Here is a 72,089-nt window from a genome sequence, read left to right as displayed (position 1 = left end):
ACACATAAAGAAAGAGAATAGATGACAGAACTGATGAAGTAAGGCAGCAGAAGAAAGAAGAGTATTAAAACGTAGGTTAGTAGGAAAGACAAAAGTCATCTTTTTCTCAGGGTTATGGGTGGATTCTCATAGCAGAGACCTGTCTATTTATTTTGATGGGGGGTTTGTTTCTTCTTAAAGAGCTGGTACAAGATAATGGAAATTTTATTACTAAGACTTTCTTTACTTACAAATAACTTGATTCTCACTCAAGGTACAGGATAATTTATTGCTTATAAAACATATCACAGAAAAGGTGTCATTGGCCTCAAGAACACTTAGATCCATGGCCTGTGATACTGTTAGAATTCTCTCTCTCTCTATTCCTATGTCGCATCTCAGTTTCTTTCATATGTTGACCTCATCTTTCCTAATATAGACAAATTTTCTCCATATGGCAAGGAACGTGGCCACTTGCAGCCCTGAACTCACTTCTGCCATGAGAGAAGAAGATATGATTTCTGCTCCTTCAAGCCAGAAATATCCTGGAGCAGGTCTCTGCATGGATTATGTGTCTATCCCAGGCCAATCTTAGTGGCCAAACAGTTGGACAATATTATTGACTCAGCTTGGTTCACATGCCCACTCCTGTGGTCAAGAGCACAGAATCTATTGCCAGAAGAGGTGAAGTAGGTTCTGGACAGAGAAGTAAATGATTGCTGCAGCGATGTTAACATAATCTGTTTAGTGGAGTCCTCTACAGTGGGGGATGCAGCTTAATTGTCAAATGAGTTGAAGTCATCAATTGCACAGAAAGTCTCAAATTCTAAATTCTGAAATATGTCTTTCAAATATCATATAATCAGAGACAGGAAGTTTTGGAAAGATAATTACAGAAACTTATTTGCTAAACAATGGCAAGAAATGATAAGAATGATAGGAGAGAATGGCTAGAGAGGTTCCTAATAGCATAGCTATCTCATTGATTAGCTAGTCAGGTGTTATCAGATGTCAAAAACATTGGCTAGGACTTGTTCCAAAGTCTATCCTCACACAGAACCCTTCTGCAGCCTTCATAGAACCATTCCATTGAGTAAGATACTGTACTCCCCTTAAAATAACACAAATACACTGGAGAGGAGAAATGCAACATAACAGTTGAATCTCAACTAGCTATGACATCGATGTTATTGCTATTACTGCTAAGACATGGGAAGTAAGTTTTCTCATTTAATATGCTGAATCTGAAGATGGGGGAGTTTCATAACTTGCTCAACTTTGAACTAGAGAGAAGCTGAACCAAGAGGAAAAGCCAGGCCTGTGTGAATAAAAAGTTCTGATAAGCCTATGAGTAACATTTTATTATGAACTAGTTCATTTAGATATTTAAAATAGATTGTACAGAATTCTTTTGGAATAGCTCAGTAAGGTAAACAAATGTCAAACTTTCCCAAAGTCATTTGGCTTCCCTTGGACTTTGGAGCAGCTGAGACAAAATGTAAATGTGGAATTTAACATGGTAAATGCTGCCAGGGAAAGGCAATCCTGGGTAAGTGTATGTGGATATAATTGTGCTTTCCTATGCTAATGTGTGTGGTAGTTCTGAGCTAAGTGGTATCCAGGTGGGCTACTGATGCTGGCTGGGTTATTATGAAGGAACAGTAGGGGTTTGAGAGACCCTGGGGCTACCTAAAGAAAAGTGGCCAATTAAGATGGGAGGATCTTGTTAGTTAGTCTCAGGGAGGGGATTTTAATAAAAGCACTAGTCGGAGAGAGATCATCATGGGGAAGTTAGGGGAAGCTCACAGATTGGAGGCTGAGTTTAGTTGTGCTATGTAGGGTGCTGCATCTCAGGAACAAAGATAAATCTTTTTAAGAATTTTCTCTGGGTAGATTCTGAGCAGCACCAGCTGAGTGAAGGAATTTAGATACCTGTAAATAATTTTTATCTTAAGCAGAAAGCATAGATCTGAGGGTACAGAGAGAAAGAATAATTGATTTAAAAGGGAGCTAAAAGAGACAGCTTGACTGAACACAAAGGCCTTAGAAAGTATAGTGTCCTTGAGTAGGAGCCTTCTGCCTAAATGTTATGGAATAGAGAGCCTGGCTTATGTTTAAATGAATGCCAAGATGAATTAGAAACATGAGACATACAACCTCAGTCTCGTTAACAAAACGATTCTAACTCAGTGCAGTAAAACAATTTATGCACCTTGAGTTGATTATACTAGGGAACACTGCTGGAAAAAAAGTTGTGAATCTCATGGGTGTTGTCTTCAGAGGAGTAATCTGCACACCATGACTTCAATATTTCCCTTATTTAAAATGCCAATGGAGCCCTGCTGAGGAATACTTCTGTTGGCTTTGTTACATAACCTATAGATTTGGCTAGGGAAGAAAGTGGAGAGATTTGCCTAGATTCCCTCAGAGGAAATGCAGGTTACCTAAAGCCTTACAGTGAGGCGCCCTGGTCAAGTCAATGCAATAGGAGGTCATGGTGTTGCATGGAGAAGGGGAGATGCAAAGAGAAAGATGGGTAATTAAAAGGAAGTTCAGAGCACATCATTTTCTCTGGAATTGAACTTGATAAGAATTTCCATGGAGTTAACACAAGTCAGGCAGCTGTTAACACTTTTTTGGCCATGGCTATAAGATAACTCTTCAAATATTATGGTTCATGTAAGGCCAATTAGAGTAAAGGCATGACTTAAAATGAGGGAAGAGAAAGGCACTAAGTGAGGGAGGAATTTAAAAGGAAAAACCAGGGACAGAACTGCCCAGGGTCAGACTGTCTTCTCAGAGCAAAGAAACTTATGCAAAATTTATGATGAACTTAGATCTAGGACAGTGCATGCTTTGAAACTCCAATCTATTTAAATGATGATAAATGTCACAGCTGTCCTCCTTTATAGAGTGATTTGCCCAATAGAAGAGAAAGATTTCAAACTGTCTTTTCCAAAGAGAGGATAAAAAAATCACTTAAAATTGGTGATTCAGACTGTTTCATAAGTCTCCTGAGCTATAGAAAGTTATAGCTCTTTAAAGAGAACCTACAAATAAATGATTATATAAGAATAAACTAATGTTCTATCTAATCCTGAGTTTGCTCATGATTAAGGCAGATTATTCCGTCATAATACCAATCACAAAAATTCAGTAGAAAATTATCTATTTTTTTCAATGATCCATTGTCTAATTAGTCCTTTGTTAATTTAATAAAATGTGTAGGAACCCAACAACCATACCTTTTTTTTTTTGTTTGTTTCACAGAGCACTGAAATTTCCAACTCACTTATGTAAAGGAATATGTTGCTTCAAGTGTAAACTTTTGGGAGTCAAAGTTTGCACTTGAAATCTGCTGGATCTTACCTTATCTGCAGATGTCAATAATGTATTTTTGCCCATTTTAGCTTTCCTTTAGATGAATTACCATTGGTGCTGCTAAATTAATTAAACAAGGTGGCAGTTAGACTGAGATGGTTGTAATGCCTCTTGGCAGCTCATGTTAGCAAACCAAACCAGAACATTGGCCTGAAATGCCTCAAGGCTTAAGAAATCAAAACTTAAGGATAGCCAATCACAAACAGCCAACTAAACTTTTCCAAATAAGGCAGCCCCTTACCCTATAGCCAATCAAATGATTTCCTTGCTTTGCTTCCATGTCTTCTCTATTAAAAGGCTTTCTCCTAGCTCCTGTAGGTGGAGTGCTCCTAACCACTTCTGGTTTGGTACTGCTTGATTCAAATTGATGTTTACTAAAAATAAATAAATAAGAAAGAAAGAGAGAAAGAAAAAGGGAAAAATACATTAGAATTTTTTTTAAAAAAATATGCCTCATGTTATAACAGTGCTAAGGAAAAACAAAGGAACATTTCTAATAGAGACCTTAGAGAGTGTTTATCTCTGTTCAGGTGAGACTATATACGTATTGCTCTCAAGCAGATGTGACCAGAGGTTCTATTCTTCAGATAATATGTGAAAGACAACACAAGAGTGTTGCCTTGTGCTTAGTTGCTCTTGTGTTGTCTCATCCTAAGTGGTGAGAATAGATGTATTGTTATGTGAAAAAAAGCAAAGAACAAAATACTATGCATTATAATACTAGCATTTAGCATTTGTATGAAACTATATATGTATATACATATTTATAAATACATACAATACCTCTGGAAATTTATTCAAAAAACCAATGAGAGCTATTGCATTAGGGAGGAGATTTCACGGCTAGGGTATGAGGAAGGAGTAAGGGAGATTCACATTTCACCATAACACTTTGTAACCTTTTATGGTTGTGCCATGTACATGTATTGCCTATTAAAACAAAAATTTACCAATTAAGCAATAAGAACAAAACAAGTGGTGGGATTGACCTTCCTGGGACCTTGGAGTTTCTATGTTTGGCTAACATAGAATTTGATTACTGAAGGTTTTGAGGTTTTAATGCTTCTTCCCTGTCCTTTGGTGAAATGGTTACCTGCCATGTGCTTAGTTGCTCTTGTGTTGTCTTTCATATCTGTTAGCCATTGGGGAATGGGTGCAGATTGAATTCTTTGTGGTTAATACCCAAAGTCTGTAGATCAAGAGTTTTCTGTCAATTTACAAAAGTAGCCTTAACACAGAATTCCTATTAGCATGGGATAGGGCTGATGCATGGTATGTGGTGGTAGAGAATTTAACTTTTCCTTAATCAGCCAGATATGGGGTAATCCTAGGGAAAGGAGGGATAAAGAAGTTTAACAATATGACACAAAATATAGATCTGGGGGGGAAGAACAGGATTGTACTTTTCATATTATCTATATATATAAAAACCTAATACGCAAATTGTTCCCTCAGGAGTTTGACCAGGAGACCAGGAGTTCAATCGCTCGCTATGACATGCGCTGACCACCAGGGGCTGGTGCAAAATGAGGGAAGGCCCTGGTCGGCAGCCAGAAGGCCCCGATTGGCCCTGATCACCAGCCAGGCCTACGGACCCTACCCATGCATGAATTTTTGTGCACCAGGCCTCCAGTTTTTATTATGACTAACAAAAACTCTGAATTAGTCTGGGCATAAAGGAGACTTCATGAGAAGGATACCTAAGGCACCTTCCCACTCTGAGAGGGATAGGGGTGCAGCAGGGCCTAAAGCAACAGGTAGGCATATTGATGAGAACATCTTCCAAACCTTATCTCTCAGCTTCTCACTGCGTATTGGCTCTATTCGCTCAGACCTGCTTTATGCACATGCAGGGCCCATGGTTGGTGACAGAGAGCTCCTCTTATAGTTTCCCTATAAGAGAAAACACCTACTCTTCTTCCCTGAGTTCTGGTTTGAAATATCCCAGGGAAGAACTCTGATGGGCCTGGCTTGAGTCATATCTCCATCTTTCAGCTGATAAGTTATGGTTTACTCTCATTAGTAACTTCTACTGGAACCTATGATTTGGTGTGGGGGTAAGACCTCAAAATAAATAAATGCTGTTTCTGAGTGAAGAGATGTAAACAACAGATGAACAATTTAAGGCAGGGCAAGTAGCAAGCAGCTAATGTGGTATTCTTTCAGAAGCACTCCCCTACCTCCTCATACTTCCTTGGACTACCTCCAATAGTTAAGAATATTTAATAAAAACATTCTGAGAAAGGTAACTCATTGTTAAATTCTCTTCAAGTTTAAATAACTTATTTGCTCTCTCTTTCCTGAGATAAGAACCTTTTGTCTGGAGAGTGGGGAAGAAATAGGATGGAGAATGTAGGCTCAGAGTTCCTGGAGGGATTAGGATATAGGAATTATATTGCATTGTCACTCCTTTTTCAGAACCTTTCTTTCCTTTGCACCCGATTTCTCCCTTTCAGGCTGTTAGTGTTACTGAGGTATTAATACAACCAGCAGGGCCATAGAGGTTATATATCTCTCTCATTCATGCCAGGCTCTATAGAATTGTAGAATGTTTTATAAAGTCACTATGAATATTGGCCCCTAGATTTGTGCAGTATGGCACTCTATATGGTTTATTAAGTGCGCATAATTGTTTCTTCTCAAAAGCTTTAACGGCATTTGTACGATGTGTTAATATATACATATATGAGAATTGATAATAAAAAACAAAATATAAACATTACATTAAATGACATATAATCCATTTTTTATACTTAAATTGGCAAACTAAGGCCTGTAGCACAAACTCAGCTGGCTACCTGTTTCTGTAATAAAGTTTTATTAGAATATGGCCACACTTGTTTGTTTCCGTTTTGTCTATGGCTGCTTTCCTGCTATAGTGGCAGGTTTGAGTAGTTGTGACAGTTATGGTCAACAATGCCTAAAATATTTACTATTTGGCCCTTTAGAGGAAAAGGTGGACAACCTGTAGACCACAGTATACACTAGAAATTATCATTTTTCCACACAACCCTTAACATTATTAAATACAAAACTTGACATTGTTAGTCTCTTTATTATAAACTAGAGGCCCAGTGCATGAATTTGTGCATGGGTGGAGTCTGGCTGCCCAGCCCCAATTAGGGTGGATCGGAGCCAGACCTGTTGGGAGGAGGAGATGGTGGGAGGTTGGCCAGCCAGCCCCACCCCCAGATCAGGGCGGTTCGCTGGCTTCAGTGGACATCATAGTGACCAGTTGTTCTGGTGGTTATGGCCTTCCGGACGCTGGCTTTTTATATCATATACTAGTGGCCTGGTGCGTGAAATTTGTGCACGGGGTGGGGGTGTCCCTCAGCCCGGCCTGCACCCTCTCCACTCTGCCCCAACCACTCTGCCTGCCGGCCTGCTCGCCCCCAAATGTCCCCCTGCCAGCCTGATCACCCCCAACTGCCCCCCATGCCAGTGTCCTTGCCCCCAACTGCCCCTCCTTGCCGGCCTGCTCACCCCCAAATGCCCCCCTGCCAGCCTGATCACCCCAAACTGCCCCCCATGCCAGTGTCCTTGCCCCCAACTGCCCCCCCTGCTGGCCTGCTCACTCCAAATTGCCTCCCCACTGTCCTGATCACCTCCAACTGACCCCCACTGATGGCCTGCTCGCCCCCAACTGGCCCCCCTGCTGGTCTGCTTACCCCCAAAGGCCCCGCCCCCCATCAGCCTGATCACCCACAACTGCCCTCCCCCTTGGCCTCTAACTGCCTCTACCTTGACCCCGGCACCATAGCTTTGTCCAGAAGAACATCTGGAAGGTCTCCTGGAAGTCTAATTAGCATATTACCCTCTTATTAGTATAGATAGAGGCCTGGTGCACAGGTGGGGGCCAGCTGGTTTGCCCTGAAGGGTGTCCCGGATCAGGGTAGAGGTCCTGCTGGGGTGCCTGGCCATCCTGGGTGAGGGACTGATGGCCGTTTTCAGGCTGGCCACACCCCTCAGTGACCCAAGCTCCCAGCCTCTCCTTTTTTTTTTTTTTTTTAGCACCTCCTTGAGCAGAGGCTAAGGCAGGCTGGAAGCAGGTATCTGGGATTTATTTATCTTCTATAATTCTTTGTAGCCTTGAGTGGAGCCCAGGGCCAGCCAGGGCAGGCGGGAAGCTTGGCTTCCTCCATCACTGGGGGCAACCCAAGCCTCCAGCTCCATGGTCTCCCCCATCTTAGTTGGGTTAATTTGCATACTCACTCCTGATTGGCTGGTGGGTGTAGCGGAGTGGAGGAGTGATGGAGTGATGGTTAATTTGCATGTTTCTCTTTTATTAGTGTAGATAATAAAAGGGTAATATGCAAATCAACCTAATGGTTGCTATGGCATGCACTGACCACCAGGGAGCAGATTCTCAATGCAAGAGCTGCCACCTGGTGGTCAGTGTGTTCCCACAGGGGGAGCGCCATTCAGCCAGAAGCCGGGCTCATGGCTGGCGAGCACAGCAGCAGTGGCAGAAGTCTATCCCACCTCCACAGCAGTTGGCCATCCTCTGATGCCTCCCAGACTGTGAGAGGGTGCAGGCCGGGCTGAGAGACCCCCCCCCCCCCGTCGTACGATTTTTGTGCACCGGGCCTCTAGTCCTATATAATAAAAGGGTAATATGCAAATTGACCCTAACAGCAGAACTACCAGAGCGACCGCTGGACCAGTCACTATGAGGTGCCCTGACCACCACTTGGTTCCTTTCACCAGCCGGCAGGCTCCGATCATTCGATGGCAAACGGGGAACCGAGGGTGGGTGGCAGTGGGGAGCAGGGCTGGCTGTGGGCAGCTGGGGAATTTGGCCTGATCGCAGGCCAGGCCTAGTGACCACACCCACACACAAATTTCGTGAGCTGGACCACTAGTCTATAGATAAAATTATCTGCAAGTAAATAAAGCATAGTAATGGTTCAGTTGGGATCATAAAAAATTAGAGCTAGAAAGGGGGCTAGGAAATAATGGAGCCTAATTCTTATGTTTACAAGTAGGGAAATGGAGGCTCAGAGAAACTAATAACTTGCTCAAGGTTACCCATCAAGTTAGATTTAAGGCTTGACCCGTGTCCTGCCATTCCTCAATTTGAAGCAGCTTGTCCATTTGGCCTGTACTTCTTCATTTTTAAAACTGCCCTCCCTCCATTTTCAGGTTTTTGACCTGCATGAGTCCCTCAGTCAGTAGCAGTGGTGTATTCACCTTCATTTTAAGCACTTCATTATTGTTACTGCACCACAGTATCCATAATATGTTCATATTAATTATTCTCAACTTACCCACTCTTTCTGTCCTTATTCTTAATAACTCCATATGCACTTTTCTGATGTGATAAGTTCTTTATGAATGGCAGCTGCAGATCGGCTGCTGGGTATTCCCTGTACTTCTTCATTATTGAGCCATCCCCTGCCAGATGTTCTCACATTCCTCTTTTATCCCAGAAAGTCACCTTGGATGCCTCTGATACCAGGAAACCTGGGGTTTTGAGGTACAGAGTTCAGAATATAGTGATTAAGAAACATCACATAGTGATTATATCCCTTCTGTACCATCAGCCCTGATGAAGTTGTTCAATGTCTCCTCCTTATTTGGCCCTGCAAACACTCAACCCAAAAATAGAGGCTGAGTGTGTCTCAGGCACGAGGCCATGTAGGACATCAGAGACTCTATAAATTGGAGATGGAAGGACTGCTGGTATACATGTTGCTTCAGGGTGGTGTTTCCTATCCCAGGAAAGGATGAAATAGTGGGAGCAGATTGTCCATCCAATTGCAGGCAAAGGCTTTCAGGGAGCTGTGTTATAGCATAAAATAATACAAACATAACAATCGATTGGAAGTCAGGACACTTAGTTTTCAGTCCTGACTTTGTGACTAATTCCTTGTGTGACCTTAGGTGACCTGGTTATCTGTGGATCTCAGTTTCCCCATCTGTAAAATGAGAAGGGTGAGAAGTAAATAAACCTTCTCGTTAGTGACCGTATTTTCTGAGCCCCAAATTAGAACATATGCTCTGACAAGTACAATTATACTTATGGGGACAATGAGACAAGAGATTTGAAATTCGGATTATCCTAGAAGATCTGGAACATATGGTTGCCATACTTCCAGTTACAAAATCTTCGAGGTTTAATGCCCTCTTATTGCTTTTGTATATTTAAGAACTTTTTATAATTTGTGGATTGATAATGATCTTGGTTACAAATTCTATTAATTATTATGCTTCATACTTTCTCAGCCTTTACATTGTCATTATACTCCTCACACTCCAAAGCAATTCCTTTATGCTCTATTAGACTCATTCAAAAGTATTTTGAGTTCCTCTATGTGGTGGTCTAGGGTTGCTGGGTACAGATGTCCAAGTTATTCCCTGTACCAAGTGTCCAGACAGTAGGGGGAGGGGGACCAAAGTATAGTCCACACTCTGCTCATACAGCACAGGCCAAGTCCCTGGAGGAAGGAGCATTAGGGACCATATCAGTGAGTGGCCTTCCTATGTTAGGCATGGGACACACTATAGGGTTACAAGATAAATACCATTCCCTCCTTCTTAAAAATGATAGTTAAATGGAAAGGTAGATATTGAAAAGTAATTATAGACAATGTAAGTACTATCATTACTTTGTACTTACCAGGATGAACAAATCACTAAAGGAACACAGATGAAGGAGGGAGTACTTGGTGTGTATGGGGCAATGGGAAATGGAGAGAGAGTCAGGGAAGAAATCTTAAAGGAAGTCACTGTTGTGCCTTCTTGTCATATTGATTCATTACGAGAAGAGCTGCTATAGATTTCTTATGTTCTACTAATATTTATTGGATCAGGTTTTCTAAAGGATGGAGTCATGGTGTCAGGTATAAAACATGAACCTGTAGTGGGATAATTAGTGCTACATCTATTCTCCCCCACAAGATTGTGAGGAAGTGGTTGGCATTTTCCCCTGACATTCCTGCTTAAGGAAAAATATTTCCACCCTCCCCTTTCTCTCAGACTCTTAAGAAGGCATCTAGAAACTATAGTGAAATCACACCCCAAAAGTCAATTATTGTGCCCAAGCAAAATAATCGAGTTCAAAGCAGTCTTGCTAGGTTAGCCAACTGAGGACTTCCCCTTAGGATCTTAGACCAAAGCAATTAAAACTGATCTTTTGTTTAGCCTTATCTTAAATGGTAGTAGTTCCCTTAGAAACCTCTCAAGGTTATAAGTGGCTAAGTAAGGACAGAACTCTAGGATTCAGGAGCCTATCCTTATAGTTATATTTAAGTGGGTTTTAAAGGATGAATAGGAGTTTGCCTGTAAAATCAGTTGTGGAAAGCTATTTCATGTGAAAGGAACTTGATTAATGAATGACAGTATATATTTGGGAAACTGGAGCAAAAAGAATGGGCTCCATAGCTAACTTGGGAATATAAAGGGTCATGCTCAGCTAAAGTGTATAGATTTTACCCTGTGGGTAATGTACAGAGCTAATGGAAGTTAGCAAGTGACAGAATGATATAATTAGATCTCTTTTGTAGTGTGAAGGGCAGATTGGAATAGAGAACAGATGGTAGCCTTAAAATCACTTTGAGGTAATGAGGGTCCTGAACAGGGCAGCAGAATGGGAGTAGAAGAAAGGACCTGATTCAAGAGATAGGACCCTTTAGGTCTGATCTCAAGGAAAAGGGGGCATTATGAAGGATTGGATGCTGAGAACTGATATTGAGAATATGGGGAGGGGTGTGAAGTGAATTGGGTTGGTGAGGGTAGGATTGAGAATTATAGATAATGGTTAATATAAGGATTTAGAAATACATGTATGCAAGGGTGATTTAATTATATGAGGTGGAGCAGGGTGAGATTGATGGACAGTTGCTATTTGATATAAAGACCAAGAACCATTCTGTTCATCTACTCCCCTTGTGAAAGGTGCATACACATGTATTTGTAGTGCAGAATTATTGTTAAGGATGATAGGGTCAGGAGACAGCACTGTTCAGGCTATATTGTAATCATATCAACTAAGCGCTGTTACTAGAGACTGTTAGGATTCACAAATAGTTTACTCACACAGACACTTGGTGACAGAACTTGACTCAAAGTATGGAAAAAGTGTTAAAATAGCAAATTAAAAAAAATAGCTGCCATTTATTGCCCCAGGCATGTTATACACATTAATTTTATTTGATCCTCACAATAACACAGTGAACTAAGTATTATTTTCCTTGTGTCTGAGAGAAAGAAACTGAGACTCAGAGATATTAAGTAAGTTGCCCAAGGAATATTACTACTAAGTGGCAGAGTAATTACAAAACCAGGTCCCCTAGCTTCCTTGCTCTCTCCAGGATTAGATGCCTCCTCTTTAGCCTACTTGAGAGTGAAGACAATTAGCAGCATCATTTGCATTTAAATAATACATTTGCTGAGCACAACTGATTCTTATCTATTTGTTAATGAATTGCTGAATTCTATAAAACCATTGTGGCTTCTAGGGTCTACTTCTCCCTACTCTCCTCCCTATTTAGTTTTATCACTCAGTCTCTGGGACACACTGAAGTGGTTTCAGTTCTGATGGAACCAGTTTTCCCATAGCAGGTATTCCTCAACTGTTTCTGATCCCTTAAAGCTCTACACTTCTTGCTTTTTCAGCCTTTGCAGTTATATCAACAATATCCTACTATCTAGGGTCATGCTTCATCTCATTGGTATGTAGTATGTGCTTAATAACTATTTGTTGAATGAAGGTACGGATTTTCAGCTCCTGGACAAAATATATAATTTTGTCCCTAAAATGTGTTCAAGTGACTTAACTCCCATCTTCTATGCTTTCTTCTTATTGCTTCTATATTCACCAATATGCCAAACTCAATATGACTAAAACCAAATCTATTAGCTTCTCTCCTTAAAAAAATTCCTCTTCCTGTCCTCCCTCTCCTGGTTACTGGCCCATCCTTGCTTTTGACAATCTGTTACATTTCTAATTCATCCTTTTTTTTTCTGCAAGAGATTCTAACATAGTTATATTGCTTGAATTAAATCCTTCTTTCTACTGCCATCATACTTATTAAGACAACTTATTATCATCACTCGTGTCACCTCCACTGCTTCCCTTCACTAGCTATCCAACATCCACACTGGGCCACTGCCTCTCTCCATTAATGTCCCAATCACTTTCCTACCTCTGAATCTTTCTTGTGCAGTACTGTCTCCTGAGCATACGAAGTCACGAGTGGGCATATATGACTCTTATTTTTCCTGCTTGGGTTTGAAGGAGAAACTGCTATCAATCAAAGCTTGTCACAGCAGGGCCGGGCTCAGACTCAGAATCCTCAACCAGGGTTGTCTCTCACAGTAAACTGAAATTGACATGAAGAGACCCTACTTTCTATGTGGCCCTTGCAAGGTTTTGACCCCTTTCCCAACTCTCAAGGACAAGTAGTCTTTCGAGACCCAGATCTCATGCCCTCTCTGCTGTGGCACCTTCCTCACCTTCCTGCTTAAATTGATCACTTTCCCCTAGGGACTGCTCATTGTCTTTACCTTAAAGATTGTGTTTGTTTTCTGCTTTGTAAAGTAATCATTTTAGTATATATTGATTCTCCACTGGAGTCCTGAGTGTCCTGAGGGTGAAGACCATGTCAGATTCTCTTTTGTGTTTTCCATAGCTCTAGCCACATTGCAGGAGTTAATGTTTGTCAAGTGAATCAGCTTCTCACACATTCTGCCTTCATTAAGAAGCAAGCTGTGCTTTCTGTACTATATTTTAAACTCCTCTAGGGCAGGGATCAAACCTTGTTCATCTCAACACCCACAGCCCAGAGGACTCAGTAAATTGTTATTGGTAGTTCTGTGAATAGCTTTCTTCATTCTTTGTCAACAATCATATTGTGTCCACTTAATATCCTTCAAGTGGAGGTTTTTGTAAAATATTCTGTTTCTCAGGCTTATTATTTCTGAGTGACCTTCTTTCTAAATTAGGGCAAACTATCAAGGATTTACTGAAATTTCCAAACCTTGAAAGTAGCAGCTCAGCAGAAAGTCAGCAGAGGGAGAGAGGCAGCAGCATGGTGGAGTTTTGGAAGGATTGCAAAATTCTCTCTTAGAGGAAAAGGACATTAAAAGGAAAGAGAGATGGGAAAAGGAAGGACTAGGGAGAAGGACATGCTGTGAAAGGAGGGGACAGACAAGGAGACAGAGAAGGGAGAGGCAAGAATGATGAACGGAGAGGGGAAGACAGGCAAGAAGAAAACAGAGCTTGAATTTTGTAACATATGCCACCATTAAAAACAAATTAGGCTGCTGAAAATAAGAGCATGTCTGGGGTTTAAAAAAAACACACACATTTTTTTTTTCTTTCATGTATGAGGAGGATAAAATGAGGGTAAAAGCAATTTTATTATCTTAACCTACAATATAATATGAACTGGAGAAAAAAAGATTTTTAAAGAGAAAGGACAATAAAAGGGTCATTAAAAGAGAGGAGAAAGAAAGTGTATATAGGGGGAGGGGGCCTGGAGAGTGAATGAATATAAATATATGGGGGTGGGCAAAAGTAGGTTTATAGTTGTGAGTATAAAAATGCAGTTTTTTTTTTATTTTTTCTGTTTCAAGCCAAACATAGTATTGTCCATGCACTATGCATCTATGCATATAAGTTTTTTTGGTTAATCCCTGCCTACCCCCCACCCCCTTCCCCTCTGAGATCTGTCAGTATATTATTGTTTATTAATTATCTATCTATCTATCTATCTATCTATCTATCTATCTATCTATTTATCTATATAAAAGGATAATATGCAAAGTGTCCCCTCAGGAGTTCGACCAGGAGACCGGGAGTTCTATCACTCACTATGACGTGTGCTGACCACCAAGGGGCGGTACGGGATGAAGGAAGGCCCCAGTCAGCAGCCGGACGGCCAGATCGGCCCTGATCGCTGGCCAAACCTAGGGATCCTACCCATGAACAATTTCGTGCACCAGGCCTCTACTTGTATTATAACAATAAACCTACTTCTGCCCAACCCATATTGACAAATGGAAGGAGGAAGCAAGGAAAGGCAACTACAGGCAAAAAAGGCAATGAATTAACATGTTTGCTTGAATATAGGGGTTTCTTTGTGAAGATGAGAGCTCACATCTTCCTTTGATCAGCCCCAAGGCAGCCAGGGATCAGATCAGAAAGCAAATGAGATGATAAAGTGGATGCAACCACAGTATGTTTTCTACCCAGGAGGAAAAGAGGGAGGGAGGGAGGGAGGAAGGGAGGGAAGGAGAGAACCAGGGAAGGAGAAAGGCTGTCTGCCTGCGATTTCATGCCAAGGAGGGCAGGGCCTGGCAGTGGTCCCAGTGTCCTCTGTGGCCTTCAGGAATGCTGCAGGGCGGTGGCACCAGAAGGGAGAGAGCCTCAGGGAGATCCTGGGCTCCTGTTTCCTGCAGGCAGACCTGTCTTTGCTGACACAGCCCAGGAGCTGATGGTAGAGAATTTGTTTAGCTCCAGGGACTTTCTGAATTGGCATTTCATTACCCTGACACAAGCCAAAATAAAAGATGTAATTCTTATTTTAAAAAGGGATTTTTTTCTTTTTATATCTCCTCTCCCCCTTTTTAGAACACTTTTATTGCTGCATTGACAGAAAGGCTGCTTAATATGTGAACTTGGCCATGTTCTACTCGTGAGTTTCTTTGTGGGTAGTTTAAAACAAGAGCCCTGTATCATAAAGCAACTATTTGGAAGAGTTCTTAACTATCTTTAAGCACTGGGAAGTGGCAAAAAGACCCATAAACTATGGGATATATAAATTATAAAAATCACTGACATCTTGGAACACCTAATATGGTCCATGTACTGGATAACATTATCTTATTTAACTCTGAAATAGCAAGCATCCTATGGTTCTCATTTTAGTGATGAGAAAACTGTGGCTCTGAGATGCTAAATAACCTGCTAAAAATATAAGGCTGGGAAGGGGCAAAGGCAGGATTGGAGCCTAGATTTCCCTATCTTCTGTGTCTCTTAGTGGGAATAAGTGGATTATTATATATATGTACTTCATTACTAGAAGAGGGATAGTTCTAAGGCAAATGACATTGTAAGTCAGTTAAATTTGAGAGGACCCATAGCTCAAATTATTCATCCTCCAAAAGAGGATGCTGTCCCATTCTGTTCAGTTGTGCCTGTAGTCTGGAAGCTATACCATTTCATCTGATTTTAAAGTGAGCCAGGCAAGGGAAGTCAGGAAAGCTCTGCACACAGAGAACCATTCCCTGAGATAAAGCAGAAAACAGCAGCGACAAGAATCAAAGATGTTGTTCTTGTTAGGGTTTGGCCAGTGACACTGGCTGTGAAAGAATTCACATGTAAAAGAGGAGATGCAGAGAGAAAGTTGGTTTTACTTTCCACGAGTGGAAAGGGCCAAGTATTGCTAGTCAATACAGGGCAGGGAAGAAAGGGTGGCCTGCTCTTTTAAGTGGTGGCTGTTGCTATGCAACAAGGAAAGGAGGAGAATTTTGTTGAAGTATAAAAACTTGCTGCTTGTGTCTGTTGCAACAATATAGCTCAAATGTCTACCTGAATTTCTCTTAACTTTTCATCATGGATGTGAGGGTCCAAATGATCATATGGGCTTTGTAAGGGTCTAGACTTGAAAATTCTTTTGTGGAATGGTTTACATATAAAAATTTCTATTTTTCCCATTGCTTTGTCTATGTATGAGAGAGAAAGGAGACTTTATGCTTAAGGAAGAAACATAATCTCAAGATATTATAAAATCCAACTTCGTACATAAGGCCTTTAAAATTTTATCACCAAAGAAAAATACACCGGGCCTTTTGAAAGTTTTTTTTTTTTTTAAATAAAAATGACAAACATAAGGCAATATATTGTTCTGATGCCAGTGAAGATATGTCTCTCCAGGATGGTCTAGTAAGCTTAAAAGCATGAGTTCTGAAAGTAGCAATCCTGGGTCAAAATTCAGATTCACCTTCTAATTGGCTTATTATTAGCAAGTTTACTACTTTAAACATACATAACTCATCTGTAATATGGGGATAATAACTGCTTAACTCCTGCAGTGTTATTGTGATGATGATAAAAAAGAATTCATTTAAAGAGTCTATGAGCATCACCATAGTAAGAGCTCTAAAAGTAATGATTAATAAGTACTTTTATTATTATTATCAGAACCTGTTACTCTCAATATACAGCTTCATTAATTACTTTCTTGGACTTCATATTTAGAAATTTTGTTAAACTATTTGTGGGAACATTCTATAAACTTTGTCATGTAATAATATATATAAATTTGTGTCCAGACTCACAATTTCTCAAAAAGAACATTTTTCCAAAAAAAGTGGTTTCTAAATAAAAATATATATTTGAACACATACACACATTTTGTATGTCCTAGATCAAACATAGGTAAATGTGTAAGAGTCCTATATTCAAATCTACTAAAAATCAAACATTAATGAAGACTAAATCCTCTACTCCATCTATTTAAGCCATGTTCCATATTTGTCAGACTGCGTGCCTGAAGTAGCCATCCACACTTTTCAGAATAACCTTAAAAACATGGAAGTTTCCACCGAATGTTCTGCTTTTAATAACTGGACTCAAAGTTAGCTTTTGGCATCTTTTCCACTCTGCTTTATAGATCAACATATTAGTGGGATCAATGGATCCTTTCCTTTCTCTTATTTTTGATCCATCTGCTATTATTTAAATCTGGCCAGATTCCTCTCCAGTTCTAAATCTTCACCCTCAACAGAAAATTGCCCTTTTGGTATTTGGTGAGTTGTATTATTTGTGACTGCTTTGGGGCTTTTAGAGATAAATTTTTAATCCTAGTAGCATCACATGTTTGTTTTTTTCAGAGAGATTTATTTTCAGCCTAAGTTTGTGGGTTTTGTGCCCATGTCAGGTTGAGCGTTCTTATGTATTCAGCATTTTGTCTCTATTCAAGTTGATAGAAAGAGTCCTCCTCCCCAGTGTTGTACTTTCCACCGTGATGGCCATTGTGATCAGGATCTCTGACATCAGCACATTGGCCACTGTGTTTCATGGTCACTGGTCATTCATTTAGAACCAAGCTTGTGCTTAATACTGTGCTGGAGACACAGACACATAGGCAATGGTCCCTGCCTTAAAAGATTATAAAATTTAGGTAATGTTTTAAGATAGTTGCCTGGTCGGTGTGGCTCAGTGGTTGAGTGTTGACCCTTGAACCAGGAGGTCAAGGTTCTATTCTTGGTCAGGACACATGCCTGGGCTGTGGGCTAGATCGCCAGTGAGGGGTGGGAGAGGGAGCATGCAGAAGGCAGCCGATCAGTGATTCTCTCTCATCATTGATGTTTCTAGCTGTCTCTCCTCCTTTCTCTGAAATAAATAAATACATAAATAAATAATAAATAAAACATATTCCAAAACTGCATCTTAAAAAAAAAAGTACAGATATTCTGGGGCTGAGTAGGCAAGGCTCACATATGTGGGAAAACTTTTCTCAGGCTGTAGGCTCATGTAGCACGACTGACACAAGAGGACAGTAGTGTCAGCTACTTAGCTCGATTGAGGCAAAATCGAGTGATGATGCTTTCTCTCCTTCTGACTGAGGAACATGAAGCTAGTCCTTTAGTTTCGTGAGTAATATATTCCTGAGAATAGGTTTAAAGGTCTTATGAGCTGAAGTTGAACAACAAACTTGCATGTTTTCATTCTCAGAGTTTAAAAAATATTATAAAATTGATCATTTCACCCTTTCTTCCAGGCATAATTTTCATGAAAATATTTCCAGTGTTTTATACATTAAGAAGAAAAAGGAAACTTACCCTTTCATTGGTCATACTCCAAACTGATCAATTTCATCTAATGACCATCCAATTGCAACTATGAATCACTGCTTTCAGCATATCTCATGGTTTCTATGTTTTTCTCAATATTATTAATTTTATGAGAATAAAGGGTCTTGTCACCCATATGTATTTTTATATTTTCTACCCAGTTTTATAAACTGCATGTTAAAGTTTTCAAAATATCTTCAAATAACATCAGGAAGCACGCTATGTAAGACACAAAGTGGAGCTATGTGATGGGTGGGCACTGGAGGTGACGGAGTCTGGAGCTCTGAAGCTAGGATGCCATCTCTAGTCTTCACCTCATCATTCCCTGTGGTGGCTCCCAAGGAATCTCTCAGCCTTTGTGGAATGAACTGTGCAATAAGAATATATCATTGCAGTTGTTTTCGATCTTTGTTGTGTAGATCTGACAGATATGTTGCCCAAACAGGATCATTTCCATGTTGATACCTTGAAATGCTCATTCTTCAACTAACTAGGGGAAGCCCAAGTTTAATATATAAAAGTGGATCAAAGGTACAAACATAAATACAGAGAAGTATAACTGGAAAACATAATTTCATTTTCCTCATTAAAGAGTGTCATTCAAATAGAAGTATAAATGTCAGGAAGCACTGATCCACCACCATTTGCTTATTATCTTTTGATAAAGTAGGATATGTTATGAAAGTATTAGAAGTGCTACACAGGCACAACTGGTTTTCTTTCCTCCAATTTCAATGGATCTTTATTTCTATTTTCATCCTATTCTTGAGTGTACTTTTAAAACTCACTTTGGAATTTCTATGGTTCTCTTTGTCTTGCTCTTTTTGTACTTTGCTTATACTGAATCATGTTTACATGAAAAGAAGTGTAAAAACTTGCTGCTTGTGTCTGTTGCAACAATATAGTTTCAAATTACTACCTGAATTTATCTAATTCTTCATTATGGAGAAGAAAAGTATTGGCGAATATTTTACCCTTTCATTTCTCTCTTATCAGATTTCTGTGACTCTGCTCCTTTTTAAGCCCAACTAGAAACAGAAATATTAGAAGAAAAACAATACAAGATTTGTGAAGAATTTTTTCACTGATACGTTTTTCGCCTCAATAGGTATTTCCTTTTCATTTTAGTTTTTTAAAATTTAATTTAATTACTTTAACTTTAAGTATAGTTGGACCCTGGCCAGGTAACTCTGTTGGTTAGAGTGTCATCCTGATGTGACAAGGTTGCGGGTTCGATCCCTGGTCAGGGCACATACAAGAATCAATCAATGAATGCATAAATGGGTCGAATGGCAGATCAATGCTTCTTTCTCTCTTTCTTCTTTTTAAATTTCAATTCTTTATTGTTTAAGGTATTACATATGTATCCTTTTCCCCCCATTCACCTCTCCCTGGCCATTCCCACCCCCTAGTACATGCCCTCACCCCCCTACTGCCTGTGTCCATTGGTTATGCTTATATACATGCATACAAGTCCTTTGGTTGATCCCTTACCCCCACCCACCATCCCTTGCCTTCCTTCTGAGGTTTGATGGTCTGTTCAATGCTTCTATGTTTCTGAATCTATTTTTTTTCATCAGTTTATGTTGTTCATTATATTCCACATTTGTTTATTTTGATTTTTAGATTCAATTGTTGATAGGTATGTATTTGTTGCCATTTTATTGTTCATATTTTTTATCTTTTTCTTCTTCTGCCTCTTAAAGAATACCCTTCAACATTTCATATAATGCTGTTTGGTGGTGATGAACTTCTTTAGCTTTTTCTTGTCTGTGAAGCTCTTTATTTGACCTTCAATTCTAAATGATAGCTTTGCTGGGTAATCTTAGTTGTAAGTACTTGCTATTTATCACTTTGAATGTTTCTTGCCACTCCCTCTGCCCTGCATAGTTTCTGTTGAAAATCAGCTGACAGTCATATGGGCATTCCCTTGTAGATAACTAACTGCTTTTCTCTTGCTGCTTTTAAGATTCTCTCCTTGTTTTTAGCCCTTGGCATTTTAATTATGATGTGTCTTGGTGTGGTCCTCTTTGGGTTCCTCTTATTTGGGACTCTCTGTGCTTTCTGGACTTGTAAGTCTATTTCTTTCACCAGGTAGGCAAAGTTTTCTGTCATTATTTCTTCAAATAGGTGTTCAATATCTTGCTCTCTCTCTTCCTATGGCACCCCCATAATTCAAATGTTGTCCCAGAGTCTGCTTACACTATCTTCATATTTTTGCATTCTTTTTGCTCTTCTGGTTGGGTTTTTTTGCTTTCTTACATTTTAAATCATTGATTTGATTCTCAGAATCCTCTATCCTACTGTTGAATCCCTGTATATTGTTCTTTATTTCAGTCAGTGTATAGTTAATTTCTGACTGGTCCTTTTCCATTTTTTTGGAGGTTTCTAGAAGATTCTTGAGTAAACTTATAACCGTGGTTTTGAACTCTATATCCAGTAGTTTGCTTTCTTCCATTTCTTTCATTTGTGACATGTTTCTTTTTCTCCGCATTTTGGCTGCTTCCCTGTGTTTGTGTCTATGTATTGGGTAGAGCTGCTATGTCTCCTTGAGTTGGTCAAGTGGCCTTGTATAGTAGGCGTTCTATAAGGGCCCAGTGGCTCAGCCTCCTCAGTAACCTGCACTGAGAGTTCTATGTGCACCCCTTTGTGGGCTGTGAACACAGTCTTGTTGTTGTTGGGACTTGATTGCTGTTGGTGTTACTGGGAGATGTTGATTTCCAGGCCAACACCATTGGCTGTGAGGATCAGCTGCGACTACAGTGGGAGAGCTTCTGTGCAAGAGACACCCCTATGGAGCAGGACTTGCTTCAGTGGAGCTTTGGTGCTCACTGAGTCTGTCCTTTGAGTGTGTCACTTATGGATGTATAGAGTTGTAATCTGGTATGGTCTGACACTGACCACTGGCTATACTGGCTTTTGGGTCTCCAGGGAGGTGCAAAGTCAGCCACTGCCTGGGGCCAACCAGCAGGAGCTACAAAGAGATCAGCAGATTTCTCCTCTTTGTATTGGGTTTGGAAGTGCCAAGATGAAGCCTAGTTATGAAGCAAGGCAGGCTGGTGCCAGGTATTTGGCCTTTTATTGATAGGTTTGGGGTTCCCTGACCCAGCTGCAGCTTGTTTGAGAGATTTTAGCCTGAGCAAGGACAGGCCATTCATATGGAAAAGCTGCTGCATCCAGTTTGGGTGGGGTTGTAAATTGGATGAGGCAGGGTCTTAGCGTATCACCAGGGTGGAGCAAATAGAAATGGTTGCCAATCAGCCCTGTGACCTGGGAGGTCCCAGCATAGAAACAATGATCCCTGTGAGCACCTACATCTGGGAGAAAGCCATCCCCAAGTTCCTGCCCTGATGCCAGACAATCCAGTTCCTCCTCGTCTGTGTTCCCCAGAGCCTTACCCTGGTGCTGGAGCTCAGAGGAAACAAGACCTTGTAAGTTCAGTTCATGGTGTTGGCCTTTTAAGAAGAACAGCTGGGTCTCCAGCAGCCTCTGTGTTGCTGAGCCCCAATCCCCACTGGTTTTCACAGCCCATAGTTCTTACTGTCTGTAGAGCAAGTATGTCAAACTTGCGGCTGGTGGGCCACAAGTTTGACATGCTTGCTGTAGAGACTTCTTTTTCCAGCTCTGGGACCCCAGGCTGGTGGTCTGGTGTGGGGTTGGGACCCCTTATTCCTTTTAGCAGCCTCCACAGAGACACTCTCCCTCCCGATTAGAAAAGCAGCCCACATGGGTGCCAGACCAGCCCTTTCCCAGCCTCTTCACCTCCTACCAGACTCAGTGTGCTTTCTTCTTTAATTCTCTAGTTTTAGGACTTCCATTCATCCAGCTTGCCAGTGGTTCTGTATGATGGTTGTTCTGTATTTTAGTTGTAATTTTGATGTGGTTGTGGGAGGCGGCAAGTACAGGCAATTATCTACCTCACCATCTTCCTTTTCCCCCCTCTCTCTCTTTCAATATCTCCCTTCCTCTCTCTCTCTCTCAAATATAAATTAATAATAAATTAAAAATTTAAGTATAGTTGGTATTCAATATTATATTAGTTTCAGGTGCACATTATGGTGATTTGACATTTATATACCTTACAAAGTGATCACCACACTAATTCTAGTATTCATAGACCTGCCTTCCAGTTTTTTTATTGAGATGAAATTCACATAACATAAAATTAACCATTTTAAAGTGAACAATTTAGTGGTATTTAGTATATTCACAATGTTGTGCAATCACTACCTCTATCTAGTTCCAAAACATTTTCATCACTCCAAAGGAAATCCTGTATCCCTTAAGCAATTGTTCCTCAAATTCCCTTCCCTGCAGCCCCTGGAAACCAACAGTCTGCTTTCTGTTTCTATGGATTTTCCCTTTATGAATATTTAATGAATGTAAATGAAATCACAGAATATGTGGCCTTTTGTGACTGGTTTCTTTCATGCAGCATGTTTTTGAAGTAATGTTTTTAAATCCACCCTGTAGCATTTATTAGTAGTGCTTCCTTTTTATGGTTGAATAATATTCCATTGTGTGTATATAACAAAATTAATGTATAATTCATTTGTTGATGCACATTTGAGGTATTTCTGCCATTTGGTTAGTATAGCTAGTTCTGTTATGACCATGGCCATCCATGTATTTGCTTGAGTATCAGTTTTAATTCTTTTAAGTATATACCCAGGAATAAAATTGCTGGGTCATGTAGTAATTTTAGCTTTCTTAGGAACTACTAAATTGTGTTTTTTTTTTATAGTGGCTAAAACCATTTTATATTCCACCAGCAATGTACAAGGATTCAAATTCTTCAGATTCTTGCCAACACTTATTACTTAAAAAAAATTAATAGCCATCATAATGAATGTGAAGTGGTCTTTAGTTTTGTATATCAGCTCATTTTCTTATATCTTTCCCAAAAATGTTCTATAATATTTTTTTTAAAAAAAACCACATATTTTTATTGATTTCAGAGAGGACAGGAGAGGGAGAGAGATAGAAACATCAATGATGAGAGAGAATCATTTATCTGCTGCCTCCTGCATGCCCCACACTGGGGATCGAGCACGCAACACAGGCATGTGCCCTGACCAAGAATCAAACTGTGACCTCCTAGTTCATAGGTCATTGCTCAACCACTGAGCCATGCAGGCTGGCTGTCCTATAGTATTTTTAAACACAAAACAAATTTTATTTTTATTTATTTATTCATTCATTCATTTAGTTATTTATTTATTTTCAAAATATGTGCCAAGTAAATGTTATACTTATGCCTGTGAGTCTAGTCTACAGAACAGGGCTGGTCAGGAAAAGTTCGGTATAGGAGTACAGCTAAGCATGAGTTGTTTGAAAGGCCTTATAAGTCTAGGCAGGCAAGGAATCAAAGCAAGTAATATAATAAAGGGTGTGGTAGGCAGGATTCTGAGATGTCCTCTAAGTTTCCCTTTCACTGTTGTGTGTGCCTTATATAATCCCCTCCTCTTGAGTGTGGACCTCTGAATGTGATGGGATACTTACTCCAATGATTACATTACTTGATATAAGACTATATAGACAGTCTCTATATAATCTTCCTACTAAATATAGAGAGATATATTCCTCCTAGAGAGTCTCCTGCTGGCTTAAAGGAAGTAAGCATCCATGTTGGGAGAGGGCCATGAGTCTGGGACCTGAAGGTGGCCTCTAGGAACTGAGAGCAACCCCATTAGACAGCCAGCAAGAAGATGGGAACCACAGTCCTATGCCCCAAGGAACCACATTCTGCCAACAATCTGAATATGCTTGGAAGAGAACCCAGAGCTTCAGATGAGCGCACAGCCTGGCTGACACTTTGATTTAAAACTTGTGAGACTCTGAGCAGAAAACTCATTTGCGCACACCTGATTTTTTTGTTTATAGAACTAGAGTTAATAAATGGGTGTTGTTTTAAGCAAAGTTTGTGTAATTAGTTACACAGCAATAAAGAATTAACACAGGGGGCTATTTTAAATATTGAATAATTACTTAAAAATTAGGATAACATGGACACTGGCGGTCATAACAAATTCTGGCCATAAAGAATGGTGATGAATCACAGTGACTAGCTGGCTATTATCCCTGGATTGAGTGCACAGGCTTTGGGGGTAGAGTCACTAGAATGGAAGGCTATGGCCAAGCTCTCAATTAACATACTGTGTTCACTTTGCTTCTGAATAAGTCTGTCCTGGTTGTGACCCTCTACATGTGGGGACGGTATGTCTCTTTTCTACCAGAGTGAAGCAGGGCCTCCAGGTGCTTTGTGTTTATGTTTCTTGAGGGGAATCATGAATCAAGGCTGGTGGTTAGAATACAGGCAGCTATCATCTCTGACTAAAGGAACTCAGAAAGAACGCCTTTATCTTCACCACACTTTACAATATCTACAAACAGTGGCAAAATTATTAGCCTTATATCTTGTACTTTTAAATTATGTCCTGGTTTTAGGGTCATGCAACTGACATTTAACAAAACTGCCAAAAATGACAGAACGTGGGAGAGAACAACAACAAAACAGTGTTTGTAGATGTGGCTAACTTTACCACTTATTCTTTGAATTATGTTTTTTTCCAAACTGGGCCTTTATCTGTCTTTTGCATCCATTTCTTTCACTTTTATTACTGTGTTATATTTGGATAGTTTCCATCTAAAATATTCCTTGTCTTGCTCATGCTTAACATGGGAATCTCTGTTCATGCCTTACATTTGCTCTCAAATAGTGTCCACCAATTCTAATAGATCTTCTTTGATGATAGAGAAACATTTTCTCAGACATCAGGATTTGAAAAAAGAAGTTATCTATAAGCTCAGACTTCTCTCTAACCACATTAAATGCTAAAGAAGGGAGGGAGGGAGGAACAGAAAATGTGAGACAGATTTATACGGTAAGATTCGGAGGGGGAAGTGTGATCTGTAAATTTTATGACCATTCAAAATGTTGTTTAGGTGTGAAAGGAGTAGGTTGACATCCCTAAACATGCAAGAACTCAAGAATTCAGGACCTATATAACTTTTTAAGTACTTAATAAAATATAGCCAATTGAAGTATACATTTAAAAAAATCAGAATGGAAATATTGTGGTAAAGGTATTAGTGTAAATACTGAGTCCATATTAATACATAACTAAGAGGAAGCTGGTAATATATTTCAGGACAGAAGGCAAATGAGATATAACTTGATGTTATTAAAATAACATAATAAAAGTGTGGAGATGGACAGGGGAAGTGGGTGGGAGTGCTAATGGCCTCATTTTTTAGAACAAGCAATCAATCAATATTGACTAAATTTGACACATTTAACTCAAAGAAAAAATAATGACTCCAGCTTCTTAATATTTCTCCTATTTTTTTTCTTTCTTAAATTTGGCTTTATCTTTTTGGAAAAAATATCTTTTATCTTAAAAATATAAACATTTATGCAAATTCCAGCAATTCCTTCAGTTTTACTTATATCTTTTTCTTTTAATGCAAATTTAAAAGTAGCAGTTTTTAGTGTGATAGCATTTTTAGAAAATTATTTCTGCTTCTATCTATCTATCTCTCACTCATCTTTCCATCTACTCTTCTATTTATACTGAAATGATGCCTACCTAATGATTATTTCTAGATGATATGGTATGGGTAATTCTTAAAAATTTTAAACTGTACTTCACTTAACTTCTTTAAGAGATATATGTATCATTTAATGGAAAAACATCATTACTCTGAAAAAAAAAGAAAAGAGAAGCTGTGTAAGTGATAGCTCAGTTTTGATACAGATATTTCATTAGGTAAAGGAGATGACTTTGCAGAATATTTTTTAATTTTTACTACTAACTGTTATTCTTTAAGGGGTAGAAAGGTGGGTAGAATTCCTTAAATTTAGTCAAAAGAGAGAGGCTTCATTTGGCTCTAAAAGGAAAATCTAAATAATGCAAATATTGTGTCTGTCCTTAAAATTTACCACTTCCAGTTTCTGGAATAACACCCATAATACACATCAGTGCAATGGGATTTGGAATTTGGTCTATAAAGAGCTCTGAAAGACTTTAAAATTCATCTGCATGACTGATGCAATAGTGCCTGATATATTTTGGGCACTCCATATATATATTTGTTACTTGCAAATGAGATGAATTAATCGCAAGGCTACGTCTCCCATCATTAAAAATGCAAACATATTAACTCTACTACTCTCTCAGTGTTCTTTCTGTTTTCTTCCACCTTCTTTCTATTTAGGAATGTACAAGTTATGTATTGCTGAGTAACAAATTACCCCAAGTGTAGCAGCTTAAAACAGCAAACATTTATTATCTCACCTATTTTCTGAAGGTCAGGAATCTGGGAAATGACTTGGTTGTGTGACTCTGGCTCAGCATCTCTCATGACATTGCAGTCAGGTGGTCTGCTGGTTTCTGAAGGGGCTGGAGTGTCTGCTTCATCGCTCTCGCATGGGCTGCTATCAGCAATCTTCAGCTCTGCCCTACATTGGTCTCTCTAGATGGTGGCTCACGAAATGGCTTTCATCAGGATAGATGATGAGAGAGAAGAAAAAGTGTGTGCAGGCTTCATCCATATTGTTTGCTAGAACTGAGTCCACATTCAAGGTAAGGAGATTAAGATCCACCTTTTAGAGGAGGGATATCAAAGAACTTGTGGGCATATAGACCATATTTGCCTTATCCTTCACTCTACTCACTTCTTCAATTCTTGAAATCTTGGCTCTGTCCCTTCTTCTCTAGTGAAACTATTCTGGAAGATTCCTGTTAGCCTCCTTCTTAATGGTTCTGTTGGTGGCAAAATGGCACCAGAATGTTACCAGTGATTGGACTTCGATTTAGCCAGTACTTGAGTTCTGGCTAAGAAAGAAGTCAGAGATAAGACTCCAATATAAGCAAAATTTTATTTAGAAAGTTATAGAGGTAGAAGAAATAAGCTATGGAAGACTGAGCCAGCTGGGCTGCATGGGCTTGGAAACAAGTTAGAGAATATAAAGAAGGGCCCTTTGGTCTTAGGAAAAAGAAAAGCAGAGAGAACTCACCTGGAGAAAGAAAAGGGTAGGGAAAGGCTCAGGTGTGCTCAAGATGGTTTTTATCTGAGTTACAAAGGCAGGGACACTAGGGGAGGTCCCAGGGAAGGATCTCAATAGAACATTCATCAGCCTTCCAGGTGTGTCCTTTCATGGTCATGGTCCCTACTGACTGGTTAGAGCCAGGGCAGGGAGTTATTAGTCATTGCAACTGCTCCTGCTGTCAGACATGGTGTCTCCATGCCTGGCCTTGCTGCTTTTCTGGGCCTGGAGCTAAAACACAACTGAGTCCTAGAAGTTATCTCTAGTTTGACCAAAACTCTATCTTTGTGATCACCAGACCTGAGGCTTTATTCCTAAGATTATTTGATGTGGGTCAGAACCTCATTGTCTTGAGGGCTTACTGCTTAAGGGAGTGGTCCTACAAGGGCTTGTATGGGAGTCATATGAGGCTATTCTCCAGCCCCCTTGCTCCTCCCCTACAGGGATCTGCCAACATGCTAGGGGAGGAAAGGTCAGGGAAGGGTTCGAAAACCACGGCCAGTGATATTAAGGGTCAGGGGTTCTAAACTGCATGATCAGCGATATGCTTGGGGAGAAAATGTCACCCTGGAGTCAAGGTCTTTTTTATTTTATTATTTTATTTTATTTTATTTTATTTATTTTATTTTATTTTATTTTATTTTATTTATTTTATTTTATTTTATTTATTTTATTTTATTATTTTATTTTATTTTATTTTATTTTATTTATTTTATTTTATTTTATTTTATTTTATTTTATTTTATTTTATTTATTTTATTTTATTTATTTTATTTTATTTTATTTATTTTATTTTATTTATTTTATTTTATTTATTTTATTATTTATTTTATTTTATTTTATTTTATTTTATTTTATTTTATTTTATTTTATTATTTTCCCCCAGTGTTGCTCATTGCTAGGTACCTGGGGCTTTTCATCCTGGTGACATTCCATACCTGGCCTAAAGTTGCTGTTCTGCTCAAGCCTGTCTAACTGCCTACTACAGTTCAAAGGCCTTTACTTGGGATCAGAATCTTTCATCTCTCTGCAGCATTGACTGCTTTTCAAATGTTTGGCCTGTCTCTTTAGAATGATTGCCAACTCCTTGAAAAAATGGGTACTTTCTTATACATTTTTGTCACCCACACAATATCTGACAGAAAGAAAATTTTAAATACTCTTTAACCTGAATAAATATACTCAGTTTATCTTGAAAGTTTTTTTTTAGTTTATACTGACTCTGTTCAAATTTAAGTCAAATTGTGTTACTTCTCTACTCAAGCATGCAATGGTTTCCTTCTCAGAGTAAAAGTCAAAAAGTCCTTGCAATGACCCCCAAGACCCTGTATGAACTGCACCCCTACTTCACACTCGTCCTGTCCTACTGCCTCAGTTGCTCTTGACTCCCTTCACACTGGACTCTTTGTTATTCCTTAAACACCTAAGGCGTTCTCTTACCTCGGGACCTTTGCACTAGCTAGACCCTCTGTCTGAGACACCCTTCCCTTACATAGCCACTGACTCATTTCCTCACCTGCTTGAGATCTTTGCTTCAGTGATACTTTCTCATTGAGCCATTCCCAACCACAGTATTTAAAATGGACTTTCCCATCCCAATTTCCCTACCCTCTTTTCCGATTTATTTTTATATATAGTGCTTATCAACAACAAAAAAACATAATATATATTTTACTTTTATATTTTGCCTCTATTTGTTCCCTCACTGGAATATCACCTGTTTTAGTGACTGCTGTCTCCTCAATGCCTGGAATAGTGTCTAGCATATGGTAAGTACTGAATACATATTTGCTGAATGTGTTAATTAATAAACATTACAGATATAATTAGAGCAGCTTTTCAGTTGGTGAGGGTAGCTGCACCAGGTCACCAAGCCCCTTCCCTCTATTCCCACTGGGGCTTTTGTGGGACAGGATGGGAAGGCATAGGTGGGAGAGGGGATGGCTCCCACTCCCAGGAAGGAGTTACTCTCCCACATATACATATTTGATAAAGAACAGGAGAGAATCACACAAAGATTAAAAAGGAGAGTAAGAGAAGCAGAAAATCAGTAACATAAACCACAGCTGGGAGCTTCAGAGAAAATGCATATAGAATAAGGAGGGCGTGCAGAGCGGTTTCTATTTCTATTCATGCATCACCATCTCCTTGCTCACTGACAGATGCGGAGCCTTCCAGATCACCTCAATTAAACCGGAGGTTCCATGATCTCCCTTGAAAGTGGCTCCTCATAAGTTACATTAAACCCCAATTCTCTAGAGCACAATTGTGCTTGAGCACAGATGAAAATGTATTGCCTTGCTGTGTCCTGCCTTAGACAGGGGAGAAGTGAACCGGCACAGGCAGGGCTTGGTTTTCTCATGAGAGAAGGGGGAACACAGGGGGACAGGCCCTAGAGCTCTCCTTATTTGCTGGGTAATTGTGGTCGTCATCGGCAGGCTTTCTGGTGGTTCACCGGGGTGCACTCCTGGGAATACAGGCTCCGGTTGAAACCAGCGAGAGGACAGGAATATCCAGGGAGGAAATAAGTACATCAACATAGACACAATGTTTAAAGGAAACAGGCTTTAAAAAATGTCTGCTGGAAGCACAAGAACCTGTTTTCATTTTAGTTTTTTCTCCATGTGTCTCAAAACTTGATATCCCTATTGATATCAAGAGATTCTTTCAGCCCTAACCGGTTTGGCTCAGTGGATAGAGCATCAGCCTGTGGACTGACAGGTCCCAGGTTTGATTCCAGTCAAGGGCATGTACCTTGCTTGCGGGCACATCCCCAGTTGGGGGTATGCAGGAGGCAGCTTATCGATGTTTCTCTCTCATCGATGTTTCTAACTCTCTGATCCTCTCCCTTCCTCTCTGTAAAAAAATCAATAAAATATATTTTAAAAAAAGAGATTCTTTCAAATGATACATTAGGAAAGGAATAAGTCATTCGAAGCTTGAATTCTGAGGTATTTATTTAAAACTATATAAAAATTTCCAAAATGTACTGTAAAAGTTGACTATAGATTAAGAATAAAAAATTTAAAAAGTGTGTTTTATTTAAAAATACCTACTTCCTTATTTTTGGTCTATAATTTTCAGTCTACTTCTTTGTGGCCATTGACCCTATTCCCCTCTCCTCCAGGACTGCATTATCCTTGCTGATTTCCTTCTCCTTCTATCTCAGTCTCAGGTCATATTTTAAACAATCAACTGGCATTTGACAATACGCAGGTTTGAGTATAGTCACTAAGACCATGATCTCTGGAGTAAGTTAAACCTCCATTACCCACAAGCTGTGTGACTTGAGCGAGTTACTTTATCTCTCAGTTTTAGTTCTTCCTCCACAAAATGTGGACAATAATATTGCCACTTCACCGTGATTTGGGGCGGGGAGCATTGGTGTGGGTGGTGGATGGTGAGGCTCAAATGGTATAATGTTTCAAACATGATAATTTGTGGAATTAATACTGATCTGTATACCCGAGTTAGAAAACAACAACAACAAACAGAAAAACTTAGTATGGTCCTTAGCTCATAGTAAACATTCAATAAAATATTTTAAACTTGATGAATGGTACCAACACCTATGCAATTTACAGGACGTCAAACTAGACTTTGACATTTTCTTTTCTTTCCACCTCACTGTTTTAGCTAAACTATCACCCAGTTCTGCTGAATTTCCCTCCTCATTGTCTCTGCAATCTGTCACCTCCCCCTCCACCAGCACAGTCTCCCTGTGGTCTGAGCTGCTGTCCTCTCTCCTGCTCCACAGCAGCTTTTCCTGGGACTCCCACGCCCACTTGGGCCCTTCCTGTGTCCTGTCTCCACACTGAAGCAACACTGATCTTTTTAACACTCAATCTGAAGACACTGTTCTGATAAAAACTTTCCAATCACGTTCCCTTGCTCTTAGAATAAAAAGAAAATTCCTTCACATGGCCTTCAAGGCTCTGTGAACTACTGTCCCACCTCACATGCTCTCCCCTTCACTCTGTGCTCCAGCCATGGCCTCCTCTCTCTTCCTTAAACATGCTGTGCTTCCCTGCCCTGGGATTTATGTATGTTCTTAGAACACCCACCCTCTTCTTTCCCCCTAGTAATTCCTACTCTTGGCCCACATGACACTTCCTCTGCAAATATTTCTCTGACTAAGTAATTAGCCCCCCTTTATAGAGTTGTCCTGCTCTTTTATCACCTTTAAACCAGTTTGTAATTATATATTTATTTGTGTGGTATTGATTGATTGTTATTCTCCCACTATTCTGCAAACTCTAGGAGGGATCATGTCTCTCCATAGTTGCTATTTAAACCTCAACTCCTGGCCCAGCTCGAGTGGCTCAGTGGTTGAGCGTCGACCTATGAACCGGTCAGGGCATATGCTCAGGTTGTGGGCTCCATACCCAGTGGAGGGCATGTAGAAGGCAGCCAATTGATGATTCTCTCTCATCATTAATGTTTCTATCTCCCTCTTCCTTTCTGAAATCAATAAAAATATATTAAAAACAAACAAACAAATAAATGCTTACTTAAAGAAAAAAAAACAACACAAAAAAATCTCAATTCCTGGAATTGGGTCTAGCCAATAGTAAAGGCTTAAATATTTGCTCAATCAATGAACGTATGGATGAGTTATTCTTTCATCTTTTTTATGTCATTTACTTGATCATATACATGTAAATAAATATAATATTATTTTTAATCTGATAGGATGGCTACTGAGTGCCTCTCTCTTGAAATGATAAAATTGAAAAGAATAATTTCTAAGCCTTGTCTGTGCTGCATTCATTTGTAGCTGAAAAGAGACTATTTGGCAGCTCCTCTTTCTCTTCCGCTCATAAATGCTGCTTGAGATCTCAGTCCTGCTACCTTTTATCTTCCTAAGATGGTTTTTCTGTTTCCTCTTTCCTGATCTAAATTGCTGCCTGGATAAGAATGACTCCATATAATATGGTGATTAAGAACTCAGGATCTGGAGCTGAAAGTTGTGGGTTTGGATACTGGTTCTTCCAGTCATTATCTGTGTGAACTAGAACAAGTTATTTTAACTCCTTAAGCCTCATTTCATTTTCTAAAGCAGCGGTTCTCAACCTGTGGGTCCTGACCCCTTTGGCGGTTGAATGACCCTTTCTCAGGGGTCGCCTAAGACCATCCTGCATATCAGATATTTACATTACAATTCATAACAGTAGCAAAATTACAGTTATGAAGTTGCAACGAAAATAATTTTATGGTTGGGTCACAACATGAGGAACTGTATTTAAAGGGCCAGAAGGTTGAGAACCACTGTCGTGGGTAGTAAGATCAACCTTTTAATATCATTGGGACAATGACGCTAAATAAGGCATGCAAAATAGTATTTCATCTGTAACATAATAGTCGCTCAAAAATGATAAGTATAGAATAATAATAGGTGACATTATTATTACTATAACTATTTTTATTTTATCTTCTAGTTAACTTCATAACTCCTTCCACCCCTACTTGTGTTGCTAATCTCCTTGGGGCACCTCTACATGCAGATTCCTATTCCTAATAAATCAGAAAAGTATTTCACTTTTTCCCCATTAAGCTTCCAATCTTTCCCATTTTCCTTCTTCATCCTATATAATAGAGAGATAATATGCAAATGGTGTCACGCCCTCTCACCCTAGCACCCTTTTGCCCTTGTGCTTGGGCTTGGGAACTTGAGGCCGCACCCCCCGCCCGGCACCAGGCCAGGGGACCTGAGGCCATGCCCCCTGCCTGGCGGGGCTTGACAGGTGACCTGAGGCAGCGGCACCCCCACCCTGGCTCCGGGTTGGGGGACTTGAGACTGCATTGGGGAACCTGAGGCCACACCCCCTGACTGGCGGAGCTTGACGGGGTACCTGAGGCTGCGCCCCCTGCCTTGTGGGGCTTGACGGGGGTGGGGCTGGCTGGGTCTGGGTCTCACACAATTTCGAGGTGCACATGGGTGGGAAGGAACTTGACCCTGGGTCCTGCGGCGTGCCCCAGACTCTGACAGGAGGGAGATTTTCATATACATTTTACTAATTTTCTTTAATCTCTGACACTTCTATTATAGAGAAAGGGCAAAAGCAATATTAAAATATTTCCTCTAATTAATTCCCTTTTAATGTGCATGAATTTTGTGCACCAGGCCAGTAGTTATATAAAACTTTGGGGTAAATTTCTATTTCTTTCTCTTCCATATCCCACATGTTTAGGACACTAGTTATATTGGACGAACTTCTTAAAGTCCTGTTTAAGAAGTTTAGTTCCAAAGAATATTCCAGACTTTGGGGACAGGTATACTTCTTAATATGTTGTCCCTACATCCCCATAAATACTTTTATACTTAGCAGATAAATGTCTCCTTTTTGGATAAGCTGTGTATTTTCACCAGAGCCATGGAATCTTTTATCTGTTTCTCCCTACTTATTCTTTTGGCCAGAATTTTAATAGTCTCCAGGAAAGCCTTCCTGTCTTGATCTCTAAGCCTTTTCATGCATTCCTCCTAGAATAATTTAAAAATGGCATAATGTTGGTTCTTCCACATCTTGCTCAAAATTTTGAAGTGGCACACCATTTATCACCATTACAGATGCCCACTGCTGCCTGTTTCATAACTGTGCATGCCCGGCTTCATCTATTTATTGCCTCTGTGCCTCCAGAGGAGCAGAGGAGCAAGCTGCCAGCCTCCCTCTGACTCAGACTCAGAGTGCGTCTTCATCCCCTTAACACTGCTGCGCACCAGCGTGGATTTTCATCTTTAGCCACTGCCATTCTTTACCAAAGCATGTCCTTAGCATCCTTAGAAGAATTCTCAAGTCTCTTCTCCCTGAATAAATGTGGTCACTTGGAGGAAAAACACACACATATAAACAAAAACAGAACATAGACATACTGTGACAAACCTAATTAATAATAATAGCAAAAGTGAAATAAGTAAAAAATAGACATGAGAAAGGAATTTTTTTTTAAAAAAGAAAGGATTCTTAAGAATCAGCAAATAATACTGTATGTCTTAGTTTATTCAGGTCACTATAATAAATACCACAGACTGAGAGGCTTATAAACAGCAGGAATTTATTTCTCTCAGTTCTGGAGGCTGGAGGTCCCCGATCAGGGTGCCAGTACGGTGGGTTCTGGGGAAGGCTCCTCCTGGGTTGCAGACTGCCAACTTCTCATTGTGGCCTCACGAGGCAGAAAGAGGGTGGGGGATCTCTCTGGGGTTTCTCTCTCTCTCTCTCTCTTTTTTTTTAATCCTCATCCGAGGACATTTTCTCCAGGATTTTTCTAGAGAGAGTGGAGGAGAGGAGAGAGAGAGATAAACATCGATGTGAGAGAGACATACTAATTGTTTGTCTCTTCCACATAACAAACGGGGCCGGGGATTGAACCCACAACCAAGGTGCATGCCCTTGACCAGGAATAGAACCCTTGACCCTTTGGTCCACGAGCTGATGCTCTATCCATTGAAAAAACCGGCCAGGGCTCTGGGTATCTTTTATAAGGGCACTGATCCCATTCATGAAGGTCTGTTCTCATGATTGATCACCCTACTTTATATTAGCATCACCTTGGGCATTAGGCTTTCAATATATTAATTTTGAAGGCACAGACCATAGCACAATTCTGATACATCTTTTAAAAATATAAGTGTGCCCTGGCTGGTGTTGCTCAGTGGTTAGAGTGTCGCCCCATGCACCAAAGGGTGGTGGGTTCCATTCCCAGTTGACAGCAGGTACCTGGGTTGCAGTTTCCATCCTTAGCTCCCATTGAGGCATGTTCGGGAGGCAACTGGTTGATGTGTCTTTCTTACATGGATGCTTCTCTCCCCTCTCTCTCTCCGCACACTCCCTCCCTTCCATTCTCTCTCTAAAAAAAAATCAATGGATGGAAAAATATGCTTGCGTGAGGATTAACAAATATAGACATAGACATAGACACAGACTCAGACACAGACACAGACACAGATACAGATATATTCATAGATGTAGATGTAGACATAAATATAGATATAGATATATAAATGCAATGAAAAATTTCCACAAATGTTAATTATCACAACTAGGAGAAAGCTTGGACCCATTAACAATTAGGAAAATTGAAAATTTATCACAGAAATATATTTTAACTTTCAATGCTTAAAATTTTAACTTTCAATGTTCATATGTATGTCAGTTTTTTCAAAGATTTTGATAATAGTCTTTAAAATGATATGTTTCTGATTTCATGTAATAACATACAGTAATAACATATAGATTCAGATAGCAAAAGCTGACAGTGACTGCAAAAAAAAAATCTAAACCTCATAGCTATATTTTTACCTTTAAATAAAATCTCATTAAATAGAGGCAAAACCTAAATAACCTATGAGTAAGTTGAAAACCTAAATAACCAAATACACCTTAAATGTAATCTATAAATACAATGTAAGATTTATATTTAGAATGTAATGGTGAATTAATATTAAGAGGTTAATTAATTAGATCAAGACCAAAGGAGGAAATAATTACATCAAGAAAAATTAAATAGGCTTCTGAACATTTTCAGTAACCATTCCATCACAACTCTTAGAAAACATTTTTTACCATGTTAGACAGGATCCAATTTTATACTTGTGCAAAACAGTAGAATAACTTAATTAAGAACAAGAGAAAGTTCCCTGCTTTCAAAGTTCTTTCCAATAAAACAAGATGAAAAATCAGGAATAAGGGGTAAAACTTTTGGTATAAGAATTCTAATTAGTAGTTTTTTGCATTATATTATAGTTTATTCTGAAGAAAAATATCTACTTAAAATGCAGATAATTAATAAGAATTTTGCAAAGTGTCTGGGTACAAAATAATTTTATGAAAACCAATAACTCTTCTATAAACCAATAATAATTCATTAGAAGGTATAAGAACAAAATAATTCCATTCACAATATTAAATAAGAAAACTCCTAGCAATGAGCATAATAAAACAAATAAGGCATTATGAAAGAAATTATGTAACATATTTCTAGATTAGAGGTCGTTATTTTAAAGAAGTGGATCCTTCTCAATTTAATACATTTATTTAAAGCAATATCTGTAAGAATACAGTTGATTCTCATTGTTTGTGGTAGTATGTATGAAATTGCTGTGAACACTGACATAGATAATTCTGAACCATTGCTCCTAGGGGAAATCCCCAGTTAGGTTCCTGAGAGCCTCTGGTCACTAACCAAACTATATGAAACTGTTTTATGAGTGGTTCCGTTTAAGGACACCTTAGTAAACATATATTTTTGATTCATTAACATTGACCTCATGGCCAACAGTACCATCACCCGTGCTTGAACCAAGCTTATCAAACATGTGTATTTCCTCCGTAAGGCACATGATGGCTTTAATGATGTGGACAGCACTTAATACTACACTTGGAGGCCTTTTTAAAACAATGGAATCACCTTTAAAAAGCTAAAAAATGTGGAAAACATGGCATGAAATACAACACAGAAAGGATACTTGTTTACAGTCTGAGAGCTGACATAAGAAGGTAGAGCATTACCTCCTTCAACGTCCGCTGGGAATGTGTGTTGGGTAACTAATTTTTTTGCTGCTTTGCTCAAAGCTGCAAATAACCATGAAAGTTCCCTGATAATTGGTTTGGGGGTTACAAATACATTTTAATTAGTAGGTGAGTTTGCAAATATGGAATCTGTGAGCAATGAGTATTAACCCTACCTATTAATAATTTTTTTATAGCTGGTCTTGAAAAAGATAATTCTAAAATTTATCTGGAAAAAAACTGGAGAAAATATAGGAATCTAATTCTATATTTTCCCTAAAAACAATGGTTCAGAATTATCTAATTCAATATTCACAGCAAATTTATACATAGCATCACAAATAATAAGAATCAACTGGATGTTAAAATTGATTATTTAGCTAAAGAAATTTTAAATCCTTTGATGTAAATATCTACAGACATATCAATAGAATTTGTAATCCTGGAATAAACTCTAGTACTTCATATGTGACAAATAGTGCACCATAAAATGATTAAGAAGCTTTGTGCAATGCAGGAAGTGTTACTAATTTTTTTATGCGGAAAGACTAATTTGTTTTTTCTATTATTTACATCAAAATGTTTTTCAGATTAACTTAAAATATTAAATATAACAAATCTAACAAAAACAAAAATCATAGGTGACTATTTTACAGATTTTTAGGCAAAATTTTTTCTTAGCATAAAAGCCCTAAAAGAAAACACAAGAAAAGATCAGTAGATAAATTAAGATTTGTTTAAGACAGGCTATCCAACCATTAAAAATGTTTTCAAAGAGTATTTAGTGATGTAAGAGCATTCATAGCACTTTGTTAAGTGACTAAAGCAGAATGCAAAATCACACATGCAATAGCATTCTGATATCTCTGAAGACTTTCTTTAGTATTCTCTGATACAACAAGTTGCTTCCTTCAATGCATTGCAAACTGAGTATTTGAGTTCTTTATTGACTATTTCTGCTGTTAAAAGATAAATTGAGGCATATTAAAAACTTTAAAAGTTTATTCAAGCAAAAATTGATTCAAATTGGGGAGCATCCAATGTAGCAGATAGAAAGTGATACCATTGTCATTAGCTAGTCCTATATAATAAAAGCCTAATATACTAAGTGTTGGTCATCCAGTCGGCCAATCAACCAAAGTGTAATATGCTAATGATATGCTAAGGTCGCTCAATTGCTCACTATGATGTACACTGACCACCAGGGGGCAGACACTCCAACCCATAGGTTAGCTTGCTGCTGGGGTCTGGCCTATTGGGACTGAGCGAGACAGGCTGGACACATCCTGGAGCCCTCCCATGCTCCCTCCCCAACTGGCCAACCTCCCACGTCCCTCCCTGGCCCCGATAGTGCACCAGTGGGATCCCTTGGCCTGGCCTGCACCCTTTCCCAATCCAGGACCCCTTGAGGGATTTTGGAGAGCTGGTTTTGGCCCGACCTCACAGGCCAGGCTGAGGGACCGCACTGGTGCACAAATTTGTGCACTGGCCTCTAGTTATTAATAATAGGAAAGGAGCAAAGGGAAGGCCAGACATTATAAGCATGCCATTTGGTCAGCTTCACCAGGAAGCTGCAATTCCACACCCGTCAGGGAACCACTGGCCCATCCCTGCAGAATTACTGAGGGAAGGGACCCAACCAAGCGGAGATACATGCGTGCACAGTAAAGTTGGGATGACTAGGGAAGGTACTTGCCTGCAGTCAAGCCTGGGGAACCTTGAATTGTCCAGAATGGGTGGAGCCAATGCAAGTCCTTGAAAATAAGAAAAGACATAATCCCCTAAACCAGTGGTCAGCAAACCGCGGCTCTCGAGCCACATGCGGCTCTTTGGCCCCTTGAGTGTGGCTCTTCCACAAAATACCACATGCGGGCAAGCACGTACAGTGTGAAGTTGACTTAAAACTTTAAGTAAAGTTTATTAAGTTAATTTTAGGGAACGTTGTGGAGTGAAAGAAGATGTAGTGTCGAGGATTGAGAAAGGTATGTTGAGATGGTTTGGACACATAGAGAGGATGAACGAAAGGAGATAGATGAAACAAGTATATAAGACGAGTGTGGATGGGAGAGTTGGAAGGGGTCGACCTCAGCGAACGTACCTCAATCAGATTGAGGACGTTTTTAGCAAAGGCCAGCTTAGGAGTACCCTAATTAACTTAATAACAATGTACCTACCTATATAGTTTAAGTTTAAAAAATTTGGCTGTCAAAAGAAATTTCAATCGTTGTACTGTTGACATTTGGCTCTGTTGACTAATGGGTTTGCCAACCACTGCCCTTGAACAAAGGAGTTCACTCTCCTGGCTGTTGTTACTTTTGTTGCTCTTAAGCTCTTGGCTCTCTTGCATTGGCTGGTATGGCCTAGGGCCATGACTACCCCACAGGCAATGGACTAATGTACTACAGTGGGAAACACAGGTTAAGGTGCTGGGGGCCATTCCCAGCGGGTCCAGGGGTTCCCAAAGGTGTGGACGGAGTCGGCGAAGAATGTTTTACACGGAGACAGAGTTCAGAACTCTCTAGCTTTCCTTAGTCTCCGTGGATCTTCCCTGTGCCTGGCTGAGGCCACAGAGAGAGATCCCAAGGCAAGCTGAGCCTTTATTTTATAGTGAGAGGTAAACAAGGTAGTGGTTTCTAGAGTTACACAGTTCTTGTGAGTTTCACTTGTTTTGACCATAGTTACACTTCCTGCACTTCCCTCAGCCCATTAGCTTCCCAGATAAGATCTAGAGAGCCTCATAAGGTCAAGCCTAATTATGCTAAGAGGACTGGGCCCTCTAAGCTGGGAATTGTTTTTGACTTTGCCCACAGGTCAGTCTGAGGCTTAACCCTATATCAGCTCCCCACATTAAGGTAGCCTGATGTTGGATTGGACTGTGCCCTGACATGGAAAGGAAACTCTGGACACTGGCTCTGATTTTAGCTCGTCTGAAGCTCCAGCTACTCTTCTATGACTGGACTAAAGGAAATGGGACTTTGGAAACCGAGGCGTATAATCCCATGGAAATAAAGCTTTCTGGGATAATTCATCTTCCTATGCAAATCTCAGAAATTTCTTTTTCTTGGGATATCACAAGAAATCCATGCCCAACAGCTGGGGACGAAGACCTCTCCTATCTGGTATCAAAGGAGCTCTGAGGAGCAGTACAATATGAAAGACTTTTATAGGCAGAAGTGAGCAGAACTAGGAAGTTATACTAGGCAAAAACATGGTTATAGCAAAGTTACTTTTCTTTAGGTGATAGCAGGGGTCTATCAAGCAGATGACCTAAGCAGTGCTGATCAGGGGATCACTGACTAGTTTAAGATCCCATTTCTCAGAGATGTAGGGCTTAGAATAAGCAGCTCCATTATGGACCTTTTATCTTATTCTTAACACCGCCAATAAGATGTAACCCCCTGGAGGCTATTCTCCACACCTATTTTGTTTGCTAGATCCCTTCATTTCAAGTTGAGCAAAACAGTGCTATTGCATAGTAGATGTTTATTGAAGAACTGTTTAGTGAATGAAGAAATGAATGATTTTGTTGAAATATGAGATAGAATCATAAAAAAGATTGAAATAACTGAAGTGCTTTTTTATACTTATGTGAAATTTTCAAATTTTCTCCAGCAAGTTTGAATTACATCTACAAGGAGATGAAGATCATTAAGCACACATACACAATTATCTTTCTTTAGCATGTATTTCCCCCAACCCCAGTTGGTTTTAAATGTTCTGTATTTCCCAGTGTATTTTGTGTCTCTTTGTTTTCCTTTTTATTTTCGGCTTACACTGTCATTTTGATGAGAGGAAAGTTAGACCAACCATATACATACTATTTATTTTAGTTACTGAACCCGTTCCTCTGTGGTTAAATAAGAGGCAATTCTGATTGACTGTATTTGTTCTCACTGAACAAAGTTAAACAGCTGTTAGAAGCAGCGACCCCCCAATGCCATCTACATTCTCATCTTTCTTACTGTATTTCATCAAGCTCAACACCTGCAAACCACCAATCCTCAAAGCACAGATCATCATCAGGCTCTGCAGGCTCATTTATTGTCACTTCCTCTTTTTAAAGGAACCAGTCATGCCAGAAAAAAATATCTACATGTGCTCCCGCAACCCCATTTGAAAAAGTAAAAGGTGGAAATTAGCATTAGTGAAATTCCATTGTAAGTGATGAATGGAGTCATGGTTTGGAAAGGTTTGTGCGTGGGGGAGCCACCCTTCCATTCACTATGGGAAACATTCATAACAAGGCCATTTAGCCAATACATATTTCCCTCTTTAGTACATAAGGGTAACTTGAATAAAAGGTTTGAATTACAAAGCAGCCTAATTCCCACACCTCCTCTGAGCAATGACTGCTATTTGTGCCAAGAAAATAAAGAAGCTGAGAAAATGAGGGAGAAGGGGTAGGAGGGAGAGGGAGAGAACAGGTAAGAGTTATCCTTCTTGCATGAAATGGGAAAACTCACTAGAAATTAGGATTTTTTTAGTATTGAAAAGTTAGTATTTTATGTCATTGGTGAGATCATTATTCACAGGAAAAACAAACATTTCCAAGGTGTTTATAGGACTTTTTGTCTCTTTCTAAATGCAGAGGAAAAACTCCAATTACTGCCATACCTGTAACCCCTTCTTCCCTGTGGCCTCCTCCCCGTCACTTTGGCCACGTGATGTTGCTAATGTGCAGTAATGGTGCAGCTGGAAAGGCATTTATGTTCCATTTTCCCCCAATATTATTAAAACTGCTCCATCACCGCCTGTAATGGGGGTGTCCGTATTTTCTCTCGCCCGTATCCTTGACATGACATAATGCCTGCCCTCACCAGTATGCTATAACATAGAGGTAATTGAAACATAACTCACCCTAAATTACAGTGAATGTTCAGGCAGGGTCCCAGTGAGCTTCCTGAAACTTATTACAAATATAAGCTAAATATTTCTTTAAAGGAGGGGTGGGGGCAGAACTAGAGCTTAATAAGAAAAGGAGGAGGGCAGAGGATGAAATAGGGAGCGAGGAGGCAGGGAAAGGAGCCACTTAAAAGCAAAAGAGGATGAGGCAGGTTTCTACAAAGGGAGGTTCCCCCACCCCCTACAGTTTTAGGTGAGCCTCCTATCTGCTAAGATCAGTAGCAACCTGTTATCATTATTAGCTGAGTGGCTATTTCCTGGACTGCTCGAAATTGTAGGTACCCACTCAGTTCTTAGGAAACATGGGTTCACATAATTATATTTCCCGGCCCAATGACTCCTGGGTGAGCAGGATTTACTCTTGGAAGAGGCATGAAAAATGAGGTAGTGGCTGATTTCCTAAGACTGAAAGGCCCAGTGTGAAAGACAGCGTGTTCTCTATAAATCTCTGTTATCAAAACCAGACATCCCTGCCATTGTCCTGAGACTGACTATTTGGAGGAAGGAAGTTAAAGTTCAAACACTCCTCACATTGAGTGAGCCTCATTATTATACAATTGGTCCTCTCCAATCTCATTAGGGAAGCAGGAATGATTGTGCTAATCAGATTCCAAGTTCACCACCTTCATAGTTGAATGGCTCTCTGGCGACGGAGTTCCATTCCCCTGTCTCACAAGGCAGAGCCTCTAGAAACCACACCCCCTTTGCCCTCCCTCTTGAATGTTCCCCTCCAGCACTACTTCTAGGTGGCTATTTGATCCCCTTCCTTTGAGTTGTCTTATCACTGGAATTGTCTGGCTTCCCCCTGCCAGTCCCAGCCCCAGCACACCTCCTGAGGGATGAGCAAAGTTGGTGGGTGGGTGAAGGGCAGAGACTAGGGGAGTATTGCCCATCAGTACACTATGCTTCTGGAGGTTGGTCAGCTGATTCTGCCCTCTGCAGTCTACTGTGGTTTATAAATACAGCCTGCATGGACTGTCCTAAGGAACAAAGCCAGTGTATGCCTCTTCCTCCCCGGGCCACCCTGCCCCCACCTCCCACCAGACAGCCAGTACTCTGTGTTTGCCACTGCTCTCACCTAAGGTCTCAAACTGGACTTAAAAAAAATAAAAACATAAAAAAATACACACCCTGTTCTCAGTGTTTTTTATTGGTTTCCTGCCACTATCCTTAGTTTTTGTAGCTCTCTCCCTAAAAGTGACAGGAAACCAGTGCCTTCATTCAGAACTCCAGATTGCCTTTAAGTTTTCCTGTATCAGGACCTAAGGAGAGTCATAGAATTATATAGTCCCCATGACCCTCAGAGATTATGTATTCCAAGTGCTCACATTTTCCTGATGGACAGTCTGAGGACTAGGGGCAGGAAAGGATCTATTCAAAGGTACACAGTTAATTAGTAGCGTAAGTGTGAGTAGAAAGCAGATTCCTGTTTCTTTGTTCTATGTTCTTTCCATTACACATCAAACTGCCTTTAATTCTACATCCTGTTCTTAAAGGGTAGAATTTTAGATAACTATGAAATTGAAAATGATTTATTGTCACATCCATAATGAAGTATTAATGACTGATAATAGCTTAATGTGTTACCATCTTTTAAGAATTTGCCGTTCAACCAGCGCCTAAGCATAATATAGAAGATTGAATGTCTTAAGATAGTATGTAAAATATACTTAGAGTGAGAAAACCTTTAAGCAGTCATAATTAAATATATCATGTTATTCAACTACCAGCTTCCCTTAATTTTAGGCTTTATTTGTGTGTTGGCCAATTGGTACGGATTCATGTTGTAGAATTTACCACTTTAGTGTGGGAAGGGACCTGAGAGCTCATTTAGTCCAGACCCTTCTTTCCATGGCTGCATTCTCCAAGGTTACTCAGCCGTTACTTGCAGAGCCAAAACTTGTTCCCGTCAGCGCTGACTCTCCGCACCGTGCTTGAGTTACCTGAGCCTGGGGATAAAGTGATTTGAAAACAAGAACATGTATCACAATCACTGGATAACATGGGGAACTTTTTGAAAAAAAATATATATATACTTGTCTATCTCCCCTCTCTCAGCCCTGCTTCTGATTCTGTTGGCCTAGACAAGAAGTCCAGCCATTACACTTAAAAAAAAAAAGATAAATATAGCCCTAGCCAGTTTTGCTCAGTGGATAGAGCGCCAGCGGACCAAAGGGTCCCAGTTTGATTCTGGTCAAGGACACATACCTTGGTGGCAGGCTTCTCCCTAACCCGGGCTCTAGTCAGGGCTCACACAGGAGGCAACCAATCAATGTGTTTCTCTCACATCAATGTTTCTCTCTGTCTTTCCCTCTCTCTTACACTCTCCCTAAAAATCAATGGAAAAATATCCTCAGGTGAGGATTAACAAAATAAAATAAAAGATTAAAATATAATATATATACATATATATGCTGTAAAGTATAAATGTCAAGTGCAAAGTTCATGATTTTTTATACACACACATAGGTATATACAAATATTTACATTTATCTATTCATGTAACCACTGCTAAAATTAAGATAAAAATCAATATTTCCAGATCCCAGAAAACTCATTAAAGATCCTTCTCAGTCAGTCAATCCCCCTCCTCCAAGGATAATTTACCTCTTTCACTATAGATTACTTTGAAAGTTATATAAATGGATTCATATAAAAAGTACTCTTTTGTGTCTGACTCCTTTCACTCAACATTATAGCTGAGGTTCACCCATGTGGTTTAATGTACCAGGACTTTGCATTGCTATGTAGTATTCCATTGCATGACTATATTGTAGTCTGTTGACCCATTCTACCTTTGATGAGCACTTTAGTTATTTGCAGTTTTTAGTTATTATGAATAAAGTGGCTCTGAGCATTCCTGTGTATGTTTTTTGATGGACATAGCACTTATGTCTGTTGGGTATATATCCACAGGTGGGATAATAAGTTTTGCATCTGTAGGGTGCTGCATCATTAGGCTGTATTCATGTTTAACTTTCAAAGATACTGAAAAAGAGGCTTACAAGGTGATGCTTGCATGTAGCAATTTCACCAGTAGTGCATGAGTCCCCATTTTTCTGTAGCATCACCAACCCTTAGTATTTGTCAAATTGTTCAATTTTAATTATTCAAGTAGGTGCTTTTCTCTGATGATTAAATATGAACACCTTTCTAAATATTTATTGTCTGGATCCAACTATTTTTTTTATGTATGTGCTGGAGATAACTTTTTATCATTTATAGCTTACCTTTTTCACTGTCTTCATAGTGCCTTTTTATGCACATATCTTAATTTTTAATAAGTTCAATTTTTATTACTTTCTTTATTGGCCCATACATTTTGAATCTTGCTTATGAAACCTGCCTATCAAATGGTCATGGTTATAGTCTTCTGTGTTTTATTTTAGACGCTTGATTATTTTTCGCTTTTACATTTAGGTCTCTGACTCACAACAAAGTGATCTGTTTTTGTTTTTTTGCATATAGTGGCACCCATAACTTTTCAATTATTTTGAACAATCATTCCTGATTGAGAGCCACTGGAAGTAAAAAGATTTAGAATCAGTTTGGGTTCAAATCCCATTTGTGTCATTTTTTTGATGAGTGATATTTTCTAAATCTTTCCTCTTATATTAAAATCATGAAGAATAAATAATAATATCCCTGTTTCAGGGTTTTGGAGATATTGAATGTGATAATTATTTAAAGAGACTGACACAAAGGAGAAGCTCATTAAATCATAGCTCTTCTTTAAGTCCTTTGTAAACATGGAGCATATTAGATTCATTTGCTATGAAATGTAACTATTGTGGTTACTTAGCTTTTGGTTTATTTGCTTCAATCTTCATTAATTGATATACACCCACAGGTCATTATAGTGATCAATAGATTATTTTAAAAAAATCAGCTTAGGTAAGCTTTTTAGAGGTAAGGTGGCCACCTTTAGGCTAAGAGCTTATAGAATTCAAATAAAAAATATAAATTCCTGGTAGGACAAAAAATGTGATAAAAAAAAATCCATGGCATTTTGCCTGAATACATCTGTCATTTCAAAATTCAAATAGAAGAATTCAATGAAAAATATGCTGAATCCAACGGCTGATGAATCCTACCTTTCTCTTTTGGGGAAATTCACATAAATTGCCTGAATGGCTCTCTGCTTAGTATTTTTGCAGCCACTTTGCTCTGCCCCACATGGGAGTATCACAACCAAGTCCTGCAAGATACATGCTCCCTTCTCTTGCTAAGGTACTTAAATGACTTTACCTTCTGCATCAACTTAATTTTTCTAACAGGGTTGAGGCAGACTGGTGGATGTGTATGCGTGAATTTAGCATACCTGGTTCTCTCTATTTTTCGTCTTTAGTTTAAAGTGCTTAGGATATTTCACTTGAAGGAATAGGCAGAATTGATGTATACTGTCGATAGAGGAAGTTTATATGTTTCCCAAGCAAGACCTGTCTATGTCAACCTTCTGCTAACTTCCTCAAGGACCTGCTAATTTGGTGGGTCAGAGTTTAAGATAGTTGGTTGGGTTCCTCTGAAAAATGACTTAAAGATGAGGTTTCTTAGTTTATTTGGGAGATGATCTACAGAAGCAGAAATGTGGGAGGGGGAAAAGTGAGACAGGGAAAGGGGAAATGCTGATATGGCATACATTTAAATACCGGGGTGTTTCGGGCTGAATTGTGTCTCCCACCCCCAAATACATATGTAGAAATCCTAACTCCCAGTACCTCAGAATGTGATGTGTTTGAAATTAGAATATTTAAAGAATTAAGATAAAACAAGGTCATATAAATGGACCTTAATCTAAAATGACAAATGACCTAATTTTACTGGAAGAGTGTAGAACTTGCCTCAGAATTGTCCCATTGGAGGCTGGAAAGGCTACCAGGGGTCCTCAAACTACGGCCCGCGGGCCACATGCAAATACAAATATTGTATTTGTTCCATTTTGTTTTTTTACTTCAAAATAAGTTATGTGCAGTGTGCATAGGAATTTGTTCATAGTTTTTTTTAAAAACTATAGCCCGGCCCTCCAACGGTCTGAGGGACAGTGAACTGGCCCCCTATTTAAAAAGTTTGAGGACCCCTGGGCTAGACCATCTACTTTCCAGCACATCTTCTCTTGGAGAAGGTTGCTGCTGGGGCATTAAACTCCCTTGATGTGGGATACTGGCTGTCTGCTTGGGCCTTGTCAAAGTTGTCCTGAAAGCAGGTGGACTCAGGAGATATGGTGTATCATGAGCATCTAAGACACTCCTAGTGTTTATACGTGGTGATGTAGCCCACTAGTTAGTGTGGAGAGGTAAGTTACTATGCTTCAAGCTTGGCCTCTCAGGGAAGCCTGAGCAGGTAATCATTTTTCCTTTTATTTATTTTTGGCTTTTTCATTTCTTTTGTCCTTGTTTCAGGATGGGTTTTCTGGGAAGTAGACACTGAAATGTCATTTTGAATGCACACATTGCATTGAAAAGTGCCCGTAGGGATTAACACTCATAGGGAAAGAAAGGAATTTAGCCTGGACAGAGAGAAACATTGAGTCATGACACAGTTACTACAAAAGCCTCCGTGAAGCCCATAAGGAGCTCTGAGGCCAAGAGAGCTCTTCAGAGTTGTCCTAAATTGGGATGAAGGGTGGAACTTTGTATTCCCACAAGAACCAGATAATGGAGGCAATGGAGAATCATGGTCATTCACCAAGCAGCTCTCACCAGACCAGGGAAATTCCTGGAAAGGGCTGGTAGCTAAGGGATGCCAGTTGCTAGCAGTCTCAGCATTTGGGAGTATAGGTCCTTCAGTTCCAAAAGTGGTTCTAGGCTACTCAGCATAGTGTGAACTACACGCATACATGCATGTGGCCAGATAGGTATGAGGAGCTGTAGTCTGTTCTGTTGCCTGGTCCTATATAGTCTACCCCTTCTTCTCTCTGACTGTCTTTCTTCATGCAATAAATAAAAAACTGATATAGTTAAGAAAAAATCTAGCTTAGGATTGAGATGGTATTGTTCATTTAAGCCAGGGGTGGGGAATTTTTCTTCTGCCAAGGGCCATTTGGATATTTTTAACATAATTTGTAGGCAATACCAAAATATCAACTTAAAAATTAGCCTGCTATATTTGGTCAAACATTTAATTAACTCACCCCTAATGCCTTGGCTGGGCCAGTCCAAATGACTTTGAGGGCCTTCTATGGCCCACAGGCCAGATGTTCCCTTTTAAGCCTTCATGCTCTAGCTCAGTTTTGAACAGTACTCTGAACTGGGTTCAAGTCATTGGGAACTGGTGCAGCTAGTAAGAAAGCAACACTGATTTCTCCCTTATTAAACTCATGGTGGTGGCATTGGAGGGTATGCTGTTCAACAGGGCAGAATTAGATCATTTCAGGGTTTTGAGTATACAACTAAAATACTTACAAAACTATGATGTTCATTGGGGCCATAATTCCTAACCTGTAAATATAAAATAAAAATTAAAAATATAAAATCTGTTCTAGTCTGTGGCAGGGCTGTAAATGGACTCTGCCCATCCAGGTCAATATGTCAAATGAGCACATTAAAATTAATGTCAGGTGTCCACTTGGTCTCCTTTATTTTATCCATACTACTTTCTATTTGCCAAAATAATATATAGACATCTCTATAACTTGGGAGGCATTTTTTTTTTGGTACCTGGTTGTAATGACTCATTTTGGACACACTTCTCTTGCTTAACCTCAGTAATCTTCATTAGCCACAGTTCTCGCATTTACCTTCTGGCCCTATAAATGAAGACCTTAAATAGATGAGTGTATAATTCCAGCTTGCAACCAGATGGATGTTTATGAGCTATCTCACTTCTTGCCTTCCCAGTCTTCTGATTGAAACTCGGGAGGATATTTACATTATCAAGCCATGTGTCCCTAATTTTGTTCCAGAAGATCTAACCTGTACATTAAGGAACATTACTGGATGCCCCATGCACAGATTCATAGGACTATTCATTTTTTTTTTAATGAACCAAGATATCTGTTTGGTCTCACTTGAGTGGGACCATGAAGAAAGATTTTTAGGTCCAGATGCAGATAAAGCTGTCTTGAGGCCCAAATTCACTCACTTTACAATTTGGGGATGATTCTTTTTCTTGTAATAGAAATGTTTTACTTTCAGGATGCTGATCTTTCTTATGAGTCCCCTGAGACTACCCTCACTGAGTTGGATGTACCCCAGACCATCAGGTCCTTTGAAAGTAACTGGCTTTAAGGTAAAGCAATTCTTTGAAATATATCCAGGACCCACCAAAGGAGGGCAGGCTGTCCAGCAGAGATTCAGAGCAAAGTAAGGAGGAAGGGGGTTTCATAATGAGGAAGTACAGAACAAGCTTTGGTATAAAGACAATCAACTTTGATTCCATAATAATGAAACTATCCCAAGCAATAACAAGGAGAAGCTGCTGCCTTAGTAGTTCCTAAAATAGATAGATCAAAATTAGCAACATAGAGAAGAAGGAAGCAATTTGCAGGGAGCGAAGATGAAGATCATCTAATGAGGATGTCATCTGAAGTCCACAATGTTGATACTTGGACTGCACATTATATTTTGTTTCTGTACTTCCATATGACTTAGCCCAACAGTACCACAGGTTTCAATCTCTAAACGCCACACCATTTGGATCATAGCAGTAGGCCAAGTTAGTTTAACCCTGGGTCAAGATGGGCCAACTTTTCCTGGATATTTGTGAGCTGATGGTATAGAAGCAACAGGAATGTATGACATGACTTAGAAACTGAATATTCTCTTATAGGCATTATAATAACAAAGAAACCAGGCTACCTATTTTGAAATAAAAAAGTAAAATCTAAAGCATATAACAAGGGATACAAATAGTAACTTCTATGAGGCCTTTGTCACGACAGTCACTGAGCAAGTCCTACACCCTGAGCCCTTCAGCAGTACTTCTGATGATCACCTAAGTAAATAGAAGACTCAGGCAGCACCAGTCCATAGACAGGAAAGTTCACAAGCAAAGTATACAGAATTATGTGAAGAAATGTACAGGTGAGATAAGAAGAGGAATGAACTAAAATAAGGTCTATTATATTTATTAATGCTTAGTCACGAAAATAAAATCTCTCAGCCTGAAGGGCATTTTCAGATGATCCTGTCTAACCTTCTTATTTTGCAAATGAGGAGAAAGGAAAATTGCTCAGGATCAAATAGCTAGTTATTTGCAGAGATAAGATTGGAGTCAAAAGGGGCTAACCTTAGCTCAATGCATTGTTATACCAGATTCAATGGTCAATAAAGAATTTGGATAAGTGATTGCTAGGCAAAAAATAAAGCAATAAAAAGAGGATATATACTAGGGAACCTCTCCCATTTCTCATAGAAATCGAGTTTAGTTAGAAGAAAGGAAAGCCCACATTAAAAATATCTGCTAATAAATGGAGTAGGACATAAATTTTAATGTTGATTAAAATACTTTCTTAGGATGAACTCATTTTTAAATCTATCTTCAAGAAGAAAACTAAAGTTTATAAATCTAAAGATTGAGAAATAACAAAGCAACTATTGACCTAAATAATGCCAAAGAGCATGGAGAAAATTTGAACATTTGCACATCATCAAGTCAAAGCATTATTTATCTACAACTAGTGCAATTAGCAAATATGTATTAGCAAAGCAGCTATTTTTGGAGAATGATTGAATAAATAGAATAAACACTTCAAGGTTGGAAAGGACAACACTAAATTCTATTTGGACATAAAATCTCTAGATTGAAACAATCAATCTCTGTATATATACCAATCTCCACATGTATAATATAGTATAAACAAGGGGGGGGGTGTTCAGTGATGTACAAAAACCAAAGAAAAAAGTTAGTACCTTCCCGATAAAAAACACACACAAATACTTAGTGTGACATACATGCCTCCATATTGTGGTGTCTGCCCATATATCTGGCCTCATCCTCTTCCACATTTTTTTCTTTTCCCTACACTTTAGCCATACCAAAGTATAGTTCCCTGAATATGTCTGGTTCTACAAATTCCTTCCCTTTTTTGGGTTCTCAAGGGTTCAATTCCTACATTTTCTGCCTTGTCCCCATGCTCTGCCCCACCATTTGGTTTAATTGTCTATTCTTTTTGCTGCATGGTATCCAGGGCTCAAAACCTTCTATAACTCTATTTTTAATGCTTACCTATAAATTGCTGGTGGCTTTTTAATCTCATCTACTGGTGTCTACACTCTTAAACATAGGGACTGTTTCTTATTCTTCTTGGCATCATCAGGCTTGGAGCACTTAGTTGCATTCAATAAATGTTTGTCTAATAAGCAATCAGACATTCTCATCCCTGTGCCTAAGAGAAGGTTGTGATGACTCTGACCTTGTGATGGGAGTGGATAGGAATAGTCAACAGTCCTAGATTACTTGACCCAGAGTAGAGAGGCTAGCTGTCCAGCTTTATATATTTCTCTGAACAAAGCAGTCTTTGTTGCAATTGGAGCTAATAACAAAGTGGAAAAAATAGAGACACTAGCATTCTAATCAGATGATTGAAGTATCTTCACATGCCCAAGGACACATATTATTTTATCTTCTGAAATGGAGGGGAGTGGTTCTTCACCCATGGCATCGGGCTTATTACTAAGTCATGTGTGGAATGACTGCTCAAGCTTTGGGGCCTGTAATAAGCTCTGGAGGACTCACTTCAGTGCATGGGGTTCTGGCAGCTATTGATATTGTTATGTTATGTGGCATTAATTATCTTCGCAATGATGCTGGTGACACTTCAGAGATGACAAAGAACAAGAAAGAAACAAAATATAAAGCTAAGAGAAAAACACAACTGAGCTCACTTTTCCAGAGGTAGCATGCACATGTTTGAATGGGGCCACAAATCACATCTAAAGTTGGGCCGTAAAAATCTGGGTGAAAGTCCATCCCAGTCCATCAAACAAGTAGCTGGAACTCTTACAGAAAGCCATAAAACCTGAAAAGTAGAAAGAACAATACAATAACTGTCTAGCCAAAAGCTTATACAAAAGGGCTCCACAGAGCATGAGCAAGGTTCAATAGTTCCATATAAAACCTGAATCATTTGTCAGAAACTCAAAATCATCACAGCCTTTAAAATGTCCTTCATAACTTTTTATTGTATGTGGACATTAATAAGCAAAACAAGTACTCTACTGACATTTTAAGAGTTTGAATTATTGCCCAAGTGTGTGTAAATTAGTTGTATGTCTTCTCTTATAAATTTGCTATTTCCCTATTATACTTAGTGTTTTTCTTACTGATTTGAATAAATTCTTTAATAAATTTATTGTTCTGTCACTTAATTTTTTTCATTTGAGAAAATTAAATGTGTATCAAAAGCACTAATTTTAAACACTTATTTATCTAGCAAATATTAACTAAGTACCTATCATGTGCTGGGTACTATTCCAGCCACTTAGGTTATATCAGAAAATGAAACAGGCCAAATCCCTGTTCTTGTGGAGCTTATATTCCTGTGTGTGTGTGTGTGTGTGTGTGTGTGTGTGTGTGTGTTGCTGTGTGTGTAGCGAGGAAATGCAGTAACAAATAAATAGCAAAAAAAAATAAACAAGTCGTGTAGTATGGCAAAAGGAGATATATGTGCTGTAAAAAAAAAGAAAAATAGAGCAAGAGTGGAGTACTGGTGGTGGGAGTTCAGATTGCCTCCTTAAATAGGGTGGCTGGGGTAGCTTTTATTGATGGGATGACATTTGAACAAAGGGCTGAGAAAAACATAAGAGCTGAGGAAAGCATAAGAAATAGCCATGTGAGTGTTTAGAGACAAGATATTATAGATAGAGGAAGCTACTGTGCAAGCATTTTGTGGCAGGAGTCTCCCTGGGGATCTTGATGAACACCAAGGAGGCCAGTATAGAATCAGGGAAATGAGACTTTTAAGATACGAGGTCAAAGAGAATAGAAAATCCATTAAGTGAGACCTCTTAGGTCATTGTAAGGACTCTGGTTTTACTTCTGAATGAAATGGAAAGCAGTAGGGTAACATGACAGGTTTTAGCAAGGTCACTGTTAGATTGAGAACAGACTGTAGAGGAGCATGGGTAAGAGCAAGAAATTCTATTAAGAGTTAGTATTAGTTTTCTATTGCTGCTGTAATAAATTACCACAAAAATGGTGGCTTCAAATGGAACACATTTCTTATCTTACTGTCCTAGAGGTCAGAAAGCTGAACCTGGTCTCTCTGGGCTGGAGTCAGGGTCTTGGCAAGGACTGGGTTTCTTCTGGAGGCTCTAGGGGAGTCTGTTTTCTTGTATTGTAGTTTCTAGAAGCTGCCCACACTCCTTGACTTGTGACTTCCTTCCGAAAATTGCATCACTCCGACTCTGCTTTCTTCATTGTAAAGAGGACTCTGGTCCTCCTGTCTCCCTTATACATACCCTTTTTATCACATTGGGCCCACCTGGACAATCCCAGATAATACTTCCATCTCAAAATCCTAACTTCATCATATCTGCAAAGTTTCTTTTGCCATATATGCACATAGGCACAAGTTCTGGGGATTAGGGTTCCTTGTTGAGGATGGAGGCATTATTTTGTCTATCACAAGGCTATACTAGTAACCCAGGCAGAAGATGATGGTAACTTGGACTAGGATGTTACAGTGAGGATAGTGAGAAATGGCTGGATTTTATTTTGAAATTAACATCAAATAGCATTTCCTGATGGATTAGCTATAAGATATGATGAAAGAGAGAGAGAGTTGTTGAGTCAAGAATGACTCTGAATATCCAAATTTTGATGATCTTGTTCTCTGTGGGGGCAAGGGTCATTCTGTCTTCTTTGCTTCTAAATTTTAAAGGCTTAAGTAGCAAACTGCCCAGTACATAGTAAATGCCCAATAAATATTCATCAACTTAATTTTTTTTACTACAAAAACTAAACATGATTAAGAAAAACTAAAAAGTAAAGGGAAAAAAATAGCAAAGGAAACCCACATCCTCAAACCTGCAAAATTACTTCACTATTATTTATTTGTTTAAAAATATCATTTTATAAGCAGAATTTTCTTTTTATATCTTTATGGTAGCACTAAACCTGCCATTCTGTGTCCTTACCCTATATTTTAACTTAACATATCCAATGTTTGTAGTCTTTGTTGACATCAATTTTGATAACTTTTATAAGTTATTTCAGTGGATGTTTTATAATTTAAATATTCATTCCCTTATTTTTGGACATTCAGGTCAGTTTTAACATTTTCACTGATATAAAGCCATCATTAATATGTTCCTTACATATTTTTTCCATATTATATTCATAGGTGAGAATCCCAGAAGTAAGATTACTGACAAAAGATATGATTTTTTTCATAGATTTTCATGTAGAGTCCAAAGATTTTTGTGAAACAGTTGTTTTATTTCTATTGTCAAATCTAATGTGTAAGTATACCAGCATCTATGGATCCTCCCAGTAATAAGTATTGTCAGTAAAAAATATTCCCCTTTATTAGCTGAGAAATAGTATTTCATATTTTTTGAAGCCATTGATTCTTTTCCTTTGTCAACCAGCTGTAATCTTTCTTTTATAAATTATCTTTTCATATATCTATTATATTTTCTTAGTATATATCTGAACTCCTCAATAAATAGAATTATAAAGTCTCTGTCTATAAAGTATGTTTTTAATGAAATTGATTATAAATCAGGAAAAAGAATGCAAATATTCAAAGGGTAACACAGTGATAGATGGACACAATAGAAACACAATAAATAATGAACACAATGAGGACACAATAAACACAGTAAGAAGGATAGACACAGGGCAAGGCTGTATTCATCAAAGGCAATCAGGTCTGTGAGTTCCCTGGTCAGTAAGCTGGTCTCCTGAGACACTCCCTCTGTATGTCTGTTTGAAACATCTACATGGATCAGAAAAGAACATCCAAGACAAAAAGATTTCAAAGAACTGCTTTTCTTTTTCTTTATTTTATTTTCTTTATTTATTTTTTATTGATTTCAAAGAGGAAGGAAGAGGGAGGGAGAGATAGAAACATCAATGATGAGAGAGAATCATTGATTGGCTCCCTCCTGCATGTCCCACACTGGGATCAAGCCCGCAACCTGGGCATATACCCCGACAGGGAATCAAACCGTGATCTCCTGGTTCACAGGTCAATGCTCAACCACTGAGCCACACCAGTTGGGGAAAGGACTGTTTTTCTAATGGAAATTTCAAATAGATGGAAAGAAAGAAAAAATTAGAAACCTGATTTTTAAATGAATATAAAACCACATTCTATTTAATTTTTCTTGGAAAGTAGTTTAAATGAGATTTGGTAACAAAAAGTCATAAATAGTAAAAGTCATTCACAAAACAGTAGACTAAACAACTTAATACATTGCAAAGGGGACAGAGGGCATCATGGATACTATGGGACAAGATATTGCTTCCAATTCTTCTTTTTCTCAACTTTTAAATTAATATCTGTAAGAGTAAGCAGCACATTAATATTTCTTGAAATGATGCTATATTAGGTAATGTTATAAACATGGGTAATGGCTTAGAAACTACTTATCCAGAACTTGAAAAGGTTACAAATATGGACTCAAATCAAAATGAGCTTAAAGTGGGAGAATGTAAGCTGGTACATCTGGGAAGCAGTTGAATCAGATTTAAGGTCCTCCAGAGAAATATGCTAAGTGGTAGTATTTCAAGATAGGAACAAGTTGGTTGCTAAATAAAAATAAGGTTATAATAGAATGTTGGGATAAAAAGGTCAGTGTGATTGGAAACACATAAAGAAAGCTTTTTTAAAAGCAAAGAAGAATATGAAACATGAAGCAGTAATCAACTCTATTCTTAAAACTTGGGGGGCTGCATCTAGTCTATGAATCATATTTAGACAATCAAGTCCACTAGTTAGAAAATGGAAGGAGTTATTTGGAAAGAAAAGTTTTCATAAACAAACAGGTTTATGTAACAACCTGAAACACCCCGCAGACTTCATTGCAAAGTATATTACTGGTCTCTGCATTGTGTCCTATTTTGCAATTTTTTGTTTAAGTTCTGAAACTATTCACCCTCTCCCATTCTCATTGTCATTGCCATTGTCCTATCCAGGCTCTCATCCTTTCTTGCCTGGAGTATCACCTCTTAGCTCTCTTACTAGGTTTTGCTCATGTTATTGCTTTGGACTGGGAGTCTTTTGCTACTATCTCAACCTAAAAAATATTCTCATTCTTTAACCTTAGTTCCAGTACCATCTCCTTGCTAACCTTTGTGGATTGCTCCCAAACTAGTCATATTTAATTGCTTCTCTCTTGTAGCTATACTACTTGTATGTACTGTTACTTAATTAATTACCCACCCCCAATAAATTTGAAGCTTCTTCAAAGTAGAAACAAATTTTCATTTATTATATTTTTTCCTATTTTCTACAACAACTTTCCACAGAACCTGCACACAGAAGGTGCTTAATATATGTTTAGTGAATGTCAAAAACTGCATCATTTCTAGAAATGAGGTTCAGCCTCACCAACAAGAACTTGAGAGTAAACTGGTCTGTAGGCCAGGTCAAGGCCCATAGGCCAGGCTCTCTACCATGACAGGGGAGAAGAAACTAACTTTTACAGTGAATAATTGCTGTTTTCTAAGGCCCCAAGTAGTTCCCTTACATGTATTGATGCACTGGACCTTTACAATTACCCTGTGATATAGACACGATTAGCCCTATCTATCAGATGAGGAAACTACAGATAAGAAAGATAACTAGAAAGTGGTAGGGGGGATTTGAAACTTGATCTGCCAGATTCCAATATGCAAAGTTTAGTTTTAATTTATTTATTTTTGTTTTATTTTTTATTATACATTATTGCCTTTCTGGTATTATTACTTTTAGACACAGATATCACTACAGAGTAGTCTGTGTGTGTTTGGGGAGGCAAGTAGTAACAAAGTAGAAGATAGCATTTCTTTCGTTAGCCTTAACTTTCCAACTTTACCTGCTAGTTATAGCTCCCAATGAAACTCAAAGATGAAACCAAACTACATTGACTGAGTAGTATATTTTAAAATATGTCAAAATAGATCAAAATTAGCAACATAGAGAAGCATAGACATGCTTCTGTATTAAAATACAATAAAAATCAATACAAATGGGAATTCTCATCATCTTGGTCATCTGAAGGTAAGTGTGCAATTATACATAATAAGGAAGGTCTACAATACCAAATACGGTGATTTATGTAGAAAGAAAAGGGGGAATTATGGATAACAAGAAAATTATAACAAGAATTTCCCATCCCTCTAAGAAAATCACAAAGTAATGATTCAGGCAAGATATTTGGCTACCATGTTAACACTGAGGCCCAATTCAGTTGGCATAAGTCTCTAGAAAAACTATGTTTTAATGTTTCCTAAGGCTTTTCCTAAGAATCTCATCATATAGAATAACATGTCTTAAACACGTGGGTATATGTGAATAGAAAGGATTCTCTGCCTTTCACAACTTCACACATCAACATTAGAGGACAAATAGGTTCTACAAATTTCTATGTTAAATGCTAGTAGAAAGAGCACTTATTTACCCACACATACAAATGAGCACCTACTATGTGCCATGTGCTGTTCCAGAAAGTTAGGGATGCAATGTTAAATAAGACAGATGTTGTGACTGTAGTGAGTTTCTCTATGAAGCTCATGAAGTTTATGTATAGTCTGGTATAATGTATTTAAAACAGTGTCTTGGGGCCTGCTAATGAATTGTGGAATTAGTTTGATGAATTTTGACTTTCTTTTAAAAAATGAAATAGAACAGATATGAGCAATGCATATAAAAATGGTAACTTGCTTTGCAGATCTTTTATTTGTTATACAAGTATGCACATATATTTGTGTACTGTGTTTCTTTCTTTGAATTACAGAAAAAATGTAAAAGTTGTGGTCTTTTTTCCTGGTGAAATTTATAGCTTAAAAAGTTAATTATAATAGCTGGGGTTTATGTGGTACTTTCAATTAAATAGACACAGTTCCACATGTGTTATATGAAAACAAAAACACTTAATTTCACATGAACTCTATGAGGTAGGCACTATTATTATTCCAAATGTAATAAATTGAGAAAGAGAAGTCTAGGACCCAAAGTCCCAGAGCTGGATAGTGGGAGGAACGGGATCTGAGCCCAGACAATGTGCCTTTAGAGACCATCCTCTTAATTCATTGCATCCACTTGCTTTTGTAATGAAATATTTGGATGCGATATTAAGAGGCAAGACCTACCTCAAAGAAGCATATTGTGCGCTTCAAGCCGAATGGATGAGATCATCTGACCTGTTCTGGGTTCCAATAACTATATGTTGGAGGTGTTGTGTGGTGAGAATAGATGTGGGTAGATGTGCAGATTTGCGGAGCAAGATAGGAGTATCCCAGCTTGAACCTAAACCATGAGCACCTCTGGGATACACAAAAAATGAGGCATACATAAAGAGCTTATGAGAGCTCTTAGGAGTCAGAAGTCAAGAGTAATAGAGACTAAGAGTCTGGTCCAGTTACAACGCCCTGTTATTAGAAAGAAGTATATCTGAATGGAGCTTAGTATCATTTTACCCAAATTGATCCTCCAGCTCAGGACTTTGGTCTAAAAGTGGTTCTAATCATTGTATTGTCAGTTACTAGCTATGTAACTTCAGGTAACATGCTTAAGCTCTGTGCCTTATTAATGTGTCATCATCATCATCATTAGATCTATGTCTGAAGGAGAGAGTCCTACAAATAAAGATGGTGAAATGACCTCATTAAAAATTCTATGAGTCATTGACAGCATGTGTTCTCAGACTTGAATGTACATAAGGATCATCTGGGAAGCATGAGAAGATGCAGAGTCTTGACCATATCCTCAGAGACCTGGAGACTGTTACTGTGGAGTGGGGCACAGGTAATAAATGAACATAATCAATTTGAGAAGAAACTGGAATGTATAATGGAAAATACACAGAGGTGGGGAAAGGCGGTCAAGCAGGAGTCCCCACTCAGCACTGCCACATGGAGGCCTGAGTCAATGCCATCGTGATGGCAGCTTTGTCACAGGGGAGCTGTTTCAACAGGGTGTGCTCGTGGCTCAGTGTAGCACCGGGAGGTTGGCAAGAGTGAACATGAGCACATGTGTGATACTCGAGGAGATGCCCTGCAATCACTGGGAGAGACTTTGAGAGCAGCTGATATTCACAACAGCAACTAGCATGTCTACGCTTATTAGTTGCCGTGGCTTAAGCTGTAGAATAACAGGTCTTGAACACATGGGTCGTATGATTTGTAGACAAGATATATTTTATGATTACAAGGGAAAAAATGAAAAAATATTAAAGAACAGGTAAAAGAAGAGGGAGATACAAATTTAAGGGTACATCCTATAACACTGCCATCATTTTACTTAAATATCTCTGTGTTTTAGGTGATTGTAAATCCTTAAAACTTGACCAGTAATTCCTGTATCAGACAGGCCATCTCCTATCTATGATTAGAATGGCTACAACTACCTCAGAATATCCTCAGATATCCATTGAGGTTTCCACACTGCAAAGCATTCTGAATAATATCTCAGGTAGATTTTATGTGGTCTTACAGGCTAGTGGTGGGAGATGAGAAGGAAAGGGTGAGGTAAGGAAGTGGAGAAAACAACAGGAAACATTAAGGATGACTGCCTTAGAATGAAAAATTATGCCAACCAATGGAAATCTAGAAATATAAAATATTTTTTGATCATCCACTTGCTTCCTTCCTTTGTAGTGATAATATATTTGAAATTGTCTATCTTTATCTTTTATCTCTCAATTGGTGGCTTTGATTACTGTAGATCATTGGTTGTTCTCATGACTTGAGATTAGGCAGATAGGGTTGCATTGCCCTCCTGAGGAACATTCTACAGGATTATCTCAACTTCATCACTATTGACATTTTGGGCCAAATACTTCTTTGTTGGGGGAGTTGCCTTGTAGGATGTTTAGCAGTATCCCTGGTCACTACTTATTACATGTAATTAGCAACTTTCCTCTAGTTGTGACTTTCAAAAATGTCTCCAGATTTTGCCAAATGGTCCTCTGGAGACAGAATTGCCCCCAGGTCAAAACCATGATTGCAGGGTCACCATGACCCAGCTGCCCCTCTCCTTTTTATTGCATGGTTCCAAGCCAGTTGCCTCCCATGAAACCAGCCATTGATTTCTTGCAAATATTTCATGATGTTTAGCAGCTGAGGTTTCCGGATCTCAGTGCTGTGCTACTTGACATTATTAGTTTATCTTTGGCCACTGGCAAAGTTCCTAAGCAATTCAAAAATAACTGTTGTTTCGATGTGGCTGAAAACATTGCCTCCAGATCTAAGAGTTATTGATTATCCTGTCAAGGCCCAACGTTTCCTGACAGTTTCTCATTTCTTACGTATGCATTAAACTGATTCTAGAACAACTTTAAGGTTCATGAAATATGAAGTCTAATAAAGTTAGCCATGTCTAGAAGCCGCTTCCCTGGTGGAAATTTCTCTCTTCTTACCAGCAGTGTGTTGTTGCTCATCAGGTCATGGCCCTCTTGTTTTCCCTAAAATATGCCTTTGTTCTTGACCAGCTGTCAGAGACAGCAGGAGCACTGTTCAGCACTGCTGCTCTGAGTGGCTTTGAGTCTATATATTCTCCTAAATTCTTCCTGACTATGCCAGGGCAGGTCCCTTCTCAAACCCTGCCCACTGTACTAACTGTTGGGAACTTAGTCCAAGTTCCTCCTTTATCCTCTGCTCACTAGTTACAGGTATTGGATCCAAGCCTCTCTGCCTAGGGCTGGACCTCCTTGGACTCTGGGTCTTAGACAGAGAAGCCATGAGAAGTTGTGGGTGTATAACAATGAGTCTTTATTGCAGAAACCAGTGTCCATATAGCTGTCCGACAAAACAGTTCTGTACAACAAAGTCCATACAGGCAGGCAGCCGGACACTGGCTGGTTAACATGTATATCTTTCCCACAAAGCAGCATTAATCTCTGTACCCACAGCTGTTATCTGAGCAGCCACACGCTGCCCCCTAGACTCACTGCCTCACATTGTAGCGGTACCTAAGCTCTCTGGCTCAGCAGCTTCTCCTATCTCTCCTGCCCAGCACACTGGCTGGTTCACATGGTAGCTGTATCTGAGCTCTCTATGAGCTCTTAGTCTTACATTGTAGCAGTACCAGCTCTCAGATCTGTCTGAGCTCTTTAGCCTCTTCTGCACATATAGGAGCTACATTCTTTGTGCCTACTGTCTCTGCTTCTCTGAGCTCTCTAGCTTCTGCCTGGTCAGTAACCTGTATATTACTCCAGAGCAGCGGTTCTCAACCTGTGGGTCTTGACCCCTTTGGTGGTTGAACGACCCTTCACAGGGGTCGCCTAAGACTATCCTGCATATCAGATATTTACATTATGATTCATAACAGTAGCAACATTACAGTTATGAAGTAACAACAAAAATAATTTTATGGTTGGGTCACAACATGAGGAACTGTATTTAAAGGGCCAGAAGCTTGAAAACCACTGCTCCAGAGACAAAGAAGGATAGCTACCAACAGTGATATCAATCATATTTTGGCTTCAGAAGGGCACAATGTACAGTGTGTTCTGTGGTCTTGCAGCTGTTTAGGGTATCTTGGCCTTGGGCACCCAAATTAGGCTCATCATGCTCAGAGCAGCCTTGGCCATTCTGGTGTATTGACAACAAGGCCTCTGTGCTCCCATTGGCCTTGACTATCCGGGGATAGTGTGGCATGGTTCCCACACTAACCCTATGCCTTTAGAAGTATTATCTTAATTTTGCACAACTTGAATCAGATACACACATATTTTCCTTTCTTACAGATCTTAATGGCTTGCATCAACTGAAGAATTTAATGATTGTTTATAGGTATTACGTTTTCTTTCCTGATTATTTTTCTGCTAAATTAGTGAAGCTGCAGAATGAGAGAATGATTCTGTGACAAAGAATCTTTCCCTGACCAAATTCTAGACATTGTCCTTTGAATTCTTTTTCAACTAGGGCTCCAACCTCGGGCCTTGTCTTTAAGAGCCCAGTTATAACAAGAATACTGCTAAGCCACTGTAAGGAGAATCCTTCACCCTTAATATCTGAGCCAATTTTCTCATCTTCACTCCTATTCCCCATCCTCCAAGTGATATCTGATCACCCAGACCGAGAATCCTATTAGATCAGTTTACCAAGAATTTCCCTACCTACAATGTTTCCTCTTAGTAATTTCCCATCCACTGACCCTCCTTCCCTGACCTCAACCTGCCTCTTGGCTAAAAATCCCCACTTGTTTTTGTATTGGTATTTCAAGCCCAATTCTACACTGAGGTCTCCTTCTTCTTATTGCCATAGTTTATGAATAAAATCTGAGTTTACTTCTTTAACTACTGTCTAACTCTAGTTTTCTCTGATACCTGTTCAGGCACTAAAACTTGCTACTATTGCCAACTAGGGCCCTATATTTGTCTATATCAATGCCTTGATAGGTTCTTTCACTCAAGGCATTATAGAGAGTACAAGGGGTTGATTGAGAAGAGTGAGCTAAATCTGTGAAAATATGTCATGCTCACTAATAGTGAAGCATGATGGAGGGAAGAGAAGTCCACGAAAAGGTTCAGTATGATTTAAAGATCAAGTAGTTTCAAGGGAAGATACCTACTCTGAGATGAGAGAATAAAGTCAAGGCTGGCGAACTCAGTGAGAGACTAGTGAGTCTTCACAAATGGGGAGAGGAAGGGGCATTCTGAGGAGCAGTAAAGGATTGCTCAGATTGTCCTCAGTCCCATCATTCTCTACGGAGACCTGTGCCAGGCAATAGTAAAATTAAAAGTCATTTTACTCTAATATCTGTGAGATACTAAGATATCAGGATACTAAGATATTTGTGGCTAAAAAATAAATTAAAATAAAATAAATTGATTGAAGCAGCATCTGACACATATATTTGGAGAGGTGTTCTTTAAGAAAAGAATACAAAAATAGGTACATGCCCTGGAAAGAGATGGTGTAAAAGTGGGGACCAGAAACTCAAGCTTCCTCAGCTTCATGATAAAATAAGACTCCGGATTGAAAGTGCTTTCCTTTTCCCTCCTTTCTCAAATTGGCTGTTGAAGGAGCTGAAATCAAAGCTATAATGCAGGGAATTGAAATACTCATAGCATGGTGATTAGTGCCAGGGGAAGAAGATGGTGCGTGCCAAGTGAAGGACAAAGTGACAACAGAGGACCACACCTCCAGCAGTCTGAGAGCCTTCCCACTTCATTGAGAGCAGTAGAGGAGGATTCCACATAGGAGCCAGGAAGGTTGTATTTATGAGTAAGGTACCTAGTAACCTTCTGGGAAGGTGTAGAGTCAAGAGAAATAAAATCGGACTTACCATCCAATAATTCAGTAGGTGAGGCTGAGCCAGAGTAACCCCATTTTGTTAATTGTATTGTGACCCTTTTATAAGAGTGTGACTCTTTTGTAGGAGTGTGACCCAAGAAAACATGGGTGACATGAGTAGGGCTGAATCTTCATAAAAAAATAAGGAGTGATTTAAGCTCTTTACTATGAAAGAAGACTGCAAAAAATGTATGCCAAATACAACAGATGCCAGCTCACACTCAATCAGCTCCAAATTAACTGAAATTCTTTATTCTTTCGGTGAAACACATTGAATTCTGCCTGTGGCAAGCTTGATGTTTACAGCTAGTATGTTCTGTCTAGTACTACTCCCTCCATTCAATTTGTGTGCAAAACAAGTGTCAGTTGTGTTATTCCTAAACTCATTAATTGTTTTACTTTAATTGTATTTTTAAATAAAATTTTAAATATATTTTCATTGATTTCAGAGAGGAAGGGAGAGGGAGAGAGAGAGATAGAAACATCAATGATGAAAATTATTGATTGGCTGCCTTCCATATGCCCCCTACTGGGGATTGAGCCCACAACCAGAATTGAACCTGGGACCCCTCAGTCCCCAGGCTGATACTCTATCCACTGAGCAAAACCAGCTAGGGCTTATTATATTTTAATAATTTAATTAAGTAATTCATAAACTAATAAAGTATAAGTGGGAAAAGAAAGAGTCTGTATATATTCTATGAAAGCTAAGTTAAATGCTTAGCTAAGAATTGAAAAAGGAGATGCATAAAAAAAGTAGACAGGCCTGGCCAGCGTGGCTCAGTGGTTGAGCATTGACTTATGAACAGGAGGTCACAGTTCGATTTTCGGTCAGGGCACCTGCCCAAGTTGCAGGCTCAATCCCCAGTATGGGGCATGCAGGAGGCAGCCAATCAATAATTCTTTCATCATTGATGTTTCTATCTCTCTCTCCCTTCCTCTCTGAAATCAATCAATAAAAATATATAAAAAGAAATGTGTAGACATAGGGTGGGTGAGACAAAAGACAAAAAAGAAGTGGAGGGGGATCCAAGGTGGAGGCCAATGGGACAGAAGGCTGCAAGATAGTGTGTGAGTGAGAGAGCGAAAGGAGACTGCATGGACATGCAGGGAGTGTCTGTATTTGTGAGTGAGGGACAGCTATATTCCACAAGACTGTTGGGGACTGGCGAACCAGGCTCCCCTGGCTGGGCAGCCTCTACTACTGCTGAAATCTCTCCCGGAGCACCAGCTCTGCCACAGAGTATTAAGTATTTCTCTCTTGGACACGAGTCCTGAGTAGGGGTGATGGGGGATTGAGAAAATGAAACAGACAGATGCAGAAGCAGTAGAGAAAGCTGGGACTGGGTGGGGCAGCTTCCTCTAATGGAGAGACAGTGACCCAGAGCCAGTGCAGCACGTTTATTTTATACAATATAATTCCAGGAAGTTTTACTAGAGTTTCAAACAAAGGAAATTATGAAAAATCATGGTTAAAGATCAAGCTATAATTTTTCATTCTTGTGGCTTCTTTGTAATCATCACTCCTGGCTAAGCCTGGGTAATTGCGACCATTCCTTGCAATTTACCCACTTAAATAATGAAACCCACACCCTGGCACCTGAGCTGTAGATCAGGCTGACAACGTACCTGCCTCTGGCACAGTGCATTTCCAGGACATGGCTCTGCCAATGCCACGGGATTCAGCTGACAATAATTAAAGAAATGCTCATGTGCCTTCCCAAGCACTCTCTACAGCAGAGACCACACCTTCTTGAAGGGGAGAGCGGCTGTGATCAGAAGCTCAGCCTTACTTTCAACCGGGGAGATCTTGGAATCCTCCTGGGACCCTACAAGCACATTGCCCAGGGACCAGCTGCCTTAGCTGCGAAACCACAAACACCGAGACTCCAACCTCCCTGGATATGAGGCACCTAAAATGTTTGTCCTGGGGGAGACATAGCGGTGCCAAATATGCTGATGGGCTCTGTGCCTTCTCACAGAGCAGATAGAAGGAACAGCTGAATCAAACAATATCCACTCGGAATTGGCAAATTAAACACAGCTGGTGAGGCAATCTGTGGACAGAAAGATCAGAGATCACCTAGAGAGAGTCAACGCAGGAGAGAAAGAGCTACATAATCAAACACCCTGAGAGGAGCAAACATGGGGAAACAAAGAAACAGCCCCCATATAAAAGAAGGAAGAATCACTGGAAAAGGAAGTAAACAAAATGGAGGCAAGCAATATGTCAGAGAAAGAATTCAGAGCAATGGTAATAAGGACACTGAAAGGAATGGCTGACAAATTCAACAATATGTGTAAGAAACAAGAGGAAATTAAGAAGAACCAAGAAGAAGTAAAAAAATGACATTACTGCAATAAAGAACACAATAGAAAGCATCAACAGTAGACTAGAAGAAGTGGAGGACCACATCAGTGAGCTATAAGACAAAGTAAAAAATACCCAAGCAGAGCAGCAACTACAAAAAAACAAAAAACAAAACAAAAACAAACAAAAACAACTTAAAAAACAGGAGGTGAGACTAAGGAAACTTTGGGACAATATGAAACGAAACAACATCCACATAATAGTGGTCCCAGAAGGAGAGAAAACTGAGCAAGGAATAGAAAACCTGTTTGAAGAAATAATGACAGAAAACTTCCCTGATATTGGGAAGAAGAAAAACCTCATACAAGCCCAAGAAGCTCACAGAGTTCCAAACAAGACCAAAAAGACCAACACCATGACACATTATAATTAAATTGGCAAACCCCAATGACAAAAAGTAAGAATCATAAAGGCTACTAGAGAGAGACAGAAAGTTACCTACAAGGGATCTCCCATCAGACTATTGACTGATTTCTCAACAGAAACACATCAGGTCAGAAGGGAATGGAATGAAATATACAGTCATGCAAAGCAAGGGTCTGAATCCAAGAATACTGTACCCAGCAAGGCTACCATCAAAGGTGACGGTGAAATCAGGAGCTTCACAGACAAAAAAGGACTAAAGAAGTTTATTACCATGAAACCAGCAAAGCAAGAAATGCTAAAGGGACTGCTATAACAAGAAGAAATAGGAAAGGAAGAAGGAACACAGGCATAAAGAATAAAAATGGAGACAAACAAGTACCTATCAATAATAACTTTAAATGTAAATGGATTAAATGCCACAATTAAAAGACATAGGGTAGCTCAGTGGATAAGAAAACATGACCCATATATCTGTTGTCTACAGGAGACCCACCTCAGAACAAAGGACTCACACAGACTGATGGTGAAGGGATGGAAAAAGGTTTTTCAGGCAAATGGAAATGAAAAAAAAGTTGGGGTAGCAAAAAAGTTGGGATAGCAATATCTGACAAATGAGACCTCAAAGTGAAGGCCATAACAAGAGATAAGGAAGGCCAGTTCATAATATTAAAGGGAGCAATTCAACAAGAAGATATAACTCTGGTTAATATATATGCATCCAATACAGGAGCACCCAAATATATAAAAATCTTCTGTAGGATATCAAGGGAGAGATCGACAGCAATGCAGTCATAGTAGGGGATTTTAATACCCCACTAACACCACTGGATAAATCCTCTAAACAAAAATCAACAAAGAAAAATCAATCCTAAATGACTCCCTAGATCAGATGGAATTAATTGACATTTTCAGAACATTTCAACCAAAGCCACAGAATATACATTCTTCTCAAGTGCATATGGGTCATTTTCAAAGATAGACCACGTATAGGGACACAGCCAAAGTCTCTTCAAATTCAAGAAGATAGAAATCATATCAAGCATCTTCTCAGATCACAATGGCCTAAAACTAGAAATCAGCTACAATAAAAACAATGAAAAAAAAATCAAACACCTAGAGGCTAAATAGCATGCTCTTAAATAATGATTGGGTTACCAAAGAGATCAAGAAACAAAAACAGATCCAGAGAAAGAGAAACATCGATCAGACCGTCGAACCTCAGAGGGAAGGTAGGGGAGGGTGGGGGTAAGGGGGAGAGATCAACCAAAGGATTTGTATGGACTTGTATGCATGCATATAAGCCTAACAAATGGACACAGACAACAGGGGGGTGAAGGCATGAGTGAGGGGAATAAGGGCACATATGTAATACCTTAATCAATAAAGAAATTTTAAAAAAGAAGAAATAAAAAGCATCATGGCAACAAATGACAATAAAAACACAACTCAAAATTTGTGGGATACAGTGAAAGCAGTCTTGAGAGGGAAGTTCAGAGCTCTACAGGCCTACTCAAAAAAACAAATGAACAAACAAACAAGCAAAAACAAGAAAAAAATGGTAGTAAATTATCTAACCCTTTAACTCAAAGAGTTAGAAAGAGAGCAACAAGAAAAGCCCAGCATAAGCAGAAGGAAGGAAGTAATAAAGATCAGAGCGGAAATAAATGACATAGAGACCAAAAAATCAATACAAAAGATCAATAAAACAAAGAGCTGGTTCTCTGAAAGGATAAACAAGAGTGATGAACCTCTAGCCAAAATCACCAAGAAGCAAAGAGAGATGACACAAATAAACAAAATCAGAAATGAAAGAAGTGAAGTAACAACTGATCCAACAGAAATACAAAGGATTATGAAAAAATACTATGAACAACTCTATTCCAACAATATGGGCAACCTAGATGAAATGGACATATTCTTAGAAAAACTACAAGCTCCCAAAACTCAATCAGGAAGAACCAAAAAACCTGAATAGGCCAATAACTACTGAAGAAATTTAATCAGTGATCAAAAATCTTCCAGCAAACAAAAGCCCTGGTCCAGATGGCTTTACAGGGGAGTTCTGCCAAGCATTCAAAGAAGAACTAAAACTTATCCTCCTGAGACTATTCCAAAAAATCCAAGAGGAAGCAACACTTCCAAGCTCTTTCTATGAAGCCAGCATTACCCTGATTCCAAAACCAGATAAAGACACCACAAAAGAAGAGAACTACAGGCCAATATCCTTAATGAACATAGATGCTAAAATCCTCAACAAGATTCTAGCAAATCAGATTCAGCATTACATTAGAAAGATAATACACCATGACCAAGTGGGATTTATTCTAAGGATGCAAGGATGGTACAATATCCGCAAATCAATAAATGTGGTACATCACATAAACAAATTGAGAGACAAAAATCACATAATCTTATAAATCGATGCAGAAAAAGCATTTGACAAAATCCAACATCCTTTCTTGATAAAAACTCTCAGCAAAGTGGAAATAGAGGGACCATATCTCAACATAATAAAAGCCATATATGACAAACCTACAGCCAACATCATACTCAATGGGCAAAAACTAAACTCATTTCCCATGAGAATGGGAACGAGACAGGGATGCCCACTTTCACCACTCCATTAGATATAATACTGGAAGTGCTAGCCATAGTAATCAGACAAAAAGAAGAAATAAAAAGCATCCAAATTGGAAAAGAAGAAGTAAAACTGTCCTTATTTGGAGATGACATGGTACTATATAGAAAACCCCAAAGACTAATAAAAAACCTAGTAGATCTAATAAATGAATTTGGCAATGAAGCAAGATACAAAATTAACACCCAGAAATCTATGGCCTTTTTATACACCAATAATGAACTCACAGAAAGAGAAATGAAAAAAACAATCCCATTTACCATTGCACCAAAAAAATTAAGATACCTAGGAATAAACTTAACCAAAAACATAAAAGACCTGTACTCAGAAAACTTCAGGACATTGAAAAAAGAGATTAAGAGGAAGACATAAACAAATGGAAGAACATATCATGTTCATGGATTGGTAGAATCAACATTATTAAAATGTCCATACTAACCAAAGCAATCTATAGATTCAATGCAATCCCCATTAAAATACCAACAGCATACTTCAAAGATCTAGAACAAACTCTCCAAAAATTCACCTGGAATTTAAAAAACCCTAAATAGCCACAGCAATCCTAAGAAAGAAGAACAAAGTTGGAGGGATCACAATACTAAATACTAGATATCAAGCTATATTACCAAGCCACGATTCTCAAAACTGCCTGGTACTGGCAAAAGAACAGACATATAGCCCAATGGAACAGATCAGAGAACTCAGAAAGTGACCCAAGCCATTATGCTCAGTTAATATTTGACAAAGGAGGCAAGAGTATACAATGGAGTCAAGACAGTTACCTTAATAAATGGTGTTGGGAAATTTGGTCAGATACATGCAAAAAGAAAAAAAAAAGAAACTAGATCACCAACTTACACCATACACACCAAAAACAAACAAACAAACAAACAAACAAACAAACAAACAAAAACTCAAAATGGCTAAAGGACTTAAATGTAAGATGGGAAACCATAAAAATCCTACAAGATCCATATGCAGCAAAATAGCAGACATATGTTGTAGCAATATCTTTACCGATACAGCTCCTAGGACAATGGCGACTAAGGAGAAAATAAACAAATGGTACTACATCAAAATAAAAAACTTCTGCAAAACAAAAGAAACCATCAACAAAACAACAAGAAACAACACTGCATGGCAGAACATATTTGCCAATGATATTTCTGATAAGGGTTTAATCTCCAAAATTTACAGAGAACTCATACAATTTAACAAAAGGAAGATAAGTGACCCAATCAAAAAAACGGGCAAAGGACCTAAATAGACACTTTTCAAAAGAGGACATACAGAAGGCAGAGAGACTGATGAAAACATGCTCAAAGTCACTAATCATCTGAGAGATGCAAATCAAAACAACAATGAGATACCATCTCACACCTGTTAGAATAGCTATCATCAACAAATCAACAAACAACAAGTGCTGGTGAGGTTGTGGAGAAAAAGGAACCCTGGTGCACTGCTGGTGGGAATGCAGACTGGTGCAGCCACTGCGGAGAACAGTATGGCGTTTCCTCAAAAAATTAAAAATGGAACTCCCATTTGACCCAGTAATCCCACTTCTAGAAATATATTTCAAGAAACTAAAAACACCAATCAGAAAGGCTATATGCACCCCTATGTTCATAGCAGCACAATTTACAATAGCTAAGATTTGGAAAAGGCCTAAAGGCCCATCAGCGTATGAGTGGATTAAAAAAGAGTGGTACATCTACACATGGAATACTACACTGCTGTAAAAAAGAAGGAACTTTTCCCATTTTCAACAGCATGGATGGAACTGGAGAGCATTATGCTAAGCGAAATACGCCAATTGGAGAGAGGTAAATATCACATGATCTCACTCATATGTGGGATGTAACAATCAACATAATTTGATGAACAAGAATAGATCCAGAGACAAATGGCAGGGGAGGTAGGGTAGAGAGAAACTAAAGGATTTGTATGCATGCATATTAGCATAACCAATGGACACAGACACTGGGGCGGTTAGGACTTGCATGAGGTGAGAATGGCTTGAGGGGGGCGGGGGGCGGGGGGGGGGGGGAGGGGGGCAGGGGAAGGGGGGCGTCAAGCAGAGAAAAAGGAGACATATGTAAAATTTTAGACAATAAAAAAATAAATAAATAAGAAGTGTACAACTCTAAAAGGATTTTGCATTCAGGTTGCTTTACAAGCACATTTAATTAAGTTCTTGTTTCACTTTAAAGGCACTGAAATGGGGAAAAGAAATCGACAATGCCTGTGGCTGTGGTTTATGAAAGAACTGTGGCCCAGGATGCATTGAGCTCTGGCCCTTCATAAAAATATTATATTGATATGTGCATTGTTATGTTTCAAATGAAAATAAAGTGTATAAGATACATTTGCATCATTATTTTCATGCCTACTGCTTTAAATGGCTTTTTGAAATAACTGACCAATAGCAGCTCCAATTGCAAAACAATAAAAAGCGAAATTCTGGCATTAATTTCCAGTTCCTCCCATTAGGAGTTGATAAAATTAGTTAGGTGTTACTGTTGCCAAGGGAATCATTTCTGTTTGGGACCTTTTGATCTCTCTTGCCCTCATGCTTGGCTAAGCTGCCTCTTCTGCCCCATTAATATTCTATTTAGAGACAGCCACTTCCTTGTATCAAGAGCTTTAATAAAAATTGTGTCGGGATCTCTGTTACTACTTGAGTTTGTGTATGAAATAGCAATGTTCTTGCTAATTCATTTCCAATGACTTTTTCTTACTGTTAATATGCTCTGCAAAATGCCTGCTGCAGTCACTCATTACCTAGGAATAGCTTCTGTCCCAGCTAGCTGGTCCCTCAAGCTGCTTCTCTCTGGGTACTTTTGCCTGCTGGCTATCTGTGGTGGCTCAGTGCCTATTTCTTCTATCTCTAATAGGAAGAGGGAAGATTTAAACCCTTTGAACTTTTGAGGCGATCATTATGCTTAGATGAAATTTGATTTTCAAAATTGACTCCTCATGGAGTAATATGATGCATGAGTAACAAAAAGTAAAAAATGGTAATTTTGAAAAAGCTATTTTTTATTTTGAAAAATTGTAAATTCAGGAAATTCTCTTTGTTTTGGAATTGGAGTCCCGAGAATGATATGCTCACCCAGGATAACATATTTGAGAACCATCTAGGACCATCAGAATTAGAAAAGTACAAAACAAAGAGGAAGCTGCTTTAGAGAAACAAGGTAGAAAAACATGAAGAAATTGGAGAAGAAAAGGATGACTGACATAGGCAGCGATCTGCTTTGGGCAGCGAGGCAGAATATTTATTTATTGATCAGAGGGTGCAGCCGTGACGGACTGATTAAAGGAGAATTTCACAGGTGCCAACCTGAGAGTTGTATATACAGGGAAAAAAAAGAAAGGCTAATTGATTGGAATCACCACTATTAGGGTAGAATCTACAAATCCTATCAACTTGGAGTAGAGGATATTATGGGGACATATTTTATCTGGAATTGAGCTCAGACCAAGACACTTTTTATCTTTAGTTATCATTGGAACTGAGAGGTGATCATTAGGACCCAAACAATCCTGAGATGAGATGGCTAAGTCATGCTAAATACAGAAATAGGAAGAACAGGCTGACCTGAGGATTATGGTTGTCAATAGAAAATAACCTAGGAATAGTAATACACAGAGAACCCTACTTTTTAACCTTAAGGTCATCATCACCTTAGTGGTTGTAATCATCAT

Source organism: Myotis lucifugus, unplaced genomic scaffold (genome assembly GCF_000147115.1).
Source record: "Myotis lucifugus unplaced genomic scaffold, Myoluc2.0 scaffold_84, whole genome shotgun sequence".
Classification (NCBI taxonomy): domain Eukaryota; kingdom Metazoa; phylum Chordata; class Mammalia; order Chiroptera; family Vespertilionidae; genus Myotis; species Myotis lucifugus.
Note: the sequence above shows the minus strand (reverse complement) of the source record.